Genomic DNA, 72,089 nt, shown 5'->3' on the forward strand with positions numbered 1-72,089 from the left:
CAGGTTCGGATCCTGGGCGCAGACCTACACTACTCATCAAGCCATGCTGTGGCAGTGACCCACATACAAAATGGAGAAAGATGGGCACAGACATTAGCTCAGGGCCAATCTTCTTTGCCAAAAAAAAAAACACGGTTTGACTGAGCAATGGATACATGACCCAGGCCCACTTTGGAAGACAGCCTTCCAGGATTAAAGGAACTTACGTAATGAGAAAGAACTGTTATTTATCTTTTTTCCTTTAAAGAAAATGATTCAAGTCACTTCTAGATTGCAATGGGGGAGAATTCCATAAAAAGTAGTGAGTAGTAGTATCCACTAGAAAGTCTATCATCTGTGCCCTACTGATTGAGAAAAGAAATGTTTTCCTGGGCATGGTCTGGGAGAAGAGTATTACATTAAGAAATAAATAAAAATGAAAACATGCCATACAATAAAATAACAGATAATCCTGGAAATAGACCATTTAAGAGGCTTTAGAATTCAGCAAAATGGGAGATGGGAAATGTGTCTGGGTAAAAGTGGATCACTAACAAAATGATTTTTAAAAAGAGGGGAAAGATCTTTGACACCCAGAAGAACTATACTAGTAGGTAAGGAAAGGCCTAGAATCTGCATTTTGAGGGCTTGGACAGAGGAGATACCTGCCCCTATTACACAAATATCTTTTTTTTCCTTTTCTTTTCTTTTTTGTGAGGAAGATAAGCCCTGAGCTAACATCCATGCCAATCCTCCTCTTTTTGCTGAGGAAGACTGGCCCTGGGCTAACATCTGTGCCCATCTTCTTCCGCTTTATATGGGATGCCACCACAGCATGACCTGACAAGTGGTGCATCGGTGCGCTCCCCGGATCTGAACCTGGGCCGCCAGCAGCAGAGCACTCGCACTTAACTGCTAAGCCACTGGGCGGCCCCTCTTCTTTTTTCTTAATAAAAGTGGGACATTCCCTCAGTTAAGTGAGGGTTGTTGCTTCTATTTTCAGCAAATCCATAGGCAGGAGAAGTCCTTTGAGGTGATCTAGAAGAGATAGAAATGTCAGATAGGTATTAAGTATAGGAACAAATATCATACTCTTTCTTAGAATGTTCCTTAAGGAAGTGCTCCAGCAAAATGAAGGAATAAACAAAGAGAGCAGAGAATCCAAAAAGTAGTGGGTCCAACCAAGGAAAGTGGTGAAGGGCAGCTCAGAAGGAGAGCTGTGCTGCTGCCGGATTAATCTTGATTGGAACAGAAGGATGGAGGGAGGCGGGCCGTGGAAGGAAGTGCTTCAGGGGGAAAGGGAAAGGGGATCCTTAATAGATGGTCTAACTGGTGAAGAACTTTGGGGGAAAACTATGATTGTGATTAAAGAAAACAGTGCAAGAATAAAAGAAAGAAAAAATAGGAGGGTGACGATCAGAAACTCCAGGAAAGATTAAAAGGTGGATAAAAAGAAAATGCAATCAGAGCGATAAACTGACTCTGCAGTGAATGATTTTTACATAGACATAACAATTTAAACCGTATTGACTGATTTTCAACTTTTAGAACCAAACTATAGACAATAGAGGGAGGACTAGGTTATGGTTACAGGAGAAAATGTAAATATTATTGACCCTGACAGTGTAAAAGGAAAATGATAGAAGATGAATATTAGAAAGTGGAAGGAGGGAAGGCGGCTGAAGGAAAAGTTAGTGGCGTTGATGTCTACTTTAGATAATTAGGGAATTAAAAGTTCTGGCTGTAGTTGAACAAGAAATAATGGTGTTTATGTATTATTAAAGCTATAAATGTAATTTATCGAGAGACCATGAATAGTGATTGTTCACATATTGAGAGAATGAGAGAGTAAAGAATAGTAGTACCAGAGTCCAACAGGTAACGACTAAAATTGATAAGTCAAAACAGTAGAATCATATTATTTAGCAATTTTAGAGGCGACCTCCAGAAGAAATGACTAAGAGAGAAAAAAGTGATTGCCTTTGGGAAGCAGGATGGGGAGATGTGGGAGATAGATCAAGAGGCTAGTATTTTTCACCATAAATATGGTGAAAAAAAAAACTCCTACTTGATTTGAAAAATAAAACTGTATGCCCAGATTACTTTGGTAAAAAATCATATTAAAAAAATCTGTAGTATGAATGAAGTCAACAAGAATGCTTTATTGTCACATCCCTTGTTTCCTGAAACTTCGCTTTAAGATACAATAAAGCTATCTATAGGTATGCTACCATCTGTGTGAAAGTTGGAATATATAAACAGTCATGAGTCACTTAACCACTGGGTTGTTCTGAGAAATGCGTTGTTAGGTGATTTCATCCTTTTGTGAACACCAGAGAGTGTACTTACACAAATCTAGATGGTATAGCCTACAACACACCTAGGCTTATGGTACTAATCTTATGGGATCACCATTGTATGTGAGGTCTGGCATTGATGGAAGCGTCATTATGAGGCGCATGACTCTCTCTCTCTCTTTCACATATTATATGTGTGTCTGTGTATTACGATGGTTAATTTTGTGTGTACACTTGTCTAAGGGATACCCAGATAGCTGGTAAAACATTATTTCTGGATGAGTCTTGAGAGTGTTCCTAGAAGAGGTTAGTATTTGAATTGGTGAACCAAGTAAAGCCTCCCCACTGTCAGTGGGCATCACCCAATCTGTTGAGTGCCCAAATGGAGCAAGAAGGCAGAGGAAGGGCAACTTCTCTCTCTCATTCAGCTTGAGCTGAGATATCCATCTTCTCCTGCCCTCAGGCATCGGCACCCCTGGGTCTGGGGCTTTCAGACTCAGATGGGGACTTATAACATCAGCCCTCTAATTCTCAAGCCTTCAGACTCAGACTGAATTACACCTCCAGGTTTCCTGGTTCTCCAGCTTGCAGATGGCAGATCATGGGACTTCTTGGCCTCCATAACTACGTGAGCCAATTTCTATAATAAATTTTAATATATACGTAAATATATATATGTGAAATATATATATTGTATTAGTTCTGTTTCTCTGGAGAACTCTAATATATATATAGTTCAATAAGGTTTGCTGTGTTTGGTTATTAGTTAAGATTTTGCATTATAATTCCATAAAGAATGTATTGTTAAAACATAAATTTCTGGAAATGCAAAAAACTAAAAAATGGACCCAAACATATTTTTCTTTTTTTTTTTTAACTTTTTATTTGGAGATTTTAGACGTACAGAAAAGTTACCAAAAAGGTACAGAGTTCTTGCATCCCCTTCACCCAGCTTCCGCTTACATGAATATTGCACATAAACATAGCACTATTACCAATGGCAGGAAATTAACATGGGTAAATATCACTAAACAAATGAAACAGAACTTTTAGCCAACAGTAAACCTTGATACCCATGTAAACATTTAGAAGTTTCTTCACTGACTGCAAAAAAAAGTCCAGAAGTGAAAAATCGGCCAGAAACTTTCTAAAATACTCTTTTTTCAATGTAGCACTCGAAGAAATGTCTTCAATTGTCTAGATGGGAGAAAAGATCATTGGGGTTGTCAACTGTACCATCTTTCTTGCCCCCCTTCACTTTGCTAAGCACCAATTTCTCTGATTCCTCATCCACTCCTTAGCACATGCACTTTCATGATTTAATCTGCTGTTTGTTTCCAGCTGACCCCAGGCAAAGTGGTGATGTATCTTATTATACCTTATCTTCACCTGCTTTCCCTCAGCTTACATTCTGTGACTGTCTGGTTTGAGCTACATCCAGGCAGACAGCTTCCTCAGGGGAGACTCAGGACTGATGCTTCTACACCCCACTAAGACCTGCCCTGTTCCCCAGGCCCCACACACCCTTCCAGGTCAGTCTTGCCTGGTCTTAGTCTCTGATGAGTAAATATTTGATAGAATGTTGGTACTGGATTAATACACTGCTCCAAGAGGAATTAACCTGCAATATGGGAATTCTATAGTCAGCATGGTATCCTGGAATGGTGTTGACGGGGGAGAGAAAGAAGAGAGAAGGAAACCTGAGTGTCTGTAGAACTGTCACTAATAAGTTGAGTGACCTAGGCCAAGTCGTTCAACTACTCTAGGTCTTGTTTTCCTGTAAAATAAGAAAATGAGGCTAGATGCATATTTCTTAGTATTCTTGGCGTTGAAGATAGCTTTGAAAATCTGATGAAGTAAATCTATAGACTCATACCCTCAGAAAAATGCACATTATGCCTAAATATTTTTTATATGTGAAAGGGACAAAAATATGAAAATACAGGAAGTCACAGATTTTCCTCCTCATTTCTCATCCAAAAGAAAATACTGTATTTTTTCTACTTTCCTCAGGGCCTTTGTTATACAGATGAGAGCACTGTGTAGAAAGGAGAATTGGAAGTAGCAAGAGACTAGGTTGATTTACCTAAGGGTCAGGGTGCTAACGTAGAAGGTGAGTAAGAATAGACCTGGGGTAGATAAAATGCACTTCATCAAAACTAGAAACTTTTGTTCTTCCGGGGACATCATCAAGAAAGAGAAAAGCAACCTACAGAATGGGAGAAAATATTTGCAGATCAAGGGACTTGTATCTAGAATACGTGAAGAACTCTTACAATTCAACAATAAAAAGACAAGCCCATTTAAAAATGGGTGAAAGACTTGACTAGATATATTCCCGACAGAGATACTATACAAATTGCCAATAAGCTCGTGAAAAGATGCTCAATGTCATTAGTCTCATTAGTCATTAGGGAAATGCAAATCCAAACCACAATAAGAGACCACTTCATACCAATTAGGATGGCTATAATAAAAAAGGTAGACAATGACAACTGTTGGTAAGGGTGTGGAGAAATTGGAAGCCTCACATATTGCTGGTGAAAATGTAAAAATGGTTCAGCAGCTGTGGAAAACAATTTGCAAGTTCTTAAAGAAGTGAAACAGAGAGTTACCATATGACCAGCACTTTCACTCCTAGGTATATACCCAGGAGAATTGAAAACACATGTTCAGCGCCGGCCCCGTGGCTTAGCGGTTAAGTGCTCGCGCTCTGCTGCTGGCGGCCCGGGTTCGGATCCGGGGCGCGCACTGACGCACTGCTTGTCCGGCCATGCTGAGGCTGCGTCCCACATACAGCAACTAGAAGAATGTGCAGCTATGACATACAACTATCTACTGGGGCTTTGGGGAAAAATAAATAAATAAAATAATTAAAAAAAAAAAAGAAAACACATGTTCACAGAAAAACTCGTGTATAAATATTCGTGGCAACATTATTCATGGTAGCCAAAAAATGGAAACAACCCAAATGTCTATCAACTCATGAATAGAATAAACAAAATGTGGGATATCCATGCAATGGAATGTTATTTAGCCGTAAAAAGGAATGAAGTATTGCTACGTGCTACAACATGAATGAAGATTGAAGACATTATGCTAAGTGAAAGAAGCCAGACACAAAAGACCATTTTTGTATGATTCCATTTGTGCAAAAGGTCCAGACTAGGCAAATACATAGAAACACACAGTAGAGTGGCGGTTGCCAGAGCGGAAAGGAAGGGACGACGGGAATGATTGCTAGTGAGTACCAGTTTCTCAATGGGGTGATGAAAATGTTCTGGAATTAGTGCTGATAGTTGCACAACCTTGTGACTATACTAAAACCAACTGAACTGTACCTTTCAAAATGGCGAATTTTATGGTGTGAGAATTATATCACAATTTTTTAAAAAAGAATAAATCTGGGGGCAGTGGGGGAAAGAAGAAATGAGGAAGACAAGTGAGCCAGCCTGGGTCAAGGTTTGGGGAAGAAAGAGAGAGGAAAGTTCAAGACATCTGCCTTGTATGAGATGTGGGAGAGAGGGATTTCTAGGAAGTTTGATGTGTATTTAGGAACTACCTCCACCTCCTTTTGTTACTTATTCTAGTATCTTCTGAAACTACATATTTTTAAAAGATTTGGAATTGTATTTGTGGGTTTGGGGGTAGGATATTGAATTTAGATTGATTCCAACATAATCCACTTATTTTTGGTATACACATTCATTCAGTAAACGTGTTTATTGAGCAACTACTGAGTGCCAGGCCCTGTTCTGTGGACACTGGGGTGCAATGATGAATAAGACAGGATGAGGTGTTGCCCTCCTGAGCTTATAGTCCAGTGGGGTGTGTGTGTGTGTGTGTGTGTGTGTGTGTGTGTGTCTGTGTGTGTGTGCAGAAATGGGGAACTAAGGCACAGGCTTGATGAAAAAAGTGAGAACATATGACAATTTTAAGTGGTGATCCATACTTTTAATAAAAAGAAGGTAGGGAAAAGGAATAAAGAGTGACAGGATTCTGAGGGCTACGTTTTAGGGGTTCATGGAGTCCTTAAAGCCCATGGGTTTAGAAACCATAGATTCAGAATCCCTGGACAAGGTAATCTCTAAATATCCCTTTTACCTAAAAATAAAATCTGTAATTCATGGAACACTTATGAGAAATGTGAAAGTGACAAGCACTCCAAATGAAATATGGTGTAATTCAGAACTTGCAAATTAGGAATTTGTGTTCATGTTAAAGAGGAGCTTGGCTGAGATTCAGTTTATATTATCAATAAAGAAAGAATTGCAAAATAAACAATGTTGAAGTCAAACCACTTAACTAAAAGCCTTAGTTAACTCACAGGCATTTCCTGAGGGTCCTGTGCCCAAGGCCTTGAGGTAGACACAGAGAGGCCCACACTTGGTGGATGCTAAAACTGGAGGGAACTTTGGCGATGATCTAACAATGAACTTTGGTGATGATCTAACAATCTCTTCATTGTGCGGAGGAGGAAACTGATCCTCAGAGGTTCGAGTGACTTGGCCAGGTTTCCACTAGTCAGAGAGCTGGGATTACAGTCCAGGTACCCTAATTCCAGGTTCAGTCAGAAGCATTCATTTAAAAATAATCGATATGTTAATGGAAGACTGTTTATTTACTAAATCAAGGACGTAAAGTCCCCTCTGAAACAATATACTGCTTCTTCCTTCTGCCTCTACCAGTTAACAATAATGAAACAGCATTTTGTTTGTTGATTTTTTTTATTTATTCAGGTTCTCTATGAAACAGTACGTCGCTTCTTAATTCTATCAGTTAACAATAATGATTGATCTTTTTCATTTATTCAGCACTAGGCACCATTGGGGATGGGAATGTAATTCAGATATAGCCCCTGACCTCAAAAAGCTAAAAATCCAGAGGAGGAAATAAGACATGTTCACAAATAATTAGGGTGTCGGGTGGATCTTGATGACGCCATTAGATGCCACCATGTGTCATGGGCTTCCAGAGGAAGTCACGTCTGCTTGGGTGAAAGGAAAGTAGGAAAATATATTCTGACTTTACAAAGCTTCAGAGAAATAACTTCCAGAGTTCATGGAAACTGTTCAAGTCTTTGGGCAACAAAAAACATATAAACTACAAGGGAAAATCAGCAATTTCCTTAAAAGCACCCAAGCAGATTGTCTTTATTCAACTACAGGACACATTTTTTTTTTAATTAGCTGCTGAGACTTTCAGAATACTTAACCAATACTCTGGGAAAATATCTATAATTGCACCCAAGTTGACCTCACTTACGTCTACACTTAGAATAAGATTAAAGTGCATAAAAAAATTCAGTTCTCTCTAAACTGATGCCTTTAGCTTCATATGTTGTTGGCCACTGTAACCGTGTTAACGGCCTTTTCAAATGACGGTGTTACATGTTTTTAATGAGACGATAGTTTGAAATGGAATACATCCCTTTTTAAAAAACCCCTCAGATTTATTGTTATAATTTAGTTATAGTAGAATTCACACTTTCTAGGTGTATAGTTCCATGAGATTCGATGAATGGGATGCTTATATTGTGAGTCCCACAGTTATATAGCACACTAAAGACCCACAGCACTGATGGAGAGAAACAGGCTGGGAATCAGTAACAATACAAAGCAAACATTTCCGCATGTACTGTGCGCACAGGCACTAGAGGATGCCCTTTAAATGAATCCCTACAGAAAACCTTCTTTTATAATCTCTACTTTGCTTATGAGATAGCTGAAGCTTGGAGAAGTTGAGTTTCTTGGCCAAGGTCACACACCCAGGAGGTGGCAGTGTCCTGAGCAGGGAGAATTCCATCCCTTTCCTGCCTCTGTCATTACGTAGTTTTGAGATTTGGCGAAATTCATCTGGCCAGTTAGGGCTTCATTTTTTTCATTTGTATAAAGAGAAGGTTGGACTAGCCTTCTGGTCGCCTAGATGCCTCTAATCCCCTATCAGAGCCCCACCATCTTGGTTCACAACTGGAAATAAAACGGCCTGATCAGCAGGAGCCTCAGGGCTGAGAGTCTCAGACAAACATCCCCAGAAGTTAAAGGAACAAGTAGACGTGCCACGCACGCTTGGACCGAGCCCAGCCTGCTCCCACACAAACTCTTTCCCATTTTCTCACCATAAGCAGCTGGCACAGGGGATGAGTACAGTGTCATTTAGTGGAGTTCAGGAGGCCAAAGAAACAAATAGTGAGGAAGAACATTCGGCCTCAGTCCAGCAGAACAACGTGGCCACTGTCTTCTGTTCTGGGTTCTCTGGTGTTGTCACATCTTCACAGACCATGAATAAAGAGATTTGAGTTGGCCGAGCCACCCTCATTCTCTTGGCTTTCAGTTCTGTGGTTGCCAAACCATCCTTCCATCACGTCACCCCCTTAGCCTCCTCCTCCCGACACCCTGTCTCAGCAATGACAGTTCATTATTGTCCGGTAGACTCAGAGGGAAGTGTAAAATGAGAATGGAGAGCTGGGAATAATAAGTATGCCTATTCTCTCCGCAGCAGTAGAGTGAGCCTGGAGACCTAGTTTCAAATTCTGACTCTGCCATCGAATGGCAAATTGGGGCACTATGATCACAGGACAAATGGATAAAGATGTGGTATATACACACAATGGAATACTACTCAGCCATAAGAAATGATGAAATCCAGCCATTTGTGACAAAATGGATGGACATTGAGGGTATCATGCTAAGCGAAATATGTCAGAGGGAGAAGGTCAAATACCATATGATCTCACTCATAAGTAGAAGATAAAAACAACAAACAAACAGACAGAGACAGAGATTGGATTGGTGGTTACCAGAGGGAAAGGGGGGAAGGGTGGAGGGCAAAAGTGATGACTAGGCACATGTGTGTGGTGATGGATTGTAGTTAGTCTTTGGGTGGTGCACATGATGTAATCTATGCAGAAACAGCAGTATAATGATACACACCTGAAATTTATACAATGTTATAAGCCAACGTGACCACAATAAAATAAAAAATAAAAATTAGGGCACTATGTTATCTATCTATCTATCTTTTTTTTAAAATTGGGACTGAAGTCCAGAAGTCAACTTTATTTTCTGTATAATAATTTGTTTCTTTCGGGGGTGCTCATGCTAAAGGACCTGGGAGAAGAATTACTTCTTTCTGACCATTCAACACCCCTGTATTTCACTGCCTTTCACACTTTAAGGCAGCCTTTATCCATGTAGACCAACAGAATATCATGCAATGTAGATGGGCCTGACAGGTAAGAATTTAGACACAAACCTAATAGGCTTAACCCTTTTCTCATTTTTGCATATTTTTGACTTGTTTTTCAAGGATCTTCACTAACAGGTTCTTCTTTTAGGCCTTTAAGTACATAGCAGGTACTCAGCAAATGCTTGTTGATCACCTGTCACAGGAATCAACAGATAAAGATGAAAATTGCCCAAAGCCAGAATGGGTGATTAAAAAAAAAAATCTAATTTTATAGGGTAAAGTTATTTTTTTAGGGGTAGAATGTCTGATTTTTTTTAATCCCAAAATATTTAATTTATCCAGGGACTTAGTTTCTGCATTTGGAAGATGAGATTAATAATCATTTCAGAATGCTCCTGCAAAGACACAGAGAGATAATGCACATAAATACCATGTATAAATCCTAAAGCATGGCTTCCTGGCACATTTCACCTGATGGCACTCAGAGTGAAGGATTATATTTGTGCAGTGCGTTGAGGGTAAATGGAGAAGGCAGCCCAGTGGGAGTTCTCACGGGCTCTAACCGCCATAGAGACTCCTGCCATCCCAGTCCCCTCTAAGCAACCCCCAGGGATGAGGGGATCAATAATTCATCACACCTGCAATATCTGTGTCAAGGCACACTTCTTGAAAAAACTGTTTTAAACTTTTATACAAATGTACAAATGGAATGGAATGATCATATTGATGTGAGTGAATCATTTTACCTTCCTTCACTCAGTTGCTGTAGGGGACACTGCCTAATCACCAAGACCATAACATTATTTATAAAAATAATGCAGAACCCTCATACACTGCTGGTGGGAATATAAACTGATGTAGCCACTATGGAGATTCCTCAAAAAATTAAGAATAGAACTACTATATGCTCCAGCTATCCTGCTTCTGGGTATTTGTCCAAAGAACACAAAAACACTAATTTGAAAATATATTTATACCCCTATACTCATTGCAGCATTATACACAATAGCCAAGACTTGGAAACAACCTAAGTGCCCATCAATGATAAATGGATAGGGATGTGGTATATATACACAATGGGATACTACTCAGCCATAAAAAGGATGAAATCTTACCATTTGTGACAACAGGGATGGACCTTGAGGGTATTATGCTAAGCAAAATAGACAAAGAAAGACAAACACCATATGATTTCACTCATATGTGGAAGGTAAAAACGACGACAAACAAACACATAGATATAAAGATTAGATGGGTGATTACCAGGGGGAAGGGGGGAGGGGGGAGGGTGAAAGGGATAAAGGGGCACATATGTACGGTGATGGATGGTAATTAGTCTTTGGGTGGTGACCAAGATATAGTCTAACAGAACATTGAAACATAACAATGTGGGCCAGCCCCATGGCTGAGCGGTTAAGAGTGCGCGCTCCGCTACTGGTGGCCCGGGGTTCAGATCCCAGGCGCGCACCAATGCACCGCTTCTCTGGCCATGCTGAGGCCGTGTCCCACATACAGCAACTAGAAGGATGTGCAGCTATGACATACAACTATCTACTGGGGCTTTGGGGGAAAAAAATAAATTAAAAAAAAAAAAGAAACATAACAAGGTACACCTGAAATTTATATAATGTTATAAACCAATGTTACCTCAATAAAAAATAAATAAATAAACAAAAATAATACAATGACATATTTGGACCAGTGGTGAAAGTAGAAATGCTTTTGGTTGTGAAAATCAGAAAGCCAGATTCACCTTGGCTTTTTTCTTCTTGCATAACAGGGAGACCGGAGTTAGATAGTTCCTGGTATTGGTTTGGGATTTCCTGACGCTGGGGCTTTGGCCTGGTGTCTTCGGAAATTCCTTTGGCAGTGCCCTTGTGGCTGCAGGATGGCCATAGAGAGCTCCAAAATGACATCATCACAGTGTTCACAAGCAGCATGCAGAGTCTCTTTCCCCCTGTCCCAACTGCCTATCAGGAAGGAAGAACCTTCCCAGGGATGCCTAAGCAGACTCCCTTATATTTCATTGGCCAGAACTGGGACACAAGGGCACTCTTAGCTGAGAGTAAGATTGAGAAAGCAAGTACCCGACTGTTTAATGGGGTGCTAGTCAGGGAGTGGGGGTTTTTGAGAAACCAATTAGGCGTGTCTGACTCGTTGCTATGCAAAGTATTTCTGGTTATAACTTAAAGGGAAAAGCAAGTCTTCCTTTCCCAATGTTATTCAAACAAACTGACTTCTTATTATTAAAATATATAAACAAAATTTTTTTAAAAAACAGAGCATCTGTAATTTTTACATCTGCCAACTCTCTGTAGATATTTGGCAGCTTGGTTTCTAATGGTTTGCTCAGATTTCTTAAAATAGGAATTCTCACTTTTCCTCCTGAAAGTTCCAGAATTCCTTCAAATGCCTTCATATCTTAAGTCCATAAGTTCCCTTATAAACTGCCTCTTCCCCCTCTTCTCACTAATTATCTCACATAGAGACTTCTAGTACATTTATATCTCAACGTCTTGTTGGAAAGTAGTCTTTGAGATATGACATACTAACATTTATTATTTTAAAATATATATTAAAATTTTAAAATAATATTAAAACTAATAAAAATGTTAAAATATATTTTAATGTTATCATATGCATGGATTAGTAAATCAAATTAAGTCAAGAATTGGCTTATAATGAAAAGCAGCCGTCTCCTGCCTCACCTTCGCCACCCTCAGTTCCCGCTTACAGTCAATAATTTTCAATTTTCTTTACGTATTTATATCTATAGTCTAAATTGCATGCTTAAATTGCTCTTTATAGACTTTTTATTTTAGACTTCATCTGCTGGCTCTCTTCTATGCAATATGAGGCTCTGGCTCCCCCATACATTCCTGCATCTATTTTTTTCCTCCCTCCATCATCCCAGTGTAGTTACGTCACTTTCTTTTTTCTAAATGCTGGTTTTTAGGTAGCAGTCTGTTCTTATTTTATTGTTGCAAAATTTTCTCCTCTCTCTCTCTAAAGATGTGAATTACTGTGCGTTTCTCCTGCTGTCTCCATCTCTATCATGTTCCTCGTTTGTTGCATTCTCTTCTGTTGAGGATTTCTTGAAATGCCTGGTCATTCTTGGATGTCCATTACTGCCACTAAAAAGCTGACCAGTCGCTCTGTGTAAACAGACGGAGTTTCTTCATTGGTGAGTCTCATTACATTGTGGCAGATGGGGACCACAAGGACTGGAATCTGCAGGTCTTCTCTCTTGGGTTGGGAGACTTCCCCAAAGAGGAAGTCTCCACTCTCCTGTTGGGGTAATAGAAAACTGTCTGTCCGGGATTATGGGAACCTAGTGTGAGAAGGGGGCTATGGGAATTACCATTCAATATCAATCTGCTTTAAAGGCACCTCACCACCCCTCCGTTGAGCCTTGTGTCCCAGAGCTCAGAGTTTCTCTGGAACTTCTAAGAGCAAAGCTCTTGTGCCCTATTCAGGTAGGCGATGGACAAGCTGCAGGAGCTAGGGCAGGGAATCTGGGATTCTGCTCCTTAAAGGGACTTTTGACTGCTCTCATTGTTTCTGGTCCTCTCCACACCCACCCTTAGGTGGGTGGTGCCCTCCATGGCTTGGCCTTTCTGAGATGTTGCAATGGAAATCAGCTTGCCTCCTACTGGACTTTCCCCGTCAACACTCTCTGGCATTGAGTTTCTGTTTTTTCTGCTCTGCCAAGTCAGTCACCACTTGTCCATCTGTTTTCCATTTGGCAAAAGAGTGTTGACATCACTTTCTCCTCTTATTCCTCCCCTGTTCACTTTTTTGACTTTTTACCATTTTTATTCCTTTATTCTCATTTCAGTGGAGTTTCAGGAAGGAATAAAGGTTAATGCAAGCACTCAGTTTATCATGTTTAACTGAAAGTAATAAATGTTTAATTTTTAGGTGTCCAAGTTTAGCTGGGCATACTTAGCTATTTACATATATATGTGAGTGTGTGTATTTATTTATTTTTTAAATATCCTTTAATGCGTTCATACAATATATACTGTTTTTTTTTTTTTTTTTTGTGAGGACGGTCAGCCCTGAGCTAACATCCGTGCTAATCCTCCTCCTTTTTATTTTGCTGAGGAAGACCGGCTCTGAGCTAACATCTATTGCCAATCCTCCTCCTTTTTTTTCCCCCAAAGCCCCCAAGATAGTTTATGTCATAGTTGCACATCCTTCTAGTTGCTGCATGTGGGACGCGGCCTCAGCGTGGCTGGAGAACCAGTGTGTCGGTGTGCGCCCAGGATCCGAACCCCGGCCGCCAGTAGCAGAGCGCACGCACTTACCCGCTAAGCTACGGGGCCGGCCCGTGAGTGTGTGTATTTAGAGAGAAGAAAAAAATATATCTAAGGCAAGAGAAAGACTATACTTTCCAGCTTCCCTTGCAGCCTGCTGTGCCATGTGACTAAGTCCAGGCCAATATAATGACAATGGAAGTGGTGTGTGCACTTCTGAGCCTTGGCCTTCACATTCAACTCTGTGCTTCTCTGCCCTCTCTTTGTTTTTCCCATGGGCTACAATGTGGATGTGGCAACAGCCAGCTTCAACTATGCAGACAAGGACAACACCCTAGGGTATGGTGGGTACCAAATGGAAGGAACACCCAGCACCCTGGAGCGTTCACTTCCATACTATTACGTGAGAAAGAAATTAATTTCTTGTTTAGGCCTCTGTAGTTTGAAGTCTCTTTGCTACGGGAACTTAGCCTCTGCTCTGAAGCAATCCCATTCACTGGTTCCCAAAGCGAGTCTATGGATAAGCTGCACATCTGTTGCCTGGGGTGGTTTAAAAATATACAGAAGCCTGGACCCCACTCTCAGATGCTGATTCAGTCAGCGGGGTAAGGTGCAGAAATCTGTTTCTTTTTAACTACTTAGATTTTTCTGATACATTGCCAAGGTCATGAATCGCTGACCTTGCCCAATTGACTATAAAACATCTTTACATTCCCATGATTTTCCCATTCCTCATTCATTTTCTTTGTCTCCATATTCTCTTCCTGATTCCTGTGTTAAAAGTCAAGTATTAACGTCATTGTACAAGACAACTGTTGTTGTCTTTCCAGAATCCATTCACTCTGATTTTCCTTTGGGAACACTTATCCTTGAGTCTCTGTCTGTGTAGTTCAGACAAACCAATCAGCCCCACAATTCCCCCAGTTCCAGGGATGGGGACACAACCACAGAGCCCAGGCCAGGCCAATTAGCATATTCCACCCTCATGACCATAGTGATGTGTTCAGGGGTGGACACATGATCCAAGTCTCCAATGAGACCCAGTCGTAGGAAAGAGAGCAGCTCTGTTTCCCCTGGGAATGCCGATCTGGTAGAATGTGTGCCTGCAGCTGCCTGTGCTCACCTTACCACCGTTAGGGAGTCTAAGAGGGAAGTCAACACAGTGGAGAGAAGAGGGCAGAGATGGAGCAAGACTGAGTTCTGATGATATCACTTGAGTATCTGGATCCATGCCTGAATCCCTAGACTCTTCTACTACATAACGAATAAATTTCTTTTGTTATGGAGAGTGTCCTATTATATATATATATATGTTTTATATGTATATATTTTATACATAGTATATACATGTATATATTGTTATAATTGTATTATATGTATACATATATTTATAATATAAATTTTTATATTTATATACAAATACATACACATACAATATAATTATAAAATTAATTGTAAAGTTCAAAAGAGAATAGAAAGTTTCTAAGGGAACGAACAGGTAACATTTTAGACATATTTTTATTTTCAAAAAGAATAATCATTAGATCAACGTATCTAATACATCACTCTCCTGTTTTAATCAGTATCTAGGGTAGTTTTAACTCTGAATTTTCATGAAGCTAATGCAAACAGACCTTTGAGCAATTATGCAAATGTCTGTTATAGTGTCAGTAATTTTCTGGTTACAGTTCTAGACTTTGTTCTAGAGTTTTCTTGTGTAGGGTGTGATCCAGTTTTGCAGTCTCCAAAGGGCAACAATATAAACAGGTATAAAATATAAGGCAACTATGAAACAAAATATGTAAACTATATAAGGCCTTTTGGCCCAGGAGATCAGAAATATAGATTTTCTGAGTTAAAGGTATTTGGTAAACTTTCATTTGAACATGATTTGGAAGCAGGCTTTTCTTGCTGAAGAAAATTTAAGTTGGCTTGATAGATTGAGCTTGTCATCACTTTCCGACTTTCTGTACTCAAGGTACAGAGCCTATTTGCGGGAGCACGGATGGGCTTCCCAAAGCCATCCTCACCCTCGTCTCACACATGGGGCTGGGATCCACAAACCAAGCCAGGCCAGCCTCCTGTTATAGCCCAGGAGCTAGGAATGATTTCCACACTTTTAACTGTTGAAGAAAGATCAAAAGAAGACTATCTCATGAAAATTATTTGAAATTCAAAATTCGGTGTCCATGAATAAAGTTTTATTGGAACACAGCCACATTCATTCATTTATACCTTCTCTATGGCTCCTTTTGCACTACAATGGCAGAGTTGAGTAGCAGTGACAGAGACCAAATGGCCTACAAAGCCTAAGATATTTACTATCTTAGTTTTTACTAAAAAGTTTGGTGACGCCTGCCATTGAGAAGGGAAACTCAATACTCACTTTCCCAGCCATATTTGTAGCTGAGGGTGACCCATGTGGCTCAGTTCCGACCAATGAGAAGTCAAGGAAAGTTTGTAAGTGGATTCTGGGAAAGATAGTGTGGTTCTTAAGAAGTAAGAGAGTGGACTTCTTTCTCCTTCTTCTTGCCTTAAACACAGATGTGATAGCTGGAGCAGTGGTGACAGTCTGCCACCATGATGGAACAAGCATGCGATTGACACATTTCTATGTGATACATTCCTGGTTATGTTGGTCAACCATCCAGTGCTTTCTTGAGTCTCTGGAGTTGGAATTGATTTGAAGCAGTCTGTAGTTTTTCTAAACTTAGTCTCAACAATGGTCCTGGGGGAAAGAATAATTTAGGCACTTGCTTCCCACGGGAAACCCCGTTTCTTTAGGAATTTGATTGTGGCCACATAACCCCCGACTGCATCAGAGGGGAGTTCAACTTCAGCACAAGTTAAATGTGCCACGGTGCTTGGAGTGGGAAGGATATAAAAACAAGTTTAAAAAGCTGTGTTCCAAGATTAAATGCGCTCATTTAACTGTGGCAAAGATGTAAAAAGCATCGGTGCTTCGCTGGTTCCTACTCAGTGGCTCTTCTGTATAGAAGACATAATTTTATTATTGTTAGTGAATACCGAATTGGAATTCAATAGTCTTATATTCAATGCTCATTTTTATTAAGTTTCATAAGTGATGATTTACATCATGAAATCTCTAACTGAGCTATTCCACCTATGGTCCTTTTGGGAATAAGGTATAAATAAATAAGATTTAAATATATGTATATTTAATAAGTAAAAGGCAGAACAAAACAAAATTAAAATGCAGAGTAAATGCTATATAAAGATTAGGGCATCTTGAGTTTCAAAGTCCCACGGTCTAGGCAACCCTTCATTCAAAATAGTTTAGAAACCTATTATAGGAGAAAATAATTTCTTCTTGTAGAGAGCGAAATTGAAGTCCAGAAAAGATGGTCACAGTCATTAAAAAACCCTCTCCGCACCCCCAAACTCTTAAGGAATATCCACTGTCATTAGTTTTGAGGCCACTTGGACAAGACAGTGCATTAAGGAGAATTCATGACAAAATCTCACCCAAACATATGGGGACCTTCCAGAGCCTTAAGCCGATCATTCACATCGAACCCCCAGTAACCAGGAAATTTCAGAGTTTCATAGGATATATAGCTAAGTTGTAATAATTCATTTTCCAAAAATTAGTTTAAAAGCTGCTCTCTAGAACATTAAGGAAAAATAAAAGCCTCTCTGCCATCCCTCCCAAAGGTGCAGAGAGCTGCTAGCTGGGGCCTCAACACCAGGGCCATGTGGGAGTCTGCCTTCCTGCCTAGGGTGGCCAACCGTCCCGCTTTGCCTGGGATGGAGCGGGGTTCCCAGGACGGGAGCTTTCATTGTTAAAGCCAGGAAAGTCCCGGGCAAACTGTGACAAGTTGGTCACTCTATCCTGACTCCTCTGCCTGAGCTCTCCCTTCATGCTCATCTAAGGCTTCCTCCTCCTTGCAAGCCCAAGTTGATTCCACTCCCTCCCTCCGTGACTCCTTCCAGATCCCCCAGCCAGAATGCATCTCTCCACATGGCTAAAGCTGTGGGCTGATGCTGCTCTTGTGACACTTGCTTCCCTCTCTCTCCAATGAGATATTTCTCTGATTACAGCCCCTTAGAGGGGAGCACACCTGTCCCACATCTTGGTTCTTTTCACCGAGTCAGTCCTTGATCAAAATTGTCCCATTGACTGGGAAAGATGTTCAGAAGAACTGGGCGCTGAGCATCTTCCTTCACGCCGCACCCTGACTTCTTGCATTTACTGGCAGAAACACACCTTGCAGCCCGGGCCTCGGCCCCTCCACAAGAATCTTTGAATCGCCGGGAGACGCAGGAAATTCCAGTTCTATCTAGTAGCCACAAATAAAGCTAAAAGTAATTCTTCCGTGGATTCTTGCCAAATGATTCTGGCAGAGAATATCCCTGGTGGAACTCAGTGAATTAGCAGAAAACACATTACATACCCCAGACAGAGAATCCGACTGAAGTTACTGCATCCCTCTGTTTCACAAAAACTAAAGCCCAGAGCAAACAGAAATCACAGGCAGGGTAGAAGAGAAATTTCTCCTTTGAAATAATGGCCCTGGGGCAGTTTCTAAGCCTATCAAGATCTGGAAAGGGAAATCACCTCTGCAATAAAGACGGGCCAAAAGGATGTGGTAACAGCTTCAGAATGATTCAGAAGTTCAGTGTCAACAGTTCCTTATGAAAAGCATTTCCTCCGGCCACAGATGACCATTAGGGCACACTGCTATGCATATGCTCTGTCATCTAAACATCTAAACTCAGCAAGTGTAGCCAAATCATCCTGATGGTTTGGTTCATAGACCTCTCAACAGTAACAGTGGAAATATATAGCTCTAAAGGTCACATTGTCCATGCAGACTGGAACCAACCAATTTTACTCTTCTGTTCTCACTTGATCTTTGATCTTTGGACTAGTTGCTAATATCATCTGCCAACTTGGCATAGTATTGGGGGGAAAATGGGCTTTCAGGATTTCAGCTAAGATTTTCAACCGTCCAGCTGTCCAGGAAAGAGATCGTGGATTCATAATAGTAATTAGATAAATAGCAAAGATCCTTATCAGAGTGACCTGGGAGGGCTCAGAAAGTTTGAAGTTCTAATGCAGGAACCACTGCTTCAGATTATCGGGAAAGGAACAAAAAGAGGATGTACCTTCCTTCAGCGGGGCGTCGTGTCTGAGGTAACATTTCACTCAGGCACTGCCAGCTGTGTTCCTGTCATGTCACTGAAGTGAAGGTCCTCCAGGACGAGGACACAGCATGGAACGGGATGTGAACGGTCCTTTAACATAAAATGTATGATGGTAAGATGTGGTCTTCTCCTCTTCTTCCTTCCCTCCTCCTCAGTGCAGCCTCCTCGCTTTCTTTTCAACTCTTCCCTACTTTCATCCTCCTTGACCTGACCTCTGCCAGAAAATAAGAGTTTCTCAGTCGCTTCTTGCAATTCAACTTTCCCCTTTGCTTCCTTTTCTTTTTCTTTTTCGTGGATTATGGACAAAGTGGAAGTCAATGTGGAGAGAAAAAGTAAATAAAGGAAGAATGGGTGGACGTCTGATCAAGGTCTTCCCCGGTTGGGAAGATCACCTCTCCCTCTGGAGCTGTAGCGCTTTTAAGGTGCGGATATGCTCGCATCCTGGTTTGAAATAGCAAAGTGTTACTTCCTATAGAAAATCGTAGAGGGTCCCTATGCCGTATCTCTTGTGTTTCCTTGTAATAATAATAGCACTAACTTCAATCAACTACATAATTATTCAAAATATAAATCAAATTCATCTTTAAAAGGATAGCTAGTTCCCCAATGGATCACATTTGCTTTTATTCCTAGTGATTTAAAATTTCCCTTACTTGCATATTATTTCAGTAGCAGTAATGAATATATATATCTATATATCAATGTCTATATCTCTGTCTCTATATATAGTATATAAACCCTACTGCAAATCCCACTAAAATTATTTAATATGGCTTACATTCTGTATTCCTGGATTCAATGTTATTTTAAAGTTAAGTGAATTGAAATGACAAATTGTATGATCCTGCTCTTATATAGTCAACCAATCTGAGATAGATGACGGCATTCCTTTATTTCAGCATCACACATAAAATGTCAGTGCTAGGTCAAACTAAAGATCAAATTGCCATCTAGAATTTTTAAAGATGTTGTTGGTGAACTAGAGAAGGCTGGGAAGGAGACATCAAACAGGAGAAATTTCTTCTTAAATTTGGAACATGTGGCAACTGTCTTACTGAGAAAAAATTTTAAAGGTACTTAGAAACACACACGTACATATACTCATGTGAGAAATAAAGTGAATTTTAAAATACAGTTCGGAAAAACGACCTTTCCCCAGATGCTCTATGTAGTAACAGCTGCAAACATATCAAGAATTTTAACTAAACAGGTGTTCTTCATATAACATTTTAAATGTTTTACTTGAACAACAAATAATAGTCCACTTATGAAATTTTCATACTCTGTCCTTGTAACGGTGGACACATTTTGCTTTGTCCTTCTAATGGTGGACACAACATTTTGCCATCTCACAATGGGTCCCCAGGGTTCTTTTTGGTGCTCAGGATGGCTCCCGTGCCCATTGGGTTTGGGGTGAGGGGGTGTTCAGAAATGTAGATGGCTTTGGAATAGAATCAGAGCTAGGTGGACCCATAAAGAAGCTTAGCAATCAAGTCCCACCCTCTTATTTAATAGGTAAAGAATATGAAGTCACTTACATAAAGTCATACAGCAAGTCCGTGAAAGAGATGCCTCCCCCCGCCCCGGGCCCCTGAGCCCTGCACCCAAGGCATGGGCTCTAGCCAGAGGACCTGGCGTCACGTCCGAGCTCCACTACCCACCATCAGGGTTGCCTTCAGCAAAGGTCCTCTGAGCCCCAGTTTCCTATGGCATAAAAATAGTATCAACCTAGGGGCCACCCGGTGGTGTAGTGGTTAAGTTCACACGCTCTGCTTCAGCAGCCCGGGGTTCATAGGTTCAGACCTTGTGCACAGACCTACACACAGCTCATCAAGCCATGCTGTGGCAGTGTGCCACAGCAAAAATAGAGGAAGATTGGCACAGATGTTAGCTCAGGGCCAGTCCTCCTCACACACACACACAAAAAATAGTACTGACCTCACAGAGCTATTTTAAGAGTGAAATGTTATAATGTACATAAAGTACCCAGCCCTGTATCTGGCACATTGTAGGCGGTCAATAAATATTGACTACTGTTTTTATACAATAACATTTACTTAGTATTATGTGACAGTATTAATAAAACACTGGGAAAAATTAAAGTCAAACTATTTTACACAGTAATAAAACAGCATGCTCTTTATCCAATAAAATCCTTAAAAGGAGTATTGAAAACATCTACTTTGATCATGAACACCAGAAACACCCGTAGGTCTCAAAAACCAAGCATAAACTTTGTTGTCCAAAGTGCTGGCACCAAAGCGGGTAATTTCACTTTTGACACATAGAAAAAGGAATTCAAGGGCCAGCCCAGTGTCATAGCGGTTAAGTTCACACGTTCCGCTTTGGCGGCCCGGGGTTTGCTGGTTCGGATCCTGGGCTCGGACCTACTCACTACTCATCAAGCCATGCTGAGGCGGTGTCCCATATAGAAAAGCTACAACTCTACAACTATGATACACAACTATGTACCGGGGCTTTGGAGAGGGAAAAAAAAAAAAAAAAAGAGGAAGATTGGCACAGATGTTAGTGCAGGGCCAATTTTCCTCAAAAAAAAAAAAAAAGATATTACATTAAAAAAAAAAAGGAATTTAGGTTTTAGCTTCCTCCATTATTTTGGTAAGTGTATCACCGACTTGAGTTTAGAAAACAGCTTGGTTGAGATAAAATTCATATACCATAAAATTCACTCATTTGAAGTGCAGTTTAGGCATTTCTAGTATATTCGCAAGGTTGTGCAACCATCACCACATTCTAATTGTAGAACATTTTCATTACCCAAAAAGAAACGCATTCCCACTAGCAGTGATTCATTTGCTTTGGAATCTATAAATTTTTCTACTGGTTTTTGAACATTTCTGAATCTGAGAAGTTTCTCTCTTATTCCGGCCACACGAGACCACGGCAGTTTCCAGACTTGGTTCCCCTTACTGTCCTCTGCTCTCGTTTCATCCTGAACACCTGCACTTCTTGGTTAACCCCACCCCTGCTTTCCCTTTTATCCCATCAAGAGAATTTACAAGACTGACTCTTCAGTATGAGAATTTGCAGTGCTCACAATTTCATTGCAATTTCCTTGCTTACATTCACCCCCAAGTCCAAGTTAATTCAGCCTTGTCAAGGTGTGGGAGAGGAAAACCATTCCATCCAGCTGAAACACCACACCCACGCATTTATAACCTGGGCATAAAACACGTTTATTGGTCAAAACTTTATAAACTGAGAGCCTTTAAAAAGCAAACAGCAACACATACAGTATAGAAAATATAAAAATTCACCATCCTCTATAAATATTTTAACAAGCAATAAACTGTTACTCCATAGGTTTGAACGATATAAAGGAGGAAGCCTCTTAGATAAATTTCCCCTATTTTTATTTAGAGAATTAAATTATTTCTTAGAAACACCAGGACTACAAATCACTGTGGTGCTGGAGAAATTTCAGTGGCAATTTGTGTTTTATACACACCAAGAAAGTGAGAAAATCATTCGAGCTCACTGCATGTCTTAGAGGAACAGAATCAAGTGAGGATGATAGAGGAAAGAACAAGACATCAGATAAATCTACATCTCCAAGTAGATGTCACTACCATGACAGAAAAACGCCAGGCAGAGATCACAGAGAAAGAGCCAGAAAGGACCTCGGAGACCATTCACTCCTAACTCTATTTACATACGACAGAACTGAACCTGGGTCACCCAGGCAGTTAGTAGTCGCTAGAAAACAAGAGGCTAAAGGATTATTTGAAATAGAAGCCTGGAGAGTAGAAAAGAGCGGGATAGTTATTTCCTCCGGTTGTCTCGACTGCACCCCCACACTGGAGGGTTTGGACTCCAGTTGGAAAGACCTAAGGCTCCAAGTTGGTCTGGAAATGGAGCAGGACAGAATTACGCAGCCCTTGGGAATACAAAGAAGGTCACACTTATCTTTATGCTCGAGAAAGTCTAAGATAAGTCTTAACGGGAATCTAAGAGCTATAAAAAAAACAGCTGACAACCCAGCTGGGTAAGGCTGGATCCAGAACGGACTTGGGGCTTGGGGCTGTGAGTGAGGTGTAGAGGCTCTACTTCCACCTCTGCCTGAGTAACGGGATTGCTTTGGATTAAGGCATTAATGATCACAACAAGACTGAGAGGGAAGACACTTGCTGGAAGACACTTGCAGGGTCTGTCACTCAGCCTGGGCATAAGGCACCTGGCCCTCACCTGCTGCTCCAATACAGAAGGCTCTAGAGGCTAAGATGGTTGTTGAAAACTTTGACTTGGCCCAGGACCCATCACCAAAATAGCTCTTGCAAAAGGGAAAAACCAACAATGCGGTGTACCGGTCTCAAAAAAGAAAAATGATCTCAATTCCAGTAAGGCAGAGCTTGCTTCAGAGTTGTTAAATCCCTTCCTGTAAGTGTAATTATCATCATACTCTACTTTTTTGACACTTCTGTTTTGTAGGAGGATTCTTAGGTGTATTAATTAACAATCATGGAGTAGCAGGACCTCCTGTTTGATCTAGGGCAGAATAATATGAACACGGAGTCAGTTCCAACCGGCATTAACCCTCACTGGGGATCAACTGCTTCATCTACAGAAGGAATAACTGACAGACCATGAAGTCCCTCCTAGCTCTAAAACTTGGCCTCCATGACACAATCCATCAAACTTCCAGATTAGTGCCCCAGCATTCAGTGAGAGACCGTTGGAGCCAGGATCAAAACACACACAGGACACAGATTCTGCTGTTGAGGAACTCATCATCCTATGGGTTAACCACGGATTGAGATAAACTTCCTCCTTCTAAGATATTAAGACATTAAGCTGAGGCCGGCCTAGTGGCGCAAGCGGTCAAGTGCGCACACTCCGCTGCGGCCGCCCAGGGTTCGCCAGTTCAGATCCCGGGCGCGCACTGACGCACCGCTTGGCAAACCATGCTGTGGCGGCATCCCATATAAAGTGGAGGAAGATGGGCATGGATGTTAGCCCAGGGCCAGTCTTCCTCAGCAAAAAAAAGAGGAGGATTGGCTGATGTTAGCACAGGGCTGATCTCCTCGCAAAACAAAAGACATTAAGCTGAAGGCGTTTGGAGAGGATTCATGAAAATAACTAAAATATAAGGTTTTAGAGAAATATTTGTTTTAAATACAAAGAACTACTTCTGTGTTTGCCACCCAAGAGAAAATGGAGCACTAGTTGGTTATTTTGAAGTAGCCTTGTTTTTCTCCTTTAAAAAGATATACATATTCTACTTGAAGTAACTCTACCAGCCCCACAAATAGACATTTTATCACTTAGTGTAAAAAATACAAGTATGAGAAGTAGCAGTCTTGGGCTATTGGGAAAAAACATCCAATCGACAAATCCCATCAACATCGCCTCTTGTCAGAGAAAAAGAAGACCCAGTGAATGCACCCAATCTTGTTTTCCTATATATCATAAACTTTGGTAATCTGCATCAGTGAGGTAGTTTTGGAAGAGACGTGAAGGTACAGAAGTGTGGACATTGCCTCTAGATTCCAACTCCTGTGCCTCCACGATAGAAATGTACCTTCTGCTGAAAGTAGAGATTTTACTTTTAGCCCTACACATACAATAAAGGCTCACCCATCATCCCTGAAGTAGATACACTTGGATTGTTTTCATGGTGGTGGGGAAAGGTTTGCATAAATCAAGCAGCGTCCTTTGCCCTTGAGACCGAGCAGAACAGGCTGGCCTTCATCAGCACTGAAGCTACAACCTTCCATGTGAGCCTAATAGTCTTAGCTGGGTATAGACAATTTCAATACTTCCAGCTGCAAGACAAAGGAAATGACTCAGCCTGCATCCAGCGTGCAAGAGAAACAGGAGAAAGAAATGTCCAAATCAAACAGCACAAATGCACATTTCTCAAGGCAACAGGCCCAGTTTCTCTTACAGTGTTCTGGGGGTCTTTTTGTTGTCATAGTCACTGTTTTTTCTTTGCCGTTTAAGTTTGATGTGCAATGCGTAGTAGATGAGAACCTTTAAAATAGAAGAGATCTCTGTTAAACCATACTAGTGAGTACAATATATGGCCCACATTTGTGTTGCAGCAAAAACTGACGTCAAAACATTCATTTGCGGGGCCGGCCTGGTGGTGTAGTGGTTAAGTTCTCACGCTCCACTTCGGCAGCCCAGGGTTCGCAGGTTCAGATCCCGGGTGCTGACCTACACACCACTCATCATGCCATGCTGTGGTAGGTGTCCCATGTATAAAGTAGAGGAAGATGCGCACAGACGTTAGCCCAGGGCCAACCTTCCTCAGCAGAAAGAGGAGGATTGGCAACAGATGTTAGCTCAAGGCTAATTCTCCTCACCAAAAAAAAAATTAATTTGCGATCTGTAGCACTATATGGAACTTACAACTAAGCTTTGAGTTTATGAAAGGACTTCTGGCATGGCTGCATTAAGACCTCTGGAGACCCTATGAAAGGAAGAGATAAACTCCCTAATATGTATCTAAAAATAACATTTTTATGTATGCCAAAATTAAAATTACTGATGTCTAGACTTTCTTAATGGCAAAATTCTAGATAAATTCATCAGAGCAGAAATTCTCTTATTTCCGGCGCCTCTGCTGTCTTACACACGGGCTTTCACTGCTTACTGGACAATGCATCTGAGGGCGGGCGGTCAACGTGGCTCCCCTTCTACCAAGTGTGAGGTTAAAATTCACACCTTGGCGGGCCCGGTGGCTTAGCGGTTAAGTGCACGCCCTCCGCTGCTGGCAGCCCGGGTTCGGATCCCGGGCGCGCACCGTCGCGCCACTTCTCCGGCCATGCTGAGGCCGTGTCCCACATACAGCAACTAGAAGGATGTGCAGCTATGACATACAACTATCTACTGGGGCTTTGGGGGGAAAATAAATAAATAAATAAAATCTTTAAAAAAAATAAAATAAAATAAAATTCACACCTTTGTGAAATCGCAAAAGACTGCATCATGGGCTTTTAATAAACTTCCCCAAAGGAATGAAATTCACGGGCTTTAAAATAACTTAAAGGCCTTTAGTTATTGTGGTTATTTGGGTCTCACAGCTCTTTTCTGAAAGACTGACCCCTGAGCAGCTGGGGAGTCACTTTATTTCAGTGGTGCTCCTTTTATGTTTTTTTGGTATTAACACCAAAAAGGATTTATAGTTGAATTTTCTGCATCTATTAAAATATGTGATGTGCTATTCCCTGCTTGGACAAAAAATTGATCTAATTTCAAGGCCATGGGTCAATAGACTCCTGGATCGTTCGACTACTGAGAACCCAAAGGGATGCTGGTCAAACAAACCTCATGCGGAACAACTGAGAAGTTTCACTTTCTTGTGTGTGAAATGCTTTCTTAGTCAAGGTATTATCTGGTACGATGTTGTTTAATGTTGCTGAACTCAATCCAGGATCTAGCCCAGGGCCCAAAGATAGATTATCAATAAGTTAGAAGGAAACTCAATGAAGTTTCCCCAAATACCTAGAGTGGAGGAGGCACAGAAACATCGAGCAATGGAGATAACTTGGAAACTAGACATTTATCTTACTTTACTTATTGACTAATTACTTAACACTTAGTGACTAGTGATCAGAACCAACCTTCTGACTTGCTCCTTACAAACCAGCCTACAGTCTTGTCACTTACTGGCACAGGACGATCAGACATAGCAAACTATCTCCTTCTGAAAGGGGGTCTTATCTTATAATAGGTTTCATCCTATGTTACAGCTTAAAAAATTCTTCACCTTACGGTAAAGTTTGTGTGTTCACCTTTAAATACATTCATTTAACAAGTACTTATTTTGTGCCTACTAAGTGCCGTGAGCTGACCCAGACATGAGGGAGACATCAGTGAGCAGGAGGGACAGGGCTCCGACCCTCACAGACCTGACATTCTGGTTTAGAAGAGACTCACACAATGCGAGCCAACTGTGAACTGGACACACCTCAACACAGAGGGCACTTTCTTTCATAGCTTGTCTTACATGAAGAGGCCATTTGGGAAGAAAATTAAAACCATTTCTATTACATGAAAACCTTTCAGAACTTCAACGTCCCAAAACACGTGCAAAAGCAGGTCTTCCAAAAGACCTCCTTGTCTATAGCAAATGAACGTATTTTTAAGCAAATGACAAGGATGACTATTTCTAAGCATAACTAGAAATGCAAAGACCTGCTCTAATCCATATGGCTTTCCATATGATAGATCCATCCTATTTCAAAAACTGCATAAAAATTCTGCACTGTTGTATACAAATGTGTTGGTTGACATGACCTAAAGGATCAAATTATCTAAGTCTTAAAAGTAACATGATTTACTAACAAATGGTCTGTTCAAGCAGAAAAAAAGAAATGATCTCCTCTATCTCTATATGGCAAATTATGTTACACACTGTCTCCTAAATGTTCCAGCTGTCTAAACAACATCTGTCATACTTAGTGAAAATACCACCTTAAATTATTGTGATGTTTAGTAAAAGGGCCTAAGTATTTTCTGAAGCTGTCATTTTTTTGAGCACATGAACCTGTGAAATGATTTCACCTTCTTAAACGAGGAAAATTATTAAAAGGCTTATAGTCATTTCCAACCTTATCTTACAGCCACCAACTGTATTTTTATTTACCACAGAGAAACATCAACATTTGTCACCATAAATAATACTTTTCAGTTGCAAATTTGATTCCACATTCAAAGAAAAAAATAAACTTATTTTCAATATTTATTCTCTCAATGGGATATTCTCTCCTCTTCCGTTATGCCTTCTAAGAGGATAGTTATTTAAAAATGAGAGTTTCATGCTCTGGAATACCAAACTTCCCTTTATGCTCCTCAAATAATTTCCTTAGCTCCTCCATATACGTCTGATGCAACTCCTCAATCTGCTCTGGAGTTGGGTGCAGAGTCTGATGAACAGGGATCGGGCGGCCAACTGTAAAAACAGAGAATACATCATGCATAAGACACCAAAACCACTCCACCGCAAACTCCTGCCCTGAGCTGCCAGCCCTGGGAAGATCTGCCTATCAGAATCCACCAGGCCTGCTAGCTCCTATCCGTTTTTCATTTTACTGGCTGCCTACAGTGCTCACACCACCCCCTTCGATAACAAATAAAGAACTTTCCTTCTCAGCAGATGCTGGATTGTCAGTCCACTGGTGGTTTTGACTCGGAGTCAAATAGAGCTCTGTGCTGACTGCAGCTGTGAGGTAAGAGGACATAGCTGTGTGTGCACGTCACCAGCCTCCTCCCTCGGGTACAGCTGACAGCCACACCACAGTGCCCCATTATGACCGACTGTGAAATCCTGAATCATGAGGCATCAACTAAAAAATTAAAAGAATATATATCTTCACAGCTAAGCGTTTGTACTAGAAAACACACATAATCCAAAGATTCCACTGTTTGTTATAGTGTAAAACAAAACCAACAAAAGTCTCGATAGAAAAATTTTTAAATAAATCATAGAACATTCATTCAGTGATATCCTAGGCAGCAATTTTTTAAAAAATGAAATAATATTTTCATAACTATGTATGGTGACCAACGTTAACTAGACTTATTGTGGTGATCATTTTGCAATATATACAAATATCGAATCATTAGGCTGTACACCTGAAACTAATATAATGTTATATGTCAACTATACCTCAAAAAAATGAAATAATGTGTGTGTACACAGTCTAAAATGTATTAAGTGGGAAAAACTTGTACAATAATAAAGTAGGAGCCCGTTTATGAAAAAATATTTATATTTCTAGGTGCATCATAAGCTTTTAGTGTATTAAAAAATGTCTGGAAAGAGACTGATAATCGTTACCTAGAGGGATGGAGCTAGAGAGGGGGAACTTTCACTTTGTCTGTACTGTGTGAATTTTCTACAGTGAGAATGCATTTGTGTTTTACCTGTATAATTAAAAATGAACTAATTAATTTTTTAAAGCCTGTCAACTTATATACATATTTTAAAAGGTGTTTATATAATAAATAACGTTACAGAATACAGATACACGTGGCTTGGGCGTCTGCTCTCCTAGCTCCTCTCTGCTACTCACTGCGCCCTCTGCTGGTCTGACGCTGCTACTGATGCCAAGAGTGGAAAATGTATAAGATGTTCAATGACCCACTAGCAGCAAACTGCTTCTGCGTATTACCTTTGATTAGCTTGGGCAGGAGGCCAAGTGGAGCCATAGGTAATAGAATGGAACTGAGAGGGGAGGAGATTTTCTCTGGCCTACCCTAGGTCGCCTCATGCTACATCCAAGCCTCGGATACATGTCAGTAACCGAAGGGGGTTAGTTAAGAGAAAACCAAGCAAATGTTAAGTCACAGAGAAAGGATAAATGACATCAGCGTGGGAGGTAAGGGGGCACAGAGAAGGGAGTGATACACACACAATATAATGGATTAAATACTAAGGAAATATATATATACATAAACATACACACGCTCCTTTATTGCAACATTAATCTCAAATTTCTAAGTTTTTAACCAGATATAGCCTCAAGAAGCATGTACAATTTTCTTTGATAGCTTGGATGTCAAATTTATATACAGGCATACCTCCTTTCACTGTGCTTCGCTTTACTCCACTTCGCAGATAACTGCGTTTTTTACAAGACCCCCCACCAGCAGAAAGATTACAACTCACCAAAGGCTCCAATGACAGTTAGCATTTTTTAGCAATAAAGTATTTTTAAATTAAGGTATGTGCATTGTTTTTGGCATAATGCTATTTCACACTTAATAGACTACAGTAAAGTATAAATATAACTTTTATGTGCAACGGGAAACCAAAAAATTCGTGACTCGCTTTATTGCAATATTCACTTTATTGCAGTGGTCTGGAACCAAACCTGCACTATCTCCGAGGTAGGCCTGGATAGCAGACATCAGTCCTTTATAATTCAACATGAAGAACTAGAAACATAATATCTTGGTGTCAGTTGTGGTTGAAATACGGACTAGAAGAGGCTATTGTGGTGATGGGTGGAACTGGGCGTTGGTGTTGCACAAAAAGCCCCAGGCTAGACCAGGTCTAGAGCTAGCCCACCACCAAGGACACTGAGCTAGTGAGGAACTTCCTCTCTGCCCTTGATTTTCACGTGTAGGATAAAAGAGTAAAACTTGATGATCCTGAAGCTTCCTTCCAGTTCTGAACTTTGTTGTCGAGGAAAAAATTGAGAAATCTATATGCATGTTGAGAATCGACATAGCAAATTCGTGGTTTTATAGAAATAGCTGCTGTTTTCTTAGTGAAATTATCCCAAGGAGAGAGGTCAAGTACAACTACTGGGGTGGGAGTGGGGGCTTATAAAAAGACACAGTCTCTAAGAAGGTGAAATGTTCCCAGCCTACTTTAATGAGGACTGGTGATTTGTGAATTATTGAGTCTTATTTCCTATGAGCTCTCCTACAGTTATTTTCAATCTTGCTCTTTTCTTATTAAATGGTTTTATCATATTTCAGATAGTTCTTCCAGAGAGCTCAAACATGCCCACATATATTGAATTTATCATCCTAAGACTTTTCCCTTTCAAGTGTGAGACAGACATAGTCAGACTTGCCTTTCTCTTATTTATGTGCAGAAAAACGGAGATGCTGAAAGTTCTTACGTTACACAGAAAAACAGAAGAAATTAAGATTTAAACCCAATACTCCTGCCCCTCATTACTAAATTACCCCCAAATTGGATTAGAGAGTATGAAAATTTTCTCAATTGCTTTTCAGGGATAAAGACAGAGGTAACAAGGGGCCAGCCTGGTGGCGTGGCGGTTAAGTGCGCACGCTCCGCTGCGGCGGCCCGGCGTTCACAGGTTGGAATCCCTGGCGCACACCGACACACAGCTTGTCAAGCCATGCTGTGGTGGCGTCCCATATCAAGTAGAGGAAGATGGGCACGGATGTCAGCCCAGGGCCGATCTTCCTCAGCAATAAGAGGAGGATCCTCACACACACACAAAAAGCTAGAGGTAACAAAACAAAAACTTGCAAATCTGAGAACGGTCCCCTGAGCCCTAGAAGACCAGAATACATTCTCTCCACAAAAAGGAGATTTTTACTACTAAGGAGAAGAAAACAATGTTTTCAACATAAGACTAAGATAGTCACAAACTTCTGCATAACTCTCTTTTTACAACACAAAGGAAAAAACAGCTGCATCGGGCTGCTCTGGGAAACAGAGCTCCTTGCCCTGGAAAAATCAGCCAACATCTACTTGTGGCAGAGTCAGGAACCATAGCTATTGTGTATGTTTCGGTGCTTTTTATAGCTGTCATGCTCATTTGTTCCATTTTCCAATTCCACCCAACAATTCAAGATTAGTTATGCATTTGTCTCACCCAGCAGTCTTGCTCTCATTTCTATGATGCTGTGTTGTATTTATCTAAGATGAAGAATGAGCAGCTTCATGAGCCATTGCACGTACAGCTGGGGAAGAGTTTGGAAATGGGCATTATTTTCTTCTCACTGTGGCAAAGAGTAGGTCTTTTACAATAAGAGATCTTTTTTCTATTTTTCTGGAATTATGAAAATTCCACAGTTTCTCTCTCTAATGGTCTCACGCAGGAACTACTCTTTCTCTAGATGCTACGTAGCTGTGCACTAGAGAGAGAACAGGCAGGGGGCTGTGGGGCAGAGCGGGGCTGTGAAGAGTCGAAACGTGGGTGCCCGACAAAACCTGGGTTCAAGTGCAATCTCTGGCTTCTGCTGGAGGCTCAAAAGATGCTCAACATAAGTGTGTATGTGTGTGTGTGCGTGTGTGTGTGTAAGGATGTATACGTCTGCATACGCGCACACACACATACTCATGAACATATACTGAGTGTGTAACTTGCCACACTGGGCACCAGTCTAATCTTTTCAATATTATCATCTCCTTTAAGCCCTACTTTACAATTAGAATTTAAATTAGGTTCCTTTCCCTTTCTTTCTATTTCAGAGAATCCCTTACCTGCCTTTTTCCCACCAGGATAGAATAATGACTTGAAATATAATGGACTACTTTTGTCCTCAAGTTGTTTCAAACCAGTGTTATTTAAATAAATTACCTTCCCTTTCTTCTTTTAAAAAATCCAAAACCACAGGAAAAATAACTTAATAAGCACTTGCATACCCTTCCTCTAGACTCACCGATTTTGAACATTTTGCACACACACACACACAACATGTACAGTCATGTACTGCATAACAACATTTTGGTCAAGTACGCACCACATATACGATGATGGTCCCATGAGATTAGTAGCGTACAGCCTAGGTGTGTAGTAGGCTATACCATCTAGGTTTGTGTAAATACACTAGGATGTTCGCACAACAACAAAATCACCTAACAACACATTACTCAGAACGTATCCCCCTCGTTAAGCGACACGAGACTATATACATATGTATTATTTTTTTATTTTTATAGAATGATTTGAAAGTTGTTCACATCAAAAATTTGATCATGTTATCATCCCTAAATATTTCAGCATGTATACTTAAGAACAAGAACACTGTCCTTCACAACAACACCATCATCATACCCAAGGAATTTAACCTCTACACGATATTATTTTGTACTTAATCCACGTTCTCACTTGATCAGTTGTCGCCATGATCTCCTTTATAGTTGTTCCCCCGCAGCCCACGACAGCTGTTGTATGTCTTTGAGCCCTCCCTCCTTTTGGTCTTTCACGACCCTGATATTTTCGAAGAGTCCAGGCCAGTTGTTTCGTACCATGCCCCACAGTCTGGTTTTGTCTGATTATTTCTTCATGATTTGATTCAGATTAACATTTTGGCAAGAATACTTACACGAGAAAACGGAAACACATTTGATAGCTCTCAACAATCTGGTCAGGAAGCCTTCTGCTGTGTATACCAACCCACACTCGCCTGGCACCTGGGGCTGACAGGGAGCTGTCTCACACATCATGTCCTCTAATCCCCAGAAGGGACAATTATAAGAGTCTCCTCTCTAAATTGTAAAATCTGAGGCTCCGAGAAGATACGTGAAACATTCTAAATCACTCCAAGTCAGACCTCAAACCCACACCACTTCCTTCTGTACAGCTGGCTGATGCATAATAAATACCTTCTTAATGTCAATATCGACTTCTGTGCACAGCTTGTACCTGAGCGTAGGCAGTAGCCATCATACTGGGCCTATAGATGGAAAGAACCCATTGCTTAATGGCATTGTTTATATTTTTTTCAATGTTGCCATAAGAATAAAAGTGAAATAAACACTTCTATCACATCCATAATCAGAAGATAGGCTCAAGAGTTAACAGAAAGTCAGTGGAAGTCTTGAGGCTAGGAAAGATGGGATGGGAGCCCTTTCTGTGCCACATGCAAACACAGCTGATGAGCCTGTCTGGGTATCTGAAATTCAAATAATTAACACTGGGAGGAGGGAAAGCTCTTCTTTATGGCAAATGCTAACTACTTAATATAGAAGGAATGCTAAAGTGAGAAAATCACCATTTGGCAGCCATGACTGTAATAATTGATTCAGGCAAGAATTATCAATGGAAATTAAAACCATCAAGTAAGTTTTGATGAAGAACAGGATAATTACACAGTCTGTAAGTTACACTACCCCCAGGTTGCTTGATAAAGAAGAGGGAAAAAAAATCTTTAGATTTATGTAGATAAATCTACAAATTTATCTTTATAGTAGAGAAACCTGGCAAACACCTTACCCAAATGATCAAAGTTATATCACCAACAAAGAGACAAACTGACATCAGGTGCCTCCTGACGTGATGTACTGAGGAGGACACAATGCCATTTCTGTGGGATTCTCGCCAAATATGCACAACCAGAATATAATCAAGATGAAACATACCAACCCAAGTTGAGGAACATTCCACTGAACAATTGCCCTCTACTCTTCAAAATTGCTCATGCCTTAATGAAACCAGGATTAAAATGAATAGATAACCCACCAGCTGGTAGAAAATATTTGTAAATCATATATCTGACAAGGGGTTAATTTCTAAAATATGTAAAGAACTCACACAACTGAACAACAACAAAACAACCTGATCAAAAAATGGGCAGAGGATATGAACAGATACTTTCCCAAGGAAGATATACAGATGGCCAATAGGCACATGAAAGATGTTCAACATCACTATCAGGGAAAAGCAAATCAAAACTACAATAAGTTATCACCTGACACCCGTTAGAATGGCTATAATCACCAAGACAAAAAACAACAAATGTTGGAGAGGCTGTGGAGAAATGGGAACCCTAATTCACTGCTGGTGGGAATGCAAATTCGTGCAGCCTCTACAGAAAACAGTATGGAGAGTCCTCAAAAAATTAAAAATAGAAATAGCTTATGATCCAGCTATCCCACTACTGAGTATTTATCCAAAGAATTTGAAATCAACAATCCAAAGAGGCTTATGCACCCCTATGTTCCTTGCAGCATCATTCACTATAGCCAAGACCTGGAAGCAACCCAAGCGTCCCTCGACTGATGAGTGGATAAAGAAGATGTGGTATATGTATACAATGGAATATTACTTAGCCATAAAAAAGACAAAATTGCCCCATTTACAACAACATGGATGGACCTGGAGGGTATTATGTTAAGCAAAATAAGCCAGAGAGAGAAAGACAATCACTGTATGATTTCATTCATATGTGGAATATAAACCAACACATGGACAGAGAGAACTGGTAGTTACCAGGAGCAAGGGGATGGGGGGGGCCGGGTACAAGGGGTGAAGGGAGGCATTTATATAGTGATGGACAAATAATAATGTACAGCTAAAATTTCACAATGTTATAAACTATTAAGACATCAATAAAAAAAATTGCTCATGCCTTAAAGACAAAGAAAAGTTAAAAAACCATTCCAACTTAAAGTAGGCTAAAGAGATGTGAAAATTAAATGCTATGTATGATGCTGCTTAGGGAAAAAATATCTCCTTCCCCCCCCAAAAAACATAGCTAACAAGGAAATTATTGTGGCAGTCAGTGAAATTTGAACATAGACTGTACATTAGTTAATAGTGCCTTACCAACATTAAATATCCTGAATTTAACTCACATTATGGAAGAGAAGACTCTTGTTTCTTAAGAGATACGCATAAAAGTAATTAGGAGCAAATGGTCACGATGTCTGCACTTAAATGATTCAGTGATAACAATAGTAGAAAGTGTGTGGGCCGGTCCCGTGGAGTAGTGGTTAAGGGCGCACACTCCGCTGCTGGTGGCCCAGGTTCGGATCCTGGGCACACACCGATGCACCGCTGGTTCAGGCCAGACTGTGGTGGCGTCCCATATAAAGTGGAGGAAGATGGGCACAGATATTAGCCCAGGGCCAGTCTTCCTCGGCAAAAAGAGGAGGATTGGCATGGATGTCAGCTCAGGGCTGATCTTCCTCACAAAAAAAAAAAAAAAAGTAGAAAATGTATTTATTAGGGCCGGCCCCCTGGCTTAGAGGTTAAGTGCGCGCACTCCCCTGCTGGCAGCCTGGGTTCGGATCCCAGGCGTGCACCAAGGCACCGCTTCCCCGGCCATGCTGGGGCCGCGTCCCACATACAGCAACTAGAAGGATGTGCAACTACGACATACAACTATCTACTGGGGCTTTGGGGGAGGGGGGGAAGTAGAAAATGTATTTATTAAACCATTAGAGAGAGAACTGTACCAAAATGTTAACAAGTGGTGAGTCTAGGAGAAAAGCACATAGGAGTTCATCCTACTACTCACAAAACTTTTCCGAACATTTGACATTTTTCAACATAAAATTTTAAGAATTAAAATCAACATATCCTCTGATATATGAAATTTCCTCTTTTAAATAGCAAATGCCCCTTGTATCTTACTTTCTTGTCCAAACAACCTCCCGTCAGACCACCGGCACTGCTTCTATTACTTGAACTGAATGTTAATTGATCTCAGAAACTTTAATAGGTACTTGTTAGATTTCTGAAAACGTAAGACTTACAACCAAACAGGCCTAACTAAAGACTAATTTGTTCATTCACAAGTGTGTTGAGTTCCTGCTCTGTGGGCACTGGGAACACAGCAGAGAATTATAAGGCACTCTGTAACGCAGAAACAAACCGGCTCTGAGCTAACGTCTATTGCCAATCCTCCTCCTTTTTTTCTCCCCCCAAAGCCCCATAGTTCTTTTTTTTTTAATTTTTTGTTTATTGCAGTAACATTGGTTTATAACATTGTAAAAATTTCAGGTGTACATCATTATACTTCTCTTTCTGCATAGATTACATCATGTTCACCACCAAAATACTAATTATAACCCATCACCACACACATGTACCGAATTATCCCTTTCACCCTCCTCCTTCCCCCCTTCCCCTCTGGTAACCACCAATCCAATCTCTGTCCCTATGTGTTTGTTTGTTGTTGTTATTATCTACTACTTAATGAAGGAAATCATACGGTATTTGGCCTTCTCCTTCTGACTTATTTCACTTTGCATAATACCCTCAATGTCCATCCACGTGCAAACTGGTGCAGCCACTATGGAAAACAGTATGGAGATTCCTCAAAAAATCAAGGATAGAACTACCATATGATCCAGCTATTCCACTCTTGGGTATTTATCCAAAGAACTTGAAAACACCAATTTGTAAAGGTACATGCACTCCTGTGTTCATTGCAGCGTTATTCACAATAGCCAAGACTTGGAAGCAACCTAAGTGCCCATCAAGGGACGAATGGATAAAGAAGATGTGGTATATATACACAATGGAATACTACTCAGCCATAAGAAACGATGAAATCCAGCCATATGTGACAACACATAGTTCTTAAAGTCTGAACTTATTCCCATTTTCTCTCCTGGTTGCCATGATGGATGTGATATTTAAATCAGTTTCTCTCCATTATTATGTAATGAAACACAATGTAGGTGAACATTTTACTATTGTATTTTGATAAACTGATAACAACATTCATCAGGTGTGTAAATTACATACCATTTATGAAACGTGTAAAGAAAACATATGGTGGCTTCTTTACAAATTATGTTCATTCAGAACAACCTTCAGCAAAGAGGAAAGAAGGTTTTATGGAGGATGGAGAGAAACCTGATGGTTTAGCAAGGTTTGGTGTGAGAAATATGCAGAAAGGGGAACTCGGACCTGATGATGGCACTTTGCATTTAGTGAGATCACATTTTTAAAGGGATTTAATTAATAGGACATTAACATTCAAAACCATGAACCTTCTGATTGAAGTTGCTGACGAAGTGGAGTCTGAAAGATGTGTGGGGAAACTATTTACAAGATGGAGAATCTGAGCATCTCTGGACACCTGTGAGTGAGAGGATTATAGATGAAGTGGTGATTTAGGACGAATTCAACTAATATTTAGTGACTTCTTGCAATGCAAGGTAGAGTTAACAAACCCTTAATTAAGTAGAAGGGGGAGCAGAGGGGCCAAAAATAACCTGCCTCTCTGGATGCTGCCTGAATTCTGCCTGGGGTGTGTCAGGGAGTCAGCAAAGAAACAACACCGGGTTTGAAGTGCATGGATTTAAAATGGAAACGGGGGCGAGCGCCGGTGGTGTAGTGGTTAAGTCCAGCATGCTCCGCTTAGGCGGCCCAGGTTCGGTTCCCAGGATGTAGGCGTGGACCTACACCACTTGTGGCCATGCTGGGGCGGTGACCCACATACAAAATCAGGGAGGACTAGCAACAGATGTCAGCTCAGGGCAAATCTTCCTCAGCAAAAAAAAAAAAAAAAAAATAGAAATGAACATAGTAACTTACATCACTGTTTCATTATATTGTGTTTTATTCTCTGTTGCATTTGACTGATACATAGGTTTTTTTTGTGTGTGTGAGGAAGATCAGCCCTGTGCTAACATCTGCCAATCCTCCTCTTTTTTTGCTGAGGAAGGCTGGCCCTGAGCTAACATCCGTGCCCAGCTTCCTCCACTTTACATGGGACTAACCATAGCATGGCTTGCAAAGCTGTGCCTCGGTGCGTGCCCGGGATCCAACCGGCAAACCCCGGGCCGCCACAGCGGAGTGCGTGCACTTAACCGCTTGCGCCACTGGCCGGCCCCATAGCTTTGTTTTTGTTTATGGAACTATAAATATCCTATCTCCAACTTGTGTTATTTCAAGTAAATAAGAGTCTTTAAATACACATCGCCTCAGGGTCTGGTTCACACATATCAAGCAGTTCTCAATCATCTGACTCCCACTCGACCACCACCAGACCATGGCAGCTGAGTCTTTATGAAACCTTCATATTCTTAGCTTGGGTTTCAAAAGGCTTCAAATGATAGCAGGAAACAGAGGATGCTCGAGACTAAAAATGGTCGGTTTCTGATTTAATCATCTGAGGGGTAAGTGGAAGGATGGACTGAAGCAACTTTCCCTTTTTCTGAATCGTTACGAGAAGCACGTTGCACAGGCATGAGTGAACACCAGTGCTGTAGTGTTTTAGTGTTTACAACGAATTTTGATTCGGTAACTTTCATTTGACCCTTGACCAATGAATTATTTGTAATTAGAGGTGTAACCAGGCTGTATCAAATGACAAACCACTTTATTGAAAAAAAATGTTTAACCCAACCAAGTGATAACTGCTATCATTTAACTCAACAAAATACACTTGCTTTCAACACCTACAACTTATTGCACCATGTATATGAGTTCTACTTAATTAAACTTTTAGTTCCTAAAGTTATGTCTTAAAACTTTCCTATATCCCCCAAAATACCAACTACAATACCTAGCACATAAGGGATCAAAAATGACTAATTAATATTATGCCACGGCCAGCCCAGTGGCATAGTGGTTAAGTTCACACGCTCCGTTTCGGTGGCCCAGGGTTTGTGGGTTCGAATCCTGGGCACGCACTGACACACTGCTTGTCAAGCCATGCTGTAGCGGAGTCCCATATAAAGTAGAGGAAGATGGGCACGGATGTTAGTTCAGGGCCAGTCTTCCTCAGGAAAAAGAGGAAGATTGGCAATAGATGTTAGCTCAGGGCTAATCTTCCTCACAGAAAAACAAAAACAAAAACAAAATATTATGCCAAAAAATGTAACCAGCTTATCTTGGAAAACACAATCGCAAACTTAAACTTATCTCAGTATTCCTATTACACTAACTAATCAAGTTTGTTAACATTCCATTTGAGTTAAATACAGTAGTTAAAAATAATGTCATGTGACTGCATGTGAAATGCAAAGCTCTTATAAACTGACAGTAGTAAAGTCTCATTCTAATGCAACAGACCTAAAAAAATTTTTGAATTTCATTTAATGGCTCTCCATGGTGAAACTTACTTCCATTTTCATATCAAGTATATAGTTTTGGTTAATTCTGCTATTAGCACCTGACTTAGCACTTTCTCCTTTTCAGCTCTCCATCCTTTTTCAGCCTGAGGAACTAATTACTTGGCTTCTCAGTCCTTTTATCAATATGGTCTGTCACCCTCCTCCCTCATCTCAACTCCCCCAAACATGCACCTTTTTTTTTTTGGTGACGAGGGTTGGCCCTGAGCCAACATCTGTGCCCACCTTCCTCTATTGTGTATATGGGACAAGGCCACAGCATGGCTTGATGAGCAGTGTGTAGGTCTGTGCCTGGGGTCCGAACCCACGAACTCCAGGCTGCTGAAGCGGAGCACACAAACTTAACCATTATACCATGCCAGCCAGCCCAACATGCAACTTTTTAAAATAAAAACAGTCTATATTAGAATACATATAAATATAGCTAGTTGCCAAAAAAAAAAAAATGCTTTTGCTATAGAAACTGATGTCGATGTGAATTCAATATGATAAAGACATCTATTATACATAAATTTGCATATATTAATAGACTCCAGTGTAGCTTTTTAAAAGAATTGCTATGTTATAATCTGCTGGTACAGAGAAATAGATTCATCTTAGAGTATTGGAAACTTTATTTCTAAAACTGGATTCTACCTGTCATTTAATAGCAGTATTCTTGAAAGTCATAAAGTCCCATTCAAATGGAAAATATAGTCATTTCATAAATAAAAGGCATCCTGTAAATGAAACTCAAATACATCTCTAAGATTATTATTTTAGGAAGTTCTTACCCAAAGCCACTCTCCTGCAGTAGCACCTCAGTCAATAATAATCAACGCTACTCAAAGTTAGATAATACTCTTACCCATTTTAACGAGCTTTTAGTCCTCAGTATACATACCAACAGTGTGGATCGGTTTCCTATAGGGCATTAGGCCAAAACTGTATTGAAAAATCCCTCTGGCATGGAACAGTGGTAAAGCAAACCCCATGATCTTCCGTAGTCTCTCCTGCACAGTTCGAAGCCACGAGCCTTCAGGGTTGCTCACTTGTTTGAATAGTTCATTTTCACCAAAAGAAAACACTGGAACCAAATAGGCGCTGCAAATAACCAAGGAGAAGATTAAGAATTTTTAATGAAAAGGATTTAAATATTTTATTCTGTCCAGCTGACTTTTGCAACAGATTCCTAAAAATTCTTTAACATTCCCAAGCCTCCCTATACTGCTAACTTCCTGTTCTATACCTTGCAACAGACTTACACTTGAAATCCTTTGGAGAGATACTTGAGTAGTCTAGCAATCTGTGGAATTTTATTCTATAGAAAAGAAAGGTTCCAGGAAGCTTCTCTTTCACCTACAGTTTTGGCCGTGGTTTGTTTGTTCATTTGGCTAGAAATTTATACTGTGCATATAAAATTTTGTATGATTTTGTTTGCTATGCATGGCTTTTAAAGATAAGTTTAACTGCTGGATGCCATGGCATGAGGTACCTTAGTGGGAAGGTCATATTCCATTCCCCATAAACGTCCACATCTGCTTTATTCTGACCCACTTACCTGAAATGAGAGCCACTTACCCGTGGGTCAAAGCAATTTTAACAAATCCTTTCCGCTGGCGGATGAACAGAGTGAATTTTCCAGGGTGGGCGTCCAGCGATTCTTCAGCACCTCCAAGGACAATCACCGAGATGTTTCCACCACCCTCCTTGCTCAGCACGTGGGACACACTTTTCTTGGAAACTGAGACTGGCCCTTCATGAATAAAACAAAAGGGGTAACAAATTATCGTTTTTAAAAAATTAAAACAATTTTATCATAATATTCTACAGATGAGCGAAGATTTAACAAAATTTCCTAGACTGCTTACATTTGGAGCAGCCTGGAGGTTAAAATTTTGTCATAGCCAAATCTTTGGTAATGTGTTCCCTCAATAAGATCCGACATTTCGGCTGGTGATGGGTTAGGTCTCTAAAATGTCACTAGATCATTACTAGGTGGACCGCTTGTCTGGGTAGGTTGTGCACTGCTCAACTCTACAGATTCCATTCATATTGCATCCTAAGTAAAAGATGCCCCGTGGAGTTGTTCAGTGCACAACCTGCATAGCTGTATGTGATGGCCTTGATCATTACCCTGGTGAATCCTTGCTCAGAACCAAAAAGTATATCCTCCAGGAGGTTGCACCGGATCTTCTGAATACAAAATGGCCTGTTTTCAAATATTCTATATGGATTCTTGTTTCCCAGATGTGGATTTATAATGTAAATGGTTTAAAAAATTCAGACATTTGACAAATAACCTAGAATCACTTGCCAGCTCTCTACATGGTTCCAAAATGTCTAGTCTGACTTTGGTAAATTGTTTAAGATAGTTATCTAATTGTTCAGTCTCTGTAACAGACTTTCCCAAGTAAAAATAATTTTAAAGATTCCTTTTCAGATTTTATTTTATTTTATTTTTTTTTGTGAGGAAGATCAGCCCTGAGCTAACATCCATGCTAATCCTCCTCTTTTTTTTGCTGAGGAAGACCGACTCTGAGCTAACATCCATTGCCAATCCTCCTCCTTATTTTCCCCAAAGCCCCAGTAGATAGTTGTAAGTCATAGGTGCACATCCTTCTAGTTGCTGTATGTGGGACATGGCCTCAGCATGGCCAGAGAAGCGGTGTGTCGGTGTGCGCCCGGGATCCGAAGCCAGGCCGCCAGCAGCGGAGCGCACGGACTTAACCGCCAAGCCACAGGGCCGGCCCCCTGTTCAGATTTTAAATGTACTATGTACCCTTGGAGGAAAATACTATGAACTCTTGGAGGAAAAGAATAAGATGAAAACACAAACCACTCATGCCCCATATTTCAGAGACAATCGCTTTTTAATGTCTTAGTATTTCCTTCCATTCTTGGTTTGATCCATTTTTTGAGTCATAAAAGAATGTGTTAGGCTTCATAAAGACACACCACACCTCGTCTCTCAAGGAAAATTATATGCTCATCTTACTGTTGGTTCCTACTACTGGGGGGATGTAAAATTGTGACAGGATTCTGAATGACCAACCACTGTCTTAAGAGAAGAGGCAGAGGGTGGTGGGTGAGAGAGTAGAGAACCTGAGGTTCGATGGGTTTGAACTTGCACTGAGTTCAAGGTGTGGCCGTCCTGCTCTGCGTGCCCTGAGTGAGGGCTGGAGGCATTGCTTCCCCTGGAAAGAGGGTCTCCTGGATTCCAGACCCCTGCCTCTCCTCTGGCCACTTCTCAGTTTCCTCTCCAGGCTCCCTTTCCTCAGGCCATCCTTAAATGCTGTTATGTCTTAGGGCTCTGATAAGAACTGCACGTTTGTATCCCTCCAGAATTCATACGCTGAAACTCTAACCCCCAATAGGATGGTAGTAGGAGGTATGGCCTTTGGGAGGTAATTAGGTTCTAAGAATGAAGCCCCCAACATGGGATTAGCGTTCTTACAAGAAGAGGAAGAGAGCTAGGGTGCTCTCTCTCTCTACCATGTGAAAACACAACAAGAAGACGGCTGTCTACAAACCAGGAAGTTGGCCACCATCAGATACCAGATCTGCCAGTGCCTTGATCTTGGACTTCTTAGCCTCCAGAACTGTGAGAAATAAATTTCCACTATTTAAGGTACCCAGTCTATGGTGTTCTGTTATAGCAGTCTGAACTGACTAAGACAGGCTTCTTCATTGACTCTGTTATCATCTCATTTTATCTATACACATGGATTCAACTACCACTTATGTGTGCTGAGTTCTCTTAAATTCATCTCCTGAGAGATCTTCCTCCTGAGGCTCCAGGCCCACATCTCCAATGGCCCAACGGACATCTCTTACCTCAACAACTCAAAGACACCTCAAACTCCATATTTCCCAATCCAATGCATTAAATTCTTCCCCAAAGTTGTTCCTCTTCCAACACTACCTATCAAGGTGAATGGGACCATCATCTATCCAGTCATTCAAGTCAGAAACCAAGTCCCATATGTATTCCCCTCTTCTTGCCACCATGTTGACTCATCATTCATTCGTTTATTCAGAAGCACTTATTGAGCACCTGCTACAGGCAAGATGCTGTGCTAGAGGCTGATGAGATGATGATGCCTTCATGAGGCTGAACCAGTCATTAAGTCTTGTTGAATCTATGAACTATTTTTCATATCAATCCCATCTTCTGTATTTCCACTGCCAGTCACTGTGATAGTTTGGCCTTTATCCCTCTCCTTTGATCACCGCAATGAGCCCCTTCCATCACCACAGTCTCCAGGTCCACCTCCCTCCAACCTATTTCCAAGCTGCTGCCTGAATGACCTTTCTAACATGCAAAATCCAGTCAAGTCCCTCCTTAATACCTCACAAGTACTCTGTGGCTTATCTACTAGATAAAATCTAAAGTATATATCAGGCCGTTATGATCTGCTCTCTGCTACCCACCCAGCCTTAATGGGTAGACAGAAGGGAGCATGAGCCTTGAAACTGAGTCTGCTCTGGCTGACACCTGCTGAGTATAGATTCACCAAAATGGGCCAAGAGGAATGGTTTGGAGGTGGGACTTACAGCCACAGAAATCTTGAGGGTAAGAGCAAAGCAGACACCTGTCAGCAAAGTGAAACCCTACTGGTTCCTTACTACATGAGGTCTGAGCACGTGTCCGTCTTTCACACCCTGAGAGGCAGCCACCAAGGCAGGCGCAGAGTAGAAGGGCAGCCTTGGGCCAGGGGCTGTCCTAGGAAGCTGGTTCTGGGAGGGATTGAGATCTCTCTAAACTTAGAGACAAGGATAGCCCAAACCTCCACTGGCTACAAGTTTGGATATTTTTATTTAATTTTTAGGATATCTCAGGTTACAGCAAAGGAAAAGATCTCATGATGTCATTACTAGTGACAGCAGACAGGTTTCAACTTAAATGCCCAATTCTAGTGAAGAGCAGTGGTTATGGGAGTACCACAGCGAGAAAGACTCTAAGGTTGACTATTTTTATCTGACATGGTCATGGAGAGGGGTGTACCTGCATCTCTTGTGCCATGAATTCACCCCATCTGCTCTCAATTACACTACTCAAACTCACCTGTGGCTATACTTTGACTCAGCAAACTGTATACTGTAAATATGTTTCTGTGCTTTTTTGAATTTTTTTTGTTTCCCTTTAATCTTCTTCCTTTTATAAAACTCTAACCCAATGTCTGCAAAACAGGAAGAGAAGGGACTTTTTTCCTCTTTGGTAGTTCCCCAAACTTCTCTTCTTCTTTTAGTGTGCCCTCTAGAGGCCAAATGCAGTGGCAGCCCTGACTGGACGGAGAGCCCAGGGCTATCTGGGTAAAGGTCCATAAACAGAATCTGCAAAACCCAGCCATGGATGCTGGTCCTCTGATGCTTAGTGATTTCCTACCAGGTATCTAATGACGACAGAGCCTTGAGAAATTAATAGGAAGTAATGAAAACCTGGAAGACCATGGAAAATTCTAATTCTACCTCTGAATACGCCACTTACTGATGGTGAAATTACAATTTCTCAAAAAGAGACTATCTGCTTTTCTTTATAACCAAGAAACACAAAGACAATAACAACTAACCTACACAATGATCATAAACATAAAGCACTTTGTCAGTTACTGTACTTCATGGTTAGTCAATAAATTGGTCAAGTTGGAAAACCAAACAAATTGAGCCTCTTAAGTTGAAGTGAGAGCCATTAACACAAGCTTAGCCTTCTGCACATATTCATATAGCAACTTTACAGCATTTCAGGTGAATTTTATTCTCAGAATTGGCAGAATTATGGTTTCACTAATCAAAGAGCCTTCCACTAGTTCAGAGTAGCAGAGTAGAATAGACTCTTCTTTCTGAGCCAAGTTATATTTAATCTAGGAAGAAAAAGATAACAGATTGAGTATGTTTAGTTTATATACTGCCATTACTTCAAGACACATTGGAGTACATTTTCCATCTCTAATATTCATAAAAGCATGCAAAACGTCTCTCCAAAGGTGCAATTTATCACTCATTTGATCCATGATTCTCTCTTCCACATCTGCATACACCAAGTACACTCATCAATTCATTCTTTCCTTAAGTTAACATCTATTGAACATTCCTATATTCCAGGCACTAAGCTAGATACTTGGGGTGGAAAAGAAAAAAAGACATAGGGTGTCTCTTCCTGGCACTTACAATGCAATGGGGGAGGCAAGAAACATGCAAACAGCAGATGAAGTATCAGATCAGGATAAAGACATAGGGTTTCACTCTAAGAAACTGTAAACCCGACTGGGAGGGAACATTCTGTGTGGTCCTGCCACCCGTGAACATTGTAGAAATAGTGATCTGCCTTCACTTACCACTACTCATCAGATATTCTCGGAAGAGAGGACACCGAAACCAAAATGGGAGCACGTGCAGATACGCAGTAAAGCCAGGAAACAGCTCCTTGAAGTCCGAATAATTGGTACAAAAGTTTCCAAAGGCTCCAGCAACGAGCACGCCGTGGGGGTGGAACCCAAATATGTAGTTGTGACTTGGATCCAAATCCCAAGTTTTGAGGAGCTACAGCGCATTTATATTGAGATAAAAAAGAAAATGTTCCCTCATCAGTTTCCAATAAGAAACAAAAGAACTTGTGATTAGTTCTCACATCAAGAGGAAACGGAGAATCTACATGATTTGTTTTAGTTCCCTGGGTTAGAATTGTTCCCAAATTATTTCCTGAGCTCAGGAAATAGCTTTCACACAGCCTTCTAAATTACATGAATTTAGCTTCAAGCCCATTTAGTAACTTGGGCTGAATTGCAGGCTTTCTCCCCCTAAAAAGAGAAAAGTTTTAAATATCCATGATGAAAAATTTTCATTCTTCTAAAACTCAAAATAATACCATATAAAACAACTCTACTCACATGAATTGGAAAATAGTCCTTAAAGTACCTCCAAACAGTCCAGCTTCTGACCCAGTTGGATCTCCTGCCTCCTTGCTCTGGGGTACGCCAGTCAAAGTAAAGCCATGTCAAATAAGGGACGTAGAGGAACCAGTAGTTGTGAATGATCAGTATCACGATGATTCCAACGCACACCTGCGCTGTAAGAAAGGGAAAGACCTCAGGAATCAGGGTCAGTTAGCATCTGCTCATGTCATGTACAATCATTGGCCCACAGGAGGGGGACTTAATACATATCAAGTGTGTTAAACTGAACCTCAGTTCAAGTGAGCTGATATAGCAAGACAGCAATGGTATAGTATTACTTAACATTTATTGGATGTTTACTATATGCCAAGCATTGTACTGTGGACTCGGCCAAAATATTTTCATTTAATCCTTATACAGCCACAGTATCAATCAATGAAGCAGCCATAGTACTTTTTCAAAAATTATTTTAGGGGCCCAGCCAGTGGTGCAGCAGTTAAGTGCGCACACTCCGCTGCGGCGGCCCGGGGGTTCGCAGGTTCGGATCCCGGGCGCGCACCGACGTACCGCTTGTCAAGCCATGCTGTGGCTTTGTCCCATATAAAGTGGAGGAAGATGGGCACGGATGTTAGCCCAGGGCCAGTCTTCCTCAGCAAAAAGAGGAGGATTGGCAACAGATGTTAGCTCAGGGCTAATCTTCCTCACACACACACACACACACACAATTATTTTATTGAGGTCATACTGGTTTATAACATTGTGTAATTTCAGATATACGTTATTATATATCAGTTTCTGTATAGACGGCATCTTGCTCACCACTGTACATATGCTGCCATAGTACTTTTGATGTCCTCTTTATAGAATTGAAAATGGAGCCTTAGAGAGGCTAAGTGAATTGCTCAAGTCACACAGAATGTAAGTGGTTGATCCGTCCAAATTCAAAGTCCACCCTCTTAGCCACGGCCCTACACCGCCTCCCCGTTGTGATATATGGAGGGACCACAGCTGACAGGAGGGATGGATGTAGGGGGGTTCCTACCACAGGTGTTCATCTGGACTGAGCAGCCCACAAAGGGCACATCCCAGTGACAAACTTCATTTTCAGGAACTCTATTGCCAGAGATAGAAACAGCACAGGTGGGACTCTTTACATCTTAGCTCATCTATCACTTCTTGCAATATTTCTTAAAGACAGAGCAATCCTGATTGTTTATGCACCTCATGACATACTTTCAAAATACATGCAGCAAGAATTGATAATACTTGACCTGGGTGGTAATGACAAGAATGTTTGCTTTAAAGCAATACACTAAGCTAAGGTAAACATTTTCTTCTCATATCTATGCTATGTATTATACCAAAAAATATCTATAAAAAGAGAACTATGTTAATGGGGGGGTGCATAAAGACATAAAGCCTGGCACACAGTAAGTGTTCAATAAGTTCCAGCTATTACTCTCACTTTACAGAGTACCCCTGCCCCTTTCTCTTCAACGGTGTGCTGCCATCTCTAATCTAGTGCTTGACTTCAATCCCCTAAACTCCTATCCACTCCCTATCAACCTCGTGAAAAAGAGCTTTGTCCCCAAATGATCCATCATGATATCTGAGTAATAGCACCTTGATCTACTATTTTTTATAGACAGATATAGAATTTTTTTTTGCCAAAAACAGAACGTGTATTTATATTTCTGGAAATATATAAATCAATACATTTCTCAGCATAGATTTTATTCCAATATAGAACTGAACCCCGTCAGAGGACTGACTTGCTCTTTCCAGAGTGGGTTAAAGGTTAAAAGAGCACACGCAAGCTTAAGGAAATATGTGCCCTCTACCCCACTGTGGGGTTTTGTTGCATTCTGGAACTGCAACAAAGTTTCCATGAGTCCAGAAGCAAAGCCAAAAGAGTGTCCTCTGCCCTCATTCCTGCCGGGATCATTCTATTTTGCTTCACTTGCTGCCCTCTACCCAGATCTGAGTGCCAACAACTTACCAGTGTTAGTTAATTTTCTGTTTATTTTACTAAAATGTGCAAAAAGTTTACAAGAAGCTTAGGTAGGTCTCATTATTCTCTGCTCCAAGGTAGATCAACTGAGCTTCGAGGGAGTAGGGAAGGGAGAGAACAGGTATTGAGTAGTGACCATCTCCCATAGGCAATTTCATTCACTCTTCCTCGGAACCCTCAAGGTACACATGACTGTCCCCATTTTGCAGTTGTGGACACTGAGGCTCAGGGAGTTGGAGTGTCCAAAAGACTTGAACCTGGATCTGCCTAATCCCTAAACCCATGCATTTGTTTTTTTTTGTTTTTTTTTTTACAAAACCAAACTATCCCCAGCTAATAATAATATCACCATAAACTTTTAAGTATTTATTACAAGAATATAAGTAGGTTCATAAGCATAAAGAATCAGGCAAATGTGAGGTTCTGTTTTCCTTAATATAAAGATAGAGAGGGGCCGTTGTCTGGTGGCGCAAGCAGTTAAGTGTGTGCGCTCTGCTGCGGCGGCCCGGGGTTTGCCAGTTCGGATCCCGGGTGCGCACCAACACACTGCTTGGCAGGCCGTGCTGTGGCGGTGTCCCATATAAAGTAGAGGAAGATGGGCACGGACGTTAGCCCAGGGCCAGTCTTCCTCAGCAAAAATAGAGGAGGATTGGCAGATGTTAGCGCAGGGCTGATCGCCTCACAAAAAAAATAAATAAATACAGATGGAGAAACTGAGACCAAACGCAAATTGAGTTAATTTCAATCACAGAGTGAGTCAAGAGCAGGTCCAGAAATAAAGTCCCCCAGTTACTAATTCAATGCTCCACTAACTCAACCACACGTCTTCTAAATGAATACACATTGCATATCTCTTCAACATTCATTATATGTTTTTCATGTACAGTGGTTAACACATGGATCTGGAATTGGACTGCTTATGTTGGAATCTGCTACTGACTAGCTGCCTGATCTGGAGCAAGATCTTTTAATTCTTGAGCCTCAACTCCTTTACCTGTGAAACGGGCTACTAACAGCACCTGTCTCCAAGGACTGTTGGGCAAAAAGAGATCCTACAGTGCCTGGCACAGAGCAAACGTTTGACAAATAGGAGTCGTTATGATAATTTTATTTACTATTATAAATTTGGAGAATGCAAAAAGTAGAAGCAGACAAAATATCACCCATATTTCAGTCACCCAACAAAAACTATTGTTAAAATTTTCCTTGGGGTCTTTTTTTCCTATGAACAGGTTATGTTTCTTTAACATGGCTGGTCACATACATTTTTTATTCTGTATATTATCACTTACAATGATCTCACATTAGCTGTTTGGTATTATAAATTTGGTAATATGCCCTTCATAAATGTTATTTTTAATGACTGATCAACATTCTATTGATTGTCACTGCTATTCAACCACTCTTTTATTTTTGAACACTTGGGCTTCTAAAAAAAATTTTTTTTTTTTTTTATTAGGAAGATTAGCCCTGAGCTAACATCCGGTGCCAATCCTCCTCTTTTTGCTGAGGAATACTGGCCCTGGGCTAACATCCACGCCCATCTTCCCCTACTGTATATGGGATGCCACCAAAACATGGCTTGACGAGCGGTGCGTTGGTCCATGCCGGGGATCCAAACCTGTGAACCCCGGGCCGCCGAAGTGGAATGTGCAAACTTAACCACTACACCACTGGGCCAGCCCCCTGACAAATTTTCTCTAGAAATGTAATCTTGCATAAACTTTCCTCACATTTTGATTTACTTCCATAGGACAGTATGTAAAACACTAAATCACTAAGCAGAAACATCCTTGCCACATGATATACTTTGATACCTTACTACTCAAAGGAGTTATTCTAATTTAAATTCCCACTCCATCTCATACATTCGTTTATATTTCACATCATAAACAGCACCAAAATAGTTTTTTTAATGCTTTGATCCTAAATTAGATCAAAAGAAGAAAACGCTATAAAAACTAGGTGAACAGATCACCTCTACTTTCTATTTTTATCTCATTAAGCAATCCAAGGTAACACAATTCTTCTAACTTGGAGGCCAAAGAGAAGAGGAAGATATAAAAGTCCACTCTAACACTTTGGGCAGCTCTCAAAACTGCTGGTGAAACCTTTTTAAATTGTCTAGGTTCACAAACCAAGCTGCATTGAAGGCCTGAATTTCAGCTGCCTTGACTTTGGTCTATTCTGGATGAAAAACCACAAGTCAGCCCCTTATCACTTACAGTCCCATAGCTTCTACCTGTCTCCCACTCACTTTAGTTTACTGAAGTGAAATTCACATAACATAAATTAACCATTTGAAAGAAATTAATCCATTGGCATTTAGCACATTCACCATGCTGTGCAACTACCACTTTTACCTAGTTCTGGAACACTTGGATCATTCTAAAATAAAACCTTGTATCTATTAAGCAGTTACTCCCCATTCTCCTCTCCCCTGCTGGGTACCTGAGGGTTACTGTAAATACTCAATAAGATTACCTTTCTACCTTGTTCCCAACACATAGATGAAAAGAAGTTAATCTTGTCAATTTGCTGTTTTCTTGTTTAACCTGAAGGGTGACTCAAGGGCCACAAGGATTTATGAGCTTGCTTTACAGAAGCAAAAGAATGCCTTCAAGGATCACCAGCCCCCAGCTGCCCTTGATGCCCAGAAGTCAGATTGTCCAAGGGCTTATCGGGAGTGAAAGAAACACAGATTACCCCTTTGTTTCTCTGAAATTCCTCCCGTCACACCCCTTAGCTCTACAAAACCCTCTGCTTTCTTCTCTTGTTAAGGCAGATTAAAGAGCCTATCCTCCTGCCTTCTTACTTTGGCCAATTTGAATAAACCTTTCTCCATCTCCAAGCACCAATGTCTCAGTGATTGGTTTACTGTGCATCAGGCACATGAACTTGAGATTAAGATGTTTGTATCACCTTCAAAAACACGAATTTCATACGGTTCAACCCAGTATGTTATTTGAGTTGTTCTCCAGTGCCTATATTATTTTGATAAAAAATTTTTTCATCTATGTAAAAAGGAGGAAAGGGATATGCCAAAATATTAACAACAGTTATCTCTGGATGAGAATATGGAATTTTTCTAGTCTAATCTTTTAAAAGCTCTTCTACATTTTCCAATTTCTCTAATAACTAGAATGAATTATCTTATAACCAAAAAATTATTTTTATAAAAGAAATAAAATGGATCCACTATGGGGAAAAAACTAAATAAAACTCTGCAGAATGAATCTACTTATGTAAGAATTTTCTCATCTTTAACATGATTCTATTAAATTTCCATGAGCAAACTGCATCAAAAAAAGATTGTGAAAACTATTGAAATTTTATTTACTTGCATTAAATAGTAACCAATATAAAGAAATAATTTTAAATATGTATGTGTATTTAAATTTTTAAATTTTAATATTAATATTTTAAATATTTGTATGTGTATCCTTCCCATTTGTATTCAAGAAGTTTTCATTTTTCCCCCTATGAAAACTCTTTCTATACTTATTTTAACCATTTAACATTGTATGGAGAAAGAAAATGGAATTCAGAGGCAAGCAAAATCCTTTAGCACATCACATTCTTTTCCTTCTTATTTCTGAATCATTGTATTTCAAAATACCAGTCAGTGCCATCTGCTGAATATAAGAATGTAAGTGTAACAGTCTTCTGGTTTTTAAAATTCCTGTTTTAAGAGAACTTGCCTCCCAGAGTTTCTTAGGACAGGGCTAGAACACAAATCTGAAACACCTTTGCAGAATTTTGCAGCCTGTATTCCTCATATGTGGGTTTGTTCCACACCACTTTTAAATAGTATTGTCTTACAAGGAATCACATTTTTCTTGTTTAAAAGCAAATTCATTACTGGATCTACTTGTTTGCCTAATGAAGCAAATAAACTATAACAAGGGTCTCGTTGAAACCAGTCCCATGTTCTTAATATTTCAGAATATTTCCGATAGAAATATAATCATACAGTGGCGGACTCAATATTTTTGTCAATTGTCTCCAAATTAATCTATAGATTAATCTCAATCAAAAGCAACCCCAATGAAAACTCCAGCAGGCTTTTTTGTGGAAATTGACAACCTGATTCTAAAATGCATGTGGAAATGCAAAGGACCCATAATAGTCAAAACAACTCTGAAAAAAAGAACAAAGTTTGAGGGCTAATACTATCTGATTTCATGAATGATTAGAAAGCTACAGTATTCAAAACAGCATGGTACTGGCATCAAGATAGACAAAACAGATTAATGGCACAGAATAGAGTCCAGAAATAGACCCACACATATATGGACAACTGGCTTTTGACAAAGGCACAAGGGCACTGCAGTAGAGAGAAGATTGTTTTTTTAACAAAGGGAGCTGGAACAATTGGCTTGTACATATGCCAAAAAAATGAACTTACACCTTGCATGACATACAAAAATTAACTCAAAATGGACCATAGACCTATATGTAAAACCTAAAACCAGGAAACTTGTAGAAGAAAACACAGAAAATCTTTGTGACCTTGGATTAAGCAAAGACTTCTTAGATATAACACCAAAAACACAATCCTTAAGAAAAATATATGATAGGGGTCAGCCAGTTGGCATAGTGGTTAGGTTCAGCGTGTTCCGCTTTGGTGGCCCAGGTTCACGGGTTTGGATCCCGGGCATTGACCTACACCACTCATTAAGCCACACTGTGGCGGTGACTCACATACAAAATAGAGGAAGATTGGCACAGATGTTAGCTCAGGGCCAACCTCCCTCACCAAAAAAAAAAAAGGATAAATTGGACTTCCTCAAAATTAAAAACTTCTGCTCTTCAAAGGATGCGCTTTAGAGAATGAAAAGATAATCCACAGACTAGAAGAAAAATCTATACAAAGCATATACTTGATAAAGAACTTGTATCCAGAATACACTAAGACCTCTCACAACTCCATAATAGGAAAACAACCCAATTCAAAATGGGCAAAAGATTTAAAGAGGTACTTCAACAAAGAAGCTATATAGCTGGCAAATAACAATGGGAAAAAATGCTCAACATCATTAGTCATTAAGGGAATGCAAACTAAAGCCACAATGAGACACCACTGCACACCTATTAAAATTGCAAAAAGTAAAAAGGAACTGACTATATCAAGTGATGGAAAGGATACGGAGTACGAATTTTCATGCACTGCTGGTGGGAATGTAAAATGGTACAGCCACTTTGGAAGAAAGTCTGGCAGTTTCTTAAAAAATTAAACCTGTACCTACCATACCATGATCAGCCATTCCATTCCTAGGTTTACCCAAGAATAAAGTATATGTTCATACAAAGGCTTGTAGGCAGAAGTTCACAGTAGTATTACTCACTCATAATAGCTACAACCCAAATATTCATCAACAGATGAATGGACAAATTGCAACATAACCATTCACTAGAATACCACTTCAAAACAAAAAAGCTATGAACTATTTACATACACCAGAATGAATTTCAAAATAGTTATGTTGAGTGAAAGAAGTCACACAAAAAAGAGTACCTATGATCCGAGTCCATTTATATAAAACACTAGAAAATGCAAACTAACTGTATGACAGAAAGCACATCAGGGGACGCTTGGAGATGGTGGGCAGCGGGGAAGGAGGGATTTACAAAAAGGATATGAGAAACCTTTGGGGATGATGGCTATGTTCACTATCTTAACCATTGATGGTTTCTCGGGTATCTACATGTCACAACTTATCAATTGTACACTCTAAATATGTGCAGTTTACTGTATGTCAGTACCTCAGTAAGGCTGCTTAAATAAATAAGTAAATAAATAGAACCACTCAGTAAAAGATCATGGTCCCACCACATGGTCTTAGGCACGATACTTACCTCTTGAGCTTCAGTTTTCTCATCTAAAAAAATAAATCTTGGGGCCAGCCCGGTGGCGCAAGCGGTTAAGTGCGTGCGCTCCGCTGCGGCGGCCCGGGGTTCGCTGGTTCGGATCCCGGGCACGCACCGACGCACCGCTTGTCAAGCCATACTGTGGCGGGGTCCCATATAAAGTAGAGGAAGATGGGCACAGATGTTAGCTCAGGGCCAGTCTTCCTCAGCAAAAAGAGGAAGATTGGCAGATGTTAGCTCAGGGCCAATCTTCCTCACACACACACACAAAAAAGATAAAAAGAAAAATAAGTCCTAGGGATGTAATGTACAGCGTGGTGACTATAGTTAACAATACTGTATTGTATATTTGAAAGTTGCTAAGAGAGTAAATCTTAAAAATTCTCATCAGAAGGAAAAAAATTTGTAACTAAGTGTGATGGATGTTAACTAAACATTGTGCTAATCATTTTGCAATATATACATATATATCAAATCATTATGTTGTTCACCTAAAACTAATACAATGTTATAAGATTAGATGACAGGTACTTAACATTTATCTCAAGGAAACAGTGTTTGATTTTATGACTAAATGAAACATTTTGCTATTTTTTAATATATTCCAAGTGCTAACAGCTTAAACTCATTTCCTGATGGTGGAAAGAAAAACGCATTCCAAGATTTTGATTTAGAGATCTTAAAATATATAGTTAATAAAACCTCTCTTGTCACCATTGGAAGTAGCTATTACATCAACTCCTTACTTTAAAATTGATAATTAAATGGAAAGAAATAAGTAAGCTTTTATCCTACCTTTCCTATAAGAATTGAATCACAGAGTAGTCAAATGGCCCTAGATGATGCGGGAAAATTATTCCTTGCATAAATCCTAACTAATATGTGAAGAATGAATGATAGAATAAGAAAACTACCAGTTTGCAGCCCCAAATAAAACAGTTAATTCAAGCAAGGATCATTAATGGAGACTTAAACCACTAGGGGAAAGCTCAATGGTCAATGGGGAACTTTTCTTTGCAACAGGCCAATTTCACCTAAATATAATCAAGCCTTTAGATCTAACTTCCTTTTTAGAAGAAATACAGGGCGAGAGGAATGAGTTAACACCACAAAGAAGCAATCAGATAAATCCAGAAGGTCAGACATCTTGCATAACTGAAGAAGATAACTGCTTCTTCAAGCTTCACTGACAAGAAAACAAATGGGGTGACACTGAAACCGGCAAACAGTTAGCCATTGATGATTAAATAGCTAGGAACTAAAGTTTTTTTCCTTTTTGCAATTACTGATTGTAGCTTTTAGTTGTTTCCCCACCCATTGTGAACTGTGCTGTTTAGGCAATATGTATCTGACTCCCACTAGGTTCCTATAGATAACATCTCCTTGGAGCCTGGGTCACCAAGGTAATGGATGTTTGAGCTGTTTTTCAGGAATTAGAGCCCCTTGTCCACTTCAGGCTGGTTGAGACCACCAACCCATCAACTGGGCCCACGCAGATGTCCAATAAGCGACATTTTGATGTCAAGAGGCTAAAAACTCCACCCTCAGATCATGCCAACGCCACCATTTTGTGAACATGCGTCCTATGAACAGGCATGAAGTCTGACTGTGCTTGCGCATATCGTCAATTACCTCACCTCTCCTCACCTCCAATCATCTATCTCCACATTTCAGACCACATTGCCCCCTACCCCATAAATATCCCTGAGTCCCCATGATCGAGGAGGTGGATTTGAGACTTGTTCTCCCATTTTCCTCACTTGGCTACCTCATGATTAAACTCTCTCTCTCTGCAATCTCGTCGTCTTGGTGTTTGGCTTTCTGGGCAACAGGCAGAAACGAACCTGGCTCAGTAACAACATTGTTCTAAATTAAAAGACACATAAAAACTAAATGCAACTCGAGGGTCTTCTTTGGATCCTGGTTCAAAGAAATCACCAATAAAAGTCTATTTTTGGCATAATTTAGGAACTGAGTATGAACTTAGTTTAGGTGTTTTTAAGCAATTATTGTTAATTATGCTACGTGTGACAATGGTACTAAGATTATGTAAAAAATAGTTAATTTTACATACGCATACTAAAGTATTTAGGATTAAAATATCATAATATGATTTGTTTTAAAATATTTTTGCAAAATAAAACTAATATGGCAAACTGTTCACTATAAACCCAGGTAATGAATATGAGTGTTCATCACCTTCTACTTTTCTGTACGTTTAAAATTTTTCATAATAAAATTTCCAAAATATATGATAATACAAAATATGCTCCAGGTAATCTGAATGTCAAATGCACACAATAAAAGCATTTAAATGAATTGTCTGTTGAGCCACTGTAGGTCATGTCCAAGTCAACAGTCCACTCATATCTGACACCTGTGGCTCTACTACTCACTTTGAGCCAAGTGACCTTGAGCAATTTACTTCCCCTCTCAGCTCTCTCATTTGTAAAATGAGTCCAGAGGTAGCCCTTACCTCACAGGGCTGCTATGCAGATTACATGGGTTAACAAGAGTAGGGACATGTGGGGTGGATGGCTTTCCTTCTGACAGACAGAGTGGAGACAATCACTCAACAAGTATTTATTTCATACCTTCCACGGACCAGGCACATGCAGGGCTCTCCCTCACTGAGCTTGTGTGCTAGGAATGCAATATAGACCTTTCTTGAGTAACCACTGACATACACAAATATAAGCAATGACAAGTGCCATGAAAAAAAAGGACAGCAGGCTATCAGAGATGTGCTGATTGATCAGCAAGGAAGTCAAGTTCAAGTTCAAGCCGTTAAAGCCAGCAGCATAGTGGTTAAAGCAGGGACTCTTGGGTGGAATTCTTGAGCTTGCATCCATTTTCTCCACCTCCTACTAGACCTTGAACAATTTACTTCACCTCTTAGTTCCCTCATCTGTCCAACGAGTGCAGGAACGAACAGTCTTGACCTCATAGGGTGGTTGTGAAGATTACACGGTTAACAGGGTATGGTGATGAGAAGAGTACCTGGCACACACTAAGCCCCCATAAGTGTGTCTGTTATTACCCTGATGGCCCTTTGGTCCAGAGCAAAACAGAGTCTAGTGCTATCAACCCTGTGAGGACTTAATGAGTTAATGTTTGTTTTGTTTTTTTAAACTTTATTTATTTATTTTTCCCCCCAAAATCCCGGTAGATAGTTGTATGTCATAGTTGCACATCCTTCTAGTTGCTGTATGTGGGACTCGGCCTCAGCATGGCCAGAGAAGCCGTGCGGTGGTGCATGCCTGGGATCCGAACCTGGGCCACCAGCAGCAGAGCACGCACACTCAACCGCTAAGCCACGGCCCCATTAATGAGTTAACGTTTTTTTTTTTTTTTTTGGTGAGGAGATCAGCCCTGTGCTAACCTCCGCCAATCCTCCTCTTTTTTTTTTTTGCTGAGGAAGATGGCCCTGGGCTAACATCTGTGCCCATCTTCCTCCACTTTTTATATGGGACGCCGCCACAGCATGGCTTGCCAAGCAGTGCGTCGGTGCGCGACCGGGATCCGAACCAGCGAACCCCGGGCCGCCGCAGCGGAGCGCACGCACCCAACCGCTTGCGCCACCAGGCCGGCCCCTGAGTTAACGTTTTGAATTCTCTTTTTCAGTAAACCCTAGCTGCACACTAGAGTCACTTGGAGAGTCCGTTTATAAAAATAAAACTCCCGATGCAGGGCTCAATTTTGCAATAAATGAATTAGAAGTTCTAGCAATAGAGCCTGGGCATCCATATTTTTTAGAAGCTCCCCCAGTGATTCTATCTAATGTGCAGTCAGGGTTGAGAACCACCGATCGAGGCATTCAAAATGTAAAACCGTTTCAAAAGTGTCAACCTCCAAAATGCAATGAGTTTATTACTGTTAATATTATTATTTGTGTGTGTGTGTGTGTGTGTGTGTGTGTGTGTGAGGAAGACTAGCCCTGAGCTAACACCTGTTGCCTATCTTCCCCTTTGTGCTGAGGAGGAGCAGCGCTCAGTTACCATCTGTGCCCATCTTCCTCTATTTTGTACGTGGGACCCTGCCACAGCATGGCTTGATGAACAGTGCCTAGGTCTGCATCTGGGATCCGAATCTACGAACCTCGGGCCACGAAGCGGAGCGTGAACCTAACCACTACACCGCCCTGCAGGCCCCTACAGTTATTATTATTACTGCAGCCTCAACAGTGTACAACCCATGATCTTAGAGCATACAAATGATTTTAGCCTTCAGAAGACTTCAAGTTTCCAATAATCCCTCTCTCCTCTCATACCATCCTCCGTTTACTTCAGCAGAACAAACATCCAGAAAAAAAAAGCCCTCAGGTAACACCCTGCCCCACCTAGTGACTGCCTCGTGTGCGTGCGTTTCTATATGGGCTTAAGTTGGAAGCCCGCTAGAACACACCCTTGGGTCAAATTATTTACAGACAGAGACCACCCAACCCAATGTTTGGTGCAGTCTTCTTTGCTGCAAGGTACCTTTCTGGATCCGGGGGATCTTACAAGTGGAAAAGCTAACACGGCTATTTGTCATGAGGGTGGGGAGAGGAAGGAATCAGGGTTTAAATACTTGGCTATTGTTTTTCCATTTATGAATCGACAACTCAAGAAACGAGTTTCCCAACTTTTGAGGGGGCCAAAGTGCAAAGTTCTAAAGCTCCATGGGGTCGTGGTTCCATGTGCATGTAGATATTTGCCAAAACTCATCGAGCTGTATGCTTACAATCTGTGCCTTTTATTGTGGGTAAGGTACACCTCAAATAAAAGAATGGCACAGGGGAGAATCAAGTTGGCAAACAGTCGTTCGCTACGAGGTTCACGTGGGGAGAGAAACCAAACAGGACAGTGCCAGGTGAGCTCCGAACGCCCTCTTTGACCTGCCTGCTCTGGCTCACCAGGGAAGACGGGTCGGAGGTTCTCAGCACGTCCTCGGGCAAGGACTATCCGGGAGAGGGGAGAAGGAGCCCCACGCACCGTGGTGTTCTGCCTGGATCTTGCGCGGCCAGGAGCGCGCGAGGTCCTTACCGAGCAGCAGGAAGGAGAGGAGCCACTGCAGCACCGCCGCCGTCTGCAGCCGCCGCGCCAGCGGGATGTTGAGCGGCGCAAACTCGATCTTCATGGCCCGGCTCGGGAGAGGTCCTCGCCGACCGCGGCCGCTCGGGTGACGATGAGCAGGTGGTGGCCCGGGAGCGGGCGGGGACTGAAGCTTGGCTTGAGTGGGAGGACGCGCCCGGGCTGAGGTTGGGGACTGCCAATCAGGCGCGCGCGGCGCAGGCGCTGGCCCGGAGCGCCTAGGATGCATGGGCTGGCGCGAGCGAGGGACAGCGAGAGGGTTCAGCTGGTGGCCCGGCCGAGCCCAGCAGCGTGGGCTCCTGCCGAGGACCTGGGATCTCCACCGGGACCGGACCCTTGTTCAGCTGATCTATCACCGTGCGCTGGGCTTCAGCATCCGCCCTTAAACCCACCCCTTCCTCTGAACTCTCTGCAGCTGGCGAAGGGTTAGTCCAAGGAATCGCCCACCAGCTGGAGGAAGGCTGGGACTTAAGCTTCTCTGGAGGAGGGCACTCATCTGCTTATTGGTCTATGTCCTCCACACCGCTCCCAAAATCCGGGGGTAGGGCGGGACTTGGCCTCAGATCACTACACGAGTCTGGAAATCTTTCTTTTATTCATTCATTCAACAGACATTTATTGAGTACCTACCACATGCCGGAAACCAGTCTGGGCACAGTGGATACACCCGGTAACCAAGTCATTCGTCGATTCTGCTCTCAGAGAGTACGAATTATGGGGCATTGGGGGCGGGGGGCGCATAAGCAAAATAACCACACACTTGGGTGTATAATTGCAAAGTGAAACTATTACTATGAATGGCTGGAAGAAGGTTGTAGGAGTTGGACTGGAGAGTCAGGGAAATCTCTGAAGAAGTGACCTTGACTTGAGGTATAACGATGAATCTAGTTAACTGAGGGAGTCGTCCAGGCAAAGAGAAGCACATGAGCAAAGGTCCTGTGGCTGAAACTCAAAGACGACCAATATGGTGGGAGTTCAGGGAACAGGGAGGAGATTGGGGTGAGATGAGGCAAAAATAGTGGCCAAGGGCCAGATCCTTGCAGGCCTGTTTAGGGTTCAAGTCTTTACTCTAAGACTTGGCACTGAAGGGTTTCAATTATGATATGTTAAAATGGATGGATTCTAAATAGTGCTAATCCTTGTGAGCACACACTATATTTTCTTTATAAATATTAATTGCTATATAGTTGAACAACTCTAAGTGGCATGTGGCTGTCAAGTCCTTGCTAGAAGGATTTGAAACGGAAAAACAGAGTTGACTCCGCACCCCCTACCATGCCTCTATCTCCTTCAAAATTTTAAGAGAGGGAAAGTTGGATAAAAATGAATATTGAGACTGGGTAGTTGAGGGAGTTGTTTGTGACTTCTTTTTTTTTTGTTTTTTTGCTGAGGAAGATTTGCCCTGAGCTAACAGCCGTTGCCAGTCTTCCTCTATTTTGTATATGAGCTGCTGTCACAGCATGGCCACTGACAGACAAGTGGTATAGGTCCGCTCCTGGGAACCAAACCCAGGCTGCCAAAGCGAAGAGCGCCAAACTTAACCACTAGGCAACTGGGGCTGGCTCTGTTTGTTACTTTTTGTTTGTTTGTTTGTTTGTTTTATTGTGGTAACATTGGTTTATAATATTGTATAAATTTCAGGTGTACATCATTATACTTCTATTTCACATAGATGTTTGTGATTTTTTGTACACAAAACTTTCTGGTTTGGGTTTTTCCTAGTTGAGGAGTCAATTTCTTCTTCCCTTTCAGATGTCTTGCCTGAACTTTCCCTCAGTGCTAGATGGGGACACTGAGAACACACCATGTAGGATGTTTTGCAATGTCCTTCACAGGCCTGAGCTCATCCTAGAGCAACCCTGTCAAATAAACATTGGCTCCAGTTTGGAGGTTAAGGACATCTAGGTTCAAAGTCACACAGCTGGTGGAGTGGAGAAGACTCAAATACAGTTTTGTCATCCCTTCATCAATGGAATCCAGCATGGAACTCACATTTATTTATTTATGTATTTATTTTGTGAGGAAGATTAGCCCTGAGCTAACATCCATGCCAATCCTCCTCTTTTTGCTGAGGAAGACTGGCCCTGGGCTAACATCCATGCTTATCTTCCTCCACTTTATGTGGGACGCCGCCACAGCATGGCCTGACAAGCGGTGCCTCGGTGCGCGCCCGGGATCCGAACCCAGGCCGCCAGCAGTGGAGCGCGCACACTTAACCGCTACACCACGGGGCCGGCCCCCGGAACCCACATTTATTGAGTACCTGCTTTGCATCGGGCATTGCCCTTGGTGCTGATGACACAAAATTGAATTAAGACGTGGTCTCTGAGCCTTTAGAAATCACACTCATTCATTCATTGACTATTTACAGGAAGGTTTCTATGTGCTAGGCACTAGGTGGGGAGTGGGGATGGGCTACAATAGTGAATTGTAGAAAGGTCTCTGTCCCCATAGGGCTCACAGTCTAGTGGGAGAAACAAGATAACCACATAGGTATACAATCAAGTACGTGACAGCTCCCTGAAAGAAACATACAGGTTCCAGTGATACAGAATAATGAACACCTATTTAGAACAGATTGGAAGTAACAAGAGTGGAAGCAGGGAGACCCTAAAGAGGCTTTCGGATGGTGAGAGTAGAGGATGGTGGCTTGGTCTATTGTGGTAGCAAAGAAGAAGACAGATGGATTTGAGATATGCGCGGGAGATATAAATGGTAGGACTGACTGATTAATTGGATTCACAATCTATTGGTAAGTAAGATGAGCAAGACACCCAGAACTCCTACTCTTAAGCGTTTGGAGTTTACTGTACTTAATAATGCTTTTGTCACCTCAGCTGGTAGACAAGAACTATACTATCCCACCACAGCCCATTGAAAAAAGCATGGACCCACCAGGGCTCAGTCAATGCAACAGCCCATCAGCATTTTAATTAACAATTAAATCATTCACTCATTCGTTTGACATTATGTTTATTTGTGTACATATTGTGTGCCAGGTTACTGGAGTTAAATGATTATTGGATTTAAATAGTGAGAAAGTTTTAATTCATCAAGCTATTCAAAACAACTCTTCTGTATGAGTTTTGTTGATTCCTAGAACTAAAACAGGAAAACGAGAAGCTTAGACATTCTCTCTTTCCAAACTACACATTTCATGGAATAGGGAGCTGAGAGGCGAGAAGTTAAGAGATTTGCCTGAGATAACCCAGCTGGTAACTGGCAAGGAGTAGACCTAGATCTAAAACTAAATAAACTTCTCATACTAAAACAGATGAGGAGAAGCAATGTGGTATGGGATAATGGTTTCAAACTTTTATTTTAGCAGGGAATTTTTTTTAATCTTCAAAGAACTCCAATTTATAAAAGAAATCCAAGTGAAACTGCTCTTGTTGGAAAAGAATGGGGAACCTGGTTCCCACCTTCTCAGCATCTTCCTTCTTCCCAAGGTGACTGTATTTTTCAGCAAAAGGAAATCAACATCAAACAGGTACAGAACCTCTGAGGGTTCAGCAAAGCCCAGCTTGGAAACCACCGCTTTTTTGCTCTTTTCCTTTTTTTTTTTGTAGGCAGCCTAATATTTGGAGAAATACAAAGTTTGAATGGGGTTGCAGGTAAAAAAACATATACGATATATCAAGATTAGTGAGTTCTTACCACCTAGCAGGTACTGTGCTGCATGCTTTATGTGTCTGATTTAAACCTCACAAGGACTCTCCAGGGTAGGTACCCTTATTCCTTTCACCAATCAAGAAAGTGCGACTAGAAGTCAAACTAACTCATCACCTAGTAAATAGCAGAATCGGTTTCTGTCTTTTGAAAATAGGTTCTAGAGCTTGAGCAAGTAGCTGCCATGCTGAGCTGTCTCTCGGATATCACGAGGAAGAAGGGACTGTTGAAACAGCAATAAGTCACTGAGCAGTGGGTAGAAGAATGCAGAGGACCCGATTTGTCATGTTTGGGCTGGGGTTAGTTATCCATTCAATAAACAAATATTTACCAATCACGTACTATTATTGGCATTGGGTACATATGAGTGAATAAAACATAAATTTTCAGTAATTGAACAAAAATATATCAAACTCTGCTGCGGCAAGTCCTGAGGAGGGCGTAGTGATATGAAATCAACATTGTTCTGCTTGAAGATCTGAGATTCCATCAACGCAGTGTGGTTCCTCTTTCTACTTCTCAACTCTAATTAATGAATAAGGAGGTGACAGTTCAGATTGCCTCAGAGATTACAAAAGCCTCTCTTGGAAATGAATAATTAAAAGTCACTTCCTTGTTTTATGTTTTTTTCCTGTGTGTTTTAACACAGCTAACTTCTACCAGCAGGAAGATGATGATGTTTTTCTATAACATATTTTACTGTAACTTAAGTTAAAATGTTTCTGTTGTTAAGTTAAAAAGGAAATAGCATTCTTTCTAGATTGAGAGTTCTTAGAGGTGACAGTTTAGGGCAAAGGTCACTGTTCTGGTTTTCGTAAGATGCATTAATCATAAAGGTAAATGTTCTTTCTCTCTCATTCACACACACACACACACACACATACACGGAACCCAATCATCATGTTTACCATAATTCATAGAGAGTGACCAGCTTTGGTTAAATTCAGATAGAAGGCCACCACTATGGTAGTCTCAATGGAATGTCCTTCAAAAAGTTCTATTTTCAAGGCTCTTTTGAACTAAGTTCAAGAAATTTGCTCTGGCCCCTCTGTTTTCTTGTCTTCTAAATGAACGATTTCATCAACATGACAGAGCTTGAGTGTGCTCGCTCCTGGCAGAGTTGCAGGAGTCCTGCCTGAGAGGGTGAGGCTTTGTAGCCACCATGATTATGTCCAAGGTTTCCTTTCCTCCATGTCTTCTTGTTGCTCTGGGCACGTACAAGGTCTCAGACCCTATACACCATTCCTGCCGTCCTTCCTTTCACATTCTCCTTCGAAAGCTCCAGTGATATAAGTTCAATTGTTATCTTTCCATGAGTTACTGTTAGTATAGGATGTTGGCTCTACAAAATAGGTAATTCCATTCCTGCTCTTTTAAATTATTCTAACACTACGAGTGATTAGAAATTATTATGGTAACCACTAGTATATATTAAATGTCCTTTCTCTTCCCTCACTCCTACTTTTGTTTACACTTGGCCTTAGAAGCTACTTGAGGCCCCAGCAACCCAAGCAAGGGAGGAACAAAGAGAAAGAGACTGGGAAGGCCTACTTCAACCAACCTGGGTGCAGGGCAGGCTCTTCAAGAGGCAGTCAGCAACTCCAACAGCAGTGTCCTTGGAGGTGTGACAAAGCAGGCTCCATCACTTCATTCCAGTTTCCAAGAAGATCCAGTCCAGTGGATGGGCTTGCACTCATCTTTGTATCTTTCTGATTGTTTACGGCTACATGGTATACGACCGTTGATTCCTCTGGTCTATTATTATTACCTTTTTTTCCAACACATGCTATTTATCCAATCCTAGATGCTATCATTTCTTCCCTGGATTATTGCAGCCTCTAAGTGGTCTCCCTGCCTTGAGTTTTGCCCCCTGAACTACCACCCCTAATCCCTCTTTCAGAATGTACCCAAAGTGATCTTTCCAAAATACCATGTTAAGCATGTCGTTTCTCTGCTTAAGATCTTTGAATTTCTTCCCATTGCTCTTGAGATGAAGTCTTACGATAACCTTTTTAATGTAGTTTTGGACCCTCCATTATAGGGCATCTACCTACCTCTGGAAGCTCAGCTGTACCCCTCCACCTCTCACACTGGAAGCACTCAGTCATCTGAGCTTCATACAGTTGAACAACCAAGTTTCAGGAAGAGGAGGGAGACACCTGGGTCTTAACAACAACAGCGATTTAAATGCTTCTAGTCTCTCTCCACTATCTTGTCTTTTGGTGTCAGTATCATTCTATCTCACTGCAGATTAGTTTTCTCTGTGTGGTGGGAAACATGGCCACCAATGGCTCCAGACTCCAACCTTACAGCTTCCACCATTAAATAAAATGGACCTCAAGTTCCCTGTGGGCCCAAGTCCAAAATGCAGCTTGGATCAAGTGTTTACTCCTGGACCAATTCATTGGCATGGGATACAGAGTCCCATTGCTCCAACATGGTGACTCTTAAGTTTACCCTGTGCTGAGAGAACAAAGGTATGTTGGGCAGATTATCCCAAGTTTCCTCGATCATAACCAGTTAGAAGAGAGAAATGAAGGAGGAGGAGTTAGGCTGACTTGAGAATTTCTGGCTTGGACAACTTGGTGGATGGTGGTGACATTGAAAAGGATGGGGAATACATGGGGAAGAACAAGTTTAGGGGTAAAGGGAAAGTTCAGTTTTTGAGTATGAGATGCCAGCCTGTTGGACATCAAGGTGCCGATGTTCAGAAGCTGGTGAGAAATAGTCACAGAAGAGAGATACAGGCTGGAGATTAGAATGGGAGCCATTTGTGTGTAGGTAGCAGTGGAAGCTGAGATTGTTCGGGGAGAAGATTAGCAAAGACAGAGCTCTGGAGGGTACCCTACACTGAAGGTCGGGAAAGGTAGTGGAGGAGATAGAAGAGGCTGTGAGAGTTAATACTTATCACGTATACGATGTACCAGACCCCAACATGAACTAATTCTCTTAGAATTGGCACAACCATCCTATGGTATACCGATGAGGGAGATGTTATTATCATCTTCATTTTATAAGGAACTGAGGCTTATCGATATTCAGCAATTGGTCCAAGGTCTCAGTTAGTATCGCCTCTCACATAGTGATAGTAGAAACATCCAGAGAGCTAAATAGAGCAGTCTAGAGTCAGGAAAACTAAGAGAGGAGAATTTCAAGAATGAGGGAATGGTCAATATTATAAAATGTCTAACAAGCTTGTTTTTAAAATACAATTAAAAACGACCATTGGTTTGACAACTAGGAAGTCAGTACTGATCAACCTGATTCTTGGCAGGTTTATTGGACCTTCTTGGTTCCAGATAGATCCACCAAGAGAAACCCAAGAAGATAGATGGACTTTGGTCATGTCCTAAAAGTTTCAGGGTAATCTACAAAGGGATGAGAGTGCTCCAGGATATAAATAGGGAAGGCATATAAGGTTTTGGCCAGAACAGAACCAGTTTTGGATACACAGCAGTTAAAACAAGGCCAGTTATAGTAAATTGTATCATCTGTTACCTGAGATTACAGCCCTGCCTCATCCTCCTGGAGACAGCAGCTCAAATTTTACTAAGCTTAATACCAAAGAGAATTTATAGTCTCAGATCAATTAGGTTGTTACCTTGAGTAAAAATATCGAATATTCAAAGGGCACTTTGCAGGTTTCAAATTGTTTCCACTCTATCCTCACAACCATCCAATGAGGTCCTATCCCCATTTTATGGATAAGGAAACTGAGGCTGGGAGTGGACAGTGTTTATTTCCGGAGAGGAAGGCACTACATACCATATCAGCGTACCACTTTAAACCATCCATTGCTCTAGTGTGAAATGTCATCAGACCCAGGCCTGCATTTTTAGGACCTGTGTAGGAAGGATTTCAGACCTGACAACATCTCTTTCCCAATTACTGCCCAACCCACAAGCATTACAGGAAATGGCACAACCATTTCGGAAACTTCCTCCATGTATGTTACATGTTTTACAGGCAAAAATGATCATGATGGTACAGATCTATGTGGGCTCTGATCCTATGGGGTGATGAAAGAACTGGATCGTCTACCAATGTCTGAAGGAGAACTGAATAGGATTGTGGTTTTTCCCCTCATATTAGAAGTAATCCCTGCTAATTACAATTCCGTAAAATACAAAAGGTACAAGGAAGAAAATAATTTCACCACCCAAAGATAACCACTGTGAACATTTTGGTGTATATCATACCAGCTGTTTTATTTTTGTTCACACTCACATACATACATGCGTTTTTTAAAAAAAAACGAACAAAAATCAATCATTTTAACTGTTTTGTTTTTTTTTTTGGTGAGGAAGATCAGCCCTGAGCTAACATCCATGCCAATCCTCCTCTTTTTGCTGAGGAACACTGGCCCTGGGCTAACATCTGTGCCCATCTTCCTCTACTTTATATGGGATGCTGCCACAGCATGGCCTGACAAGCGATGCGTCGGTGCACGCCCGGGATCTGAACCTGGGCCATCAGCAGCGGAGTGCAAGCACTTAACCGCTAGGCCACAGGGCTGGCCCCTTAAGTGTTTTTTTTAAGTAACTTGTTTTCATGTAATACGTTGTGGACTTTTTTCCATGTTAAAAAATGTAGTTCTCGGCCAGCCCCATGACTTAGCAGTTAAGTGCTCGCGCTCCGCTGCTGGCGGCCCAGGGTTCGGATCCCGGGCACGCACCGACACACTGCTTCTCCAGCCATGCTGAGGCCGCGTCCCACACACAGCAACTAGAAGGATCTGCAACTATGACATACAACTATCTACTGGGGCTTTGGGGGGAAAAAAAAAGGAGGAGGATTGGCAATAGATGTTAGCTCAGAGCCGGTCTTCCTCAGCAAAAAGAGGAGGATTAGCATGGATGTTAGCTCAGGGCTGATCTTCCTCACACACACACACAAAAAATGTAGTTCTCCAATACATTTTTAATGTCTGTATAGTATTCTATTGTATGGCGGTATTAGACTTGATTTAATCAAGCCCCATATTGTTGGACATTTTGGTTGTTTCCAAGTTTTCTGTATTACAAACAGAAGAATCCTTCCTTGATTACTTTCTTAGAATAATTCCAAGAGTGGGATTTCAAGATCAAAGAGAATACATATCTAAAATTTTGATTCATATTGTCAAACTGCTATTTACATTCCTGAGAGGTGCGTCTAAGAGTGCCAGCATCCTAAATCTTTGCCAACACGAGGTGGTATGATTTATTTCTTTAATCTCTGCCAGTCTCCCTGCTTTCATTGTTGTTTTAATTTGCATTTCTCCTCCCCTCCTCACTTTTTATTGTTCTCTCGGTTTGTATTTAATGAATTGGTTGTTCATCTCCTTTGCCCATTTTTTTCTATTGCAGTATCTATTTAAAGAAGAAAAGAAAATATACCAAGTATTCCTATCATTAAAAGAAAACTTCAACTATTTATTGAGGGTCTGCTCTGTGCCAGTTTGAGGCTCTTGGCATATATTAGTGAGCAAAACACAAAAATCTCTGCCCTATGGAACTTATGTTGTTTCAGGGAGAGAGACACCGATATCCAATAACCAGAATAAATAGTATAGTCAGGGATAGGTCTCTCTGAGAAGACTTGTAGGAGCTGAGGGGGCTAGCCCTGCAGGAACATTCTTGGAGTAAGAACATTCTAGCAGAGGGAACTGCTGGTTCAAAGGCTCAAAAGTGGGTCACTGTCTGGTATGTTCAAACACTTGCACGGAGGCTGTGGTTCTTGGCTAGAAAGATCCCTAAATTAACCCATAATTACATTTGATTCCTAATCAAATGTCAAAAAATGTTTTTCAGAATTTGACAAAATTCTTTTTTTTAATTTAATTAATTAATTAATTAATTAATTATTTTCCCCAAAGCCCCAGTAGATAGTTGTATGTCACAGCTGCACGTCCTTCTAGTTGGTGCATGTGGGATGCGGCCTCAGCATGGCCGGAGAAGCAGTGAGTCAGTACCCACCCGGGATCCGAACCCGGGCCGCCAGCAGCGGAGCGCACGCACTTAACCGCTAAGCCATGGGGCCGGCCCAAAATTTGACAAAATTCTAAAGTTCATCTAGAAAAATTAACATGAGAGAATAGTCAGGAAATTTTTGAAAAAGAAAGCATTGAAGGTACACTAACTCTTCCAAATATTAAAATGTATTACAAAGCTGTGATAATTAAAATAGTTTCATACTGGCGATGGAACAGTTCAGCAATAGATCCAAACATATATGGAAATTTAATATATGCTAAAGGAGGTATTTCAAAGCGGTGAGGAAAAAGAAGCTTATTTAATAAATTGTGTCAGCCTAACTGGATCACTGTTTGAAAATAAAATAAAGCTGGTTCATTCACTCACTCCAAAACCAAAACAAATTACAGAAAGATGTGAGATTTAAATGGGAAAAAGAGAATCCATTCAAGTTCTCTAAGAAGCATATGTGATTTAAATAAAAAATCTGGGGGGGCGGGTGGTGTGAAAGATTTTTTAAAACATAACCTAAAACTCAGAATCTATAAATGAGACTAAAACTGTAAAAAAAGCTCTTTATGAGAAAAATAACTTAAAATCAAAAGTCAAGTGTTTCTATTGTGTTTCTACTTAGCTATGGGCCACCAAGAATTTAGGTCTCACTTAGCTCCCAAAAAGAGTGCCACATTCATCTCGTATCTTACCTTCATCTTTAAGTTCTTAAAATACACCCATGAAGTTATACCAGGTAAAACAGAACATTACCAACATTTCTGAAACTCTTTGGATCTCCCAACTCTCCGGTCTGGATCCTTTCCATCCCACTCAGAACTAACTAGTCTCATATTTTATGCTTATCTTTCCTTTTCCTTTAGTTTTACCATCTGTTTATGTATGCCTAAACAATATACTCTTTAGGTTAGCCTGTTTTTCATTTTTATATAAATGGCGCCATATTGTATGTAAGCGTCTGTGATTTACCTTTTTTCCTTATGTTTTGAAGATTTATCCAAGTCTATACACGCAGCCGGAGTTCATTCATTTTCACAGCTGTATGGTGTTCCATTGTATGAATTTATCATAACTGCTTACCCATTCTAGCATTGATGGATATTGGGTTGTTTCCAGCTGCTTGTTATAATGAACGACGTAACCATGAACAGTCAATGTACCCATGAACATTTGTGAACATTTGGTCTTCTGGGGCACGTGCACTAGAGTTTCTCTGGGGAATATTCCTGGCAGTGTAATTGGTTGGCCGTAGGGTATGCACACACTCCACTTTCCTAGGTAAGGCTATATTTTCCAAAGTGGTTCCACCAATTTATACTCCCACATTCTTGCCAACATCTGGTTTTGTCAGACTTTCACATTTTTACCAATCTAGTGGGTATGAAAATGTATTTCATTATAATTTTAATTTGCATCTCCCTAATTTCTAATACATGGAGAATTTTTTCATGTTTATTGGCCAGCCATCTTTCATTTCCAGGAAATGCTGCCATCTCATTCTTGCTCTCAGGCTGGCCCTAAAATTAGATGAGAGAAGTCTCTACCTACATTTTGTAATATAGTATCTCAATGTTTTCGAAGTATCTTTCCTATCAGTCAGCCAATACCATTTGTTTTTTGTGTGTGTGTGTGTGTGTGTGAGGAAGATCAGCCCTGAGCTAACATCCATGCCAGTCCTCCTCTTTTTGCTGAGGAAGACTGGCCCTGGGCTAACATCTGTGTCCATCTTCCTCCACTTTAGATGGGATGCCGCCACAGCATGGCCGGACAAGTGGTGCATCGGTGCGCGCCCGGGATCCGAACCCGGGCCGCTAGCAGTGAAGCTTGTGCACTTAACTGCCATGCCACAGGGCCCGCCCCTCAGCCAATACCATTTGTGATGAGTACTCGTGGCCTAGTTTTCCCTTTTCCATTAGAATCTTCTAACAGTTTAGCTAGTCATAGAGAAGGTACAGAGTACCTGTACATGTGCAAGGATGAAAAGCAGGACAGGGGCCAGCCCAGTGGCATGGTGGTTAAGATTGGTGTGCTCCGCTTTGGCAGCCTGGGGTTCGCCGGTCCGGATCCTGGGCAAAGACCCATACACCATGCATCAAGCCATGCTGTGGTGGCGTCCCATATGCAAAATAGAGGAAGACTGGCATAGGTGTTAGCTCAGCAACAATCTTCCTCAAGCAAAAAGAGGAAGACTGGCAAAAGATGTTAGCTCAGGGCCAATCTTCCCCACCAAAAAAAACAAAGAAAAGAAAAGCAGGACAGATGAGTCAGGCATGTGCGAGATAGGAACAGAATGCCCCTAGATTGAGAACAGCAGGAAACTGACTGGGAGGATAGATGACAATAATGACAGCTACCCAATTTCCAGGACTTACAACATAAAAACTATACCAGTCGCTTATGAGTATTATTTCTAATCCTTACAATAATTCTCTACAGTGTGTATTATCATCTCTACTTTATAGATAAGGGAACAGTTCAGAGGCCACAGAATCCTTTGGAGTGCCCAGAGGAGAGCAGGTCAGCATGTAATAATTCAGGAAGCCCTTAATTCACTAAGTGAGCACTGAGTATCAATTTGGGGGCAGAGAGTTTTATTTGGCATTGGAGATGTTTGCCATTGATGGGGCCTCTGCCAACCTGTTATGCTGGGCACCGGGAAGGGACTGCCTGCAGCCATGGAGGAAGCTAATATAGTAAAGAACTGCTTGATTGCAGTCAGGGAGGCCTAAATTTGACCCACCTACTGCCCCCTCATCTGAGACTTGGAAGCCCTCACTCACTGTATAGTAGAAAGGATAAGGGCCAGGCTCCTTCCTGGAACTGCCTCAGCTCTGCCTTGAGAGTTGATCAACTCAGCATGTGCCTCAGTTTCACTATCTGTAAAATGGAAATAATAGTAGCACCTACCCTGATGTATTAGTTCCCCATGGCTGCTGTTACAAATTACCACAGACTTGGTGGCTTAAAATACAGAAATTTATTCTCTCACAGTTCTGGAGTTCAGAAGTCCAAAATCAATTTCACTGGGCAAGGCTGCTCCAGAGGGCTGAGGGAGACCTTTCCTTTGCCTCTCGAGTTCCTGGTGGCTGCATCACTCCAATCCCTGCCTCAGTGGTTACAGTCTGCCCCACTTCTATGTCTCGGTCAAATCTCCCTCTGCCTCCCTCTTATAAGGATACATGTGATTGCATTTAGAGCCCATTCTGAGAATGCAGGATAATCTCTCCATCTCGGAATCCTCAACTTAGTCTGCAAAGACTGTTTCCACTTAAAGTAACACTTACAGGTTGCAGGGATTAGGGCCTGATATCTTTGGGGGCCTTTATTCGGCCTATTATACTCAGGGTTGTTATAAGGAGGAAATCTGCTAATGCTGGCAGAGAAGTGAGTACAGCACCTGCCAGTAGAGAGCAGTGAGTCAATATCAGTGTTTCCTCTTCTAAACAGAGATCTCTAGCAATGCC

The 72,089-nt window shown here is 41.1% G+C and overlaps 1 protein-coding gene across 1 annotated transcript; it reads right to left on the reverse strand.

Moving 5' to 3' along the window:
• Positions 1-27,469: 27,469 nt before the first annotated feature.
• On the reverse strand, positions 27,470-59,388 carry MOGAT1 (monoacylglycerol O-acyltransferase 1). Its single transcript, XM_004427622.3, has 6 exons — positions 58,943-59,388; positions 46,031-46,209; positions 45,479-45,683; positions 40,722-40,896; positions 40,045-40,244; positions 27,470-27,809 (listed from the first exon to the last, which is right to left on the reverse strand). The coding sequence occupies exons 1-6, from the start codon at positions 59,217-59,219 to the stop codon at positions 27,655-27,657; spliced, it is 1,191 nt and encodes a 396-aa protein (XP_004427679.2). The 5' UTR covers positions 59,220-59,388; the 3' UTR covers positions 27,470-27,654.
• Between the last annotated feature and the right edge of the window lie 12,701 nt (positions 59,389-72,089).

This window comes from Ceratotherium simum, chromosome 37 (assembly GCF_057802395.1).
Source record: "Ceratotherium simum simum isolate JZ-2026a chromosome 37, ASM5780239v1, whole genome shotgun sequence".
Lineage (NCBI taxonomy): Eukaryota > Metazoa > Chordata > Mammalia > Perissodactyla > Rhinocerotidae > Ceratotherium > Ceratotherium simum.

Coding starts and splice junctions, on each gene's coding strand:
- MOGAT1 (XM_004427622.3), bottom strand. CDS start 59,219: ATGCATCCTAGGCGCTCCGGGCCAGCGCCTGCGCCGCGCGCGCCTGAT. Junction 45,684..46,030: donor AGGACTATTTTCCAATTCAT/GTGAGTAGAGTT, acceptor AATGCGCTGTAG/CTCCTCAAAACTTGGGATTT. Junction 27,810..40,044: donor GAAACCGATCCACACTGTTG/GTATGTATACTG, acceptor CTGTTTTTACAG/TTGGCCGCCCGATCCCTGTT.